The 61,456-nt window shown below is 45.0% G+C and overlaps 1 protein-coding gene across 1 annotated transcript; it reads right to left on the reverse strand.

Moving 5' to 3' along the window:
• Positions 1 to 4,312: 4,312 nt before the first annotated feature.
• RAD18 (RAD18 E3 ubiquitin protein ligase) lies at positions 4,313 to 60,678 on the reverse strand. The gene is made up of 13 exons (XM_075714370.1): positions 60,619 to 60,678; positions 59,408 to 59,489; positions 54,268 to 54,329; positions 52,729 to 52,799; positions 43,900 to 44,255; positions 41,672 to 41,771; positions 38,795 to 38,979; positions 34,679 to 34,755; positions 33,915 to 33,975; positions 25,520 to 25,651; positions 22,122 to 22,281; positions 9,921 to 9,983; positions 4,313 to 4,445 (listed from the first exon to the last, which is right to left on the reverse strand). The coding sequence occupies exons 1-13, from the start codon at positions 60,676 to 60,678 to the stop codon at positions 4,343 to 4,345; spliced, it is 1,512 nt and encodes a 503-aa protein (XP_075570485.1). The 3' UTR covers positions 4,313 to 4,342.
• Positions 60,679 to 61,456: the final 778 nt, after the last annotated feature.

A 61,456-nucleotide genomic window follows, 5' to 3' on the forward strand; every position in this document is an offset into this window, starting at 1 on the left:
CCTTCCTTCCTCTTCCTTCCTTCCTCTTCCTTCCTTCCTTCCTCTTCCTTCCTTCCTCTTCCTTCCTTCCTTCCTTCCTCTTCCTTCCTTCCTTCCTTCCTCTTCCTTCCTTCCTTCCTTCCTCTTCCTTCCTTCCTTCCTTCCTCTTCCTTCCTTCCTTCCTCTTCCTTCTCCTTCCTTCTCCTTCCTTCTCCTTCCTTCCTTCTCCTTCCTTCCCCTTCCTTTTCCTTCCTCCCTTTAAATGCACCTTTTGAGCTGGTTTGGAAGGAGGCTGGGTTTCAAGGTTTCGTTTTTCTGAGCCATATTCTAGCAGGCACAAAAAATCCCAGCGAAAACCCAAGCATTTTTTAATAGCTGCATGGAAAGGCCACCTTTCAGAAAATGCGATGTGGCTGAATTGGATTCTACATCAGTCCAAATATCCGGTGCAAACCCAGGCTGTAATGTACTAAACCCGACTGAAATGAGCAGACCGAGGCGAGTGATGTCTTTTTGCAGGCAGAACAGTGAACACACCAAGGGAGTATTTGGGAGCTCACCAAACCCAACCATCAGGTGACTGCCCCTCAGCACCTCGCCACACGCCGCGGCCCTGGACACGGCGCCGCAGGCGGCCGGCACCGCTGCACGCGGGGGACGCAACGCTGGCCTCGGGCCGCGCCGCCCTCCGCGGCCGTCACGCGCCTGAAGCGCCGGCCCTGGGACGGATCTGCAGCTGGTCCAGCTGTGCCAGGCTGGTCCAACCCCTCCCAAACTCACAGCGGCCCCTTTCCAAGGGAAATGTTGGCAGCAGGTTCCAGTCTCATCTTCAGCGTTCACAAGCTGGCGTTTCAGCCGCGTCGCAACCCAGATCCTCCTTACCCGGCGCTTCACGAACAGCAAGGGGAGACCGAGGTGCGTCGCACTCGCTGGCAGATGTCAGCTGAAAACGCAAACCAGGACGCGTCAACTCGAGACAAAAAAAAAAGGGTTTGGTTTTGTGGCGGATGGGTCAACAGAAGCCCAGAAACGGCTCTCGTTCCTTTACGATCCTAACACCCACCTAAAATGACAGAAGTCACAGAGGAAAAGAAATAAAAATAAAATCAGACTTGCATGATGATCGTCTCACAATGCAGTCTTTCACACATTAAAGTTAATATCCTGGAATTTATGTATGATCTTGTATTTTAGCTGATCATTAAATTAATTGACTTTTTGCAGAAAACAAAGCAGATGCACACAGGAAATAAAGATTTGGGGTTTTAACTGAAAACAACTCTTTGGGGAAAGCCCAGCACAGATCCAAGATAGCGGGTCACTCAGTCATTCACCGCAAATGACAACAGAAGGGTTTATATTCAAAACATTTGCGAAAGATTAAAATGCTGTTAGGGAGGTTAACGTCTCCTCCCATTCTGCCCAGGCTGGCAGGAAGGGAATCCTTCGAAACGCACACCGAAGAGGGACCAAGCTCTGGCTTTCCGCTTGGAGAAGCGACGACTCCATTGAATGAACGGAAGGAAAACAGCCATTTCCAAAGCTTATGGCTTCTCACACATAAAGGAGGGCCGCTTCAAGCGCAACCCTTTTTCTTGCGTTCTTTAAGTGCCAGGGGACACACTGTGAAGTCACGGTGGCAGTCAGGATGGTACCGCTGCTGCCGGGACCCCACGGCTCCAAGAGCAGCTTCCCATCTCGCTCCGCTCGGGACGGTGACAAAATCCCTTTGCCAGCCTCCAGCCACCACAGCGCTCACGAGGGCTTGCAGCAGCCTCTTCAGCACTCATACAGACAGAATGTGCGCTTCGTATTCCGTGTGTGTTTACTCACCCCCCATACTGATGTTTTGTAAGTACTTCCTAGCCCATACTTACTTAATAATTTAGACTATTTCTCCTTATTGGTGTCGTGGCTCAGCCCCCGCCAGCAGCTCAGCACCATGCAGCCATCGCTCACTGCCCCTGCCCCCATGGGATGGGGGAGAGAATTGGAGGAGTGAGAGGGAGAAACACTCCTGGGCTGAGATAAGAACAGTTTAATAACTGAAATAAAGTAAAATGATAATAATATAATAATGATAATAATAACAATATCCAAAGCAAGTGCTGCCCAATGCAATTGCTCCCCACCCGCCGACCGATGCCCAGCCAGTTCCCAGCAGCGATCGCTGCTCCCCGGCCAACCCCCCCAGTTTCCATACTGCCCATGACGCCGTATGGTGTGGAATGGCCCTTGGGGCAGTTGGGATCAACTCTCCTGGCTGTGCCCCCTCCCAGCTCCTTGTGCCCCTGGCAGAGCATGGGAGCTGAAAAGTCCTTGCCTGGCATAAGCAGCACTGAGCAACAACTGAACCATCAGCGTGTTATCAGCGTTATTCTCCTGCTAAATCCAAACCACAGCACTGTGCCTGCTACTGGGAAGAAAATGAACTCTATCCCAGCCGGAACCAGGACATTGGGTACTGGAATACATTTTCATCTCACATCGGTAGTTACTGTCATTAACTACAAATTTACCTCTGCAAGCGGCACCTGGTTCCAAAGCTACGCAAGCACCTGCTATTGATAGAGCACATTTAGAGCCCACCCTCTACATTAAAAAGGAAAGCTCCCAGGTAGTTGAGTATTGCAGGACCCCGATTTCCCTGCCGATCCAGCAGTTAAGGAGCTCACGCACCACACGCCGTCCGGACTACAGTTTCCAGGCTGCCCTTCAGCGAGCCGGCCGGCGCACAGTGAATCAGCACGTCGGGGCTCCCAGCCCTACAGCCTCCCGCCCGCACCCGGAATGGCGCTTTAAAACCAAGACAGCAATTCTGCAGTTGCAGACACCCGCCGCCGCCCAGCGAGGGACGCTTCGTGACCCGGCCCCAGCGCCGGCACAGCAACGCGCGCAGTCACGGCTGCGGGAAGCCGAGCGGAACAGAAAGCGCACCGGCTCCGCTTTCCTTAGAGGTACAGCCACGTCCCGCTCCAGAGCCAGACCTCGCGCCTTCCGTCCCAACAGTACTGCCAGAGTTCCGGGAGGCTGCTTTCTGTCTATGACAGCGGCTATCATTACCATATTAAAGAAAGAGAAGCGCTGCGAACTCAAATATAATTAAAACACAACAATAAAAACCTCCAGGGGATGCTCAACAGCTGATGTAAACTGATCTACATGAATTTCAGACACACTGACCATTATGCACGCAATCATTTTTATTCTTCTCTGGCTAACTGCACAAAATTTAAATCTGTCTTGTATTTAATTGCTATAATTAAAAGGCAGACCTAAAAGCAGAAGTCAATAATTACTCTTTCAAAAGGTTTGCTTTTAGTAAAACACAAACAAACAAACAAAATCAGCTTCCTGTTTTTCCTCTGCATCCACTTACCTCAATGCATTTACTACAGATTTTATTCACCACCAATTTAGCCTGTTCTAGACAAAAATACTGCCTGCTACCATGGTTCGAGGAGGAATATTTTTGAAAGCAAAATGTTCAGTCCCAACTACAGCTATAGTTTGAAGTCAAAAGGCACACAACCCTCAATCCTAAAAAGATTTTCCGCTTTCTTTGCAGAGTCCCTGATGCAAAGCTGTGACCAAAGCTTCAGGCCTCAGTAAGAACAGCTTTGAATATTTTGCACGGTATGTATTTTGCTTACAAGCGGTATTTTTAAAAACCTACCCTGTTGTTCAGGCTTACCTTCATTTTATTGCATTGCTTTATTTCATTACAAAACTCCACCAACTTCCTTAGAAGGTTAAGACCTTTTAATGCTAGTGTTTTAAAGCTAGAATACTTGATGTCTAACACCCTTTCAATTTCTTTCAAATGTCATGACTTTAAACTGAAATAACAACACGTACTAATGAGTAAGCTTAGACAGATACATTCCAAAAAAAGCATATTCCAGCAGAACAGAAGTGCGCCCCGTCCCTCAGCTCCCCGCACGCCTCCCCCAGCTGAGCCAGGTACCTGGAGCATCAGCATCTGCCCGAGCCCCAGCACAGCGTGCCCCGCGCCTGCGCCCAAGAGGGCAGAGCGAGCTTCTGCGGCACGCGGGCGGGAAGAGCAGCGAGGCACGGGCCCACGGCCTCCCCGGCGACGCTGCCGCGCGGCACAGGAGCCGGCTCGAGGCTCCAGCGCTGCTCCGGGAGCTTATGCCCAATCTCGGAGCGAGACAGCCCCCGGTGCTGTAAACAACAAACGGCAGCACACCAGCCTGGCCACTTTAAGGCAGTTTGAACGACGGTTATGCGAAAATCCAGCATTTTATTAAGTACCCAGATACACTGAAAAGTGGAAAAAACTAAGAAGTGTTTCTCGGCGGTAAGCCTTCTGCGCGGTTTTAAGCTTCGCGTCGCTGCAGCGCTAGCTCTTCTTCCGCTTACTCTTGGGAAGCAGTTGATCGTTTTCCGGCATTCGGGGCCGACGCGGCTTTCTTTTGTCAGCTTGCAGACCCAGAAAACTGCTGCTGGGGGGAAAAAAAAAAAGAAAAAAAGGAAAGGAAAATATGGTTTTGAAGATGCTCTAAACAGGGCAAGTACTGAAGGCTGTATTAAAGCACTGTAAGCAGCATGCAGGCGTGCACCCACGTATTTGTTAGTGGTGATGGTGGAGAAACACTGCTCTGCCTTCTCGCTCGAAGACAACGAGAGCACCCACGAACCATCCCCTTCACCCTGAGCACGCGGGGCCAGGGGAGCCGCCGTGCCTCCCCTCCTGTCACCAGGGACCGGTCCGGACCAGGAAGGAGCGGCAGCAACCTTTCAAACTCCTTGGTCCATAAATGAGAAGAGCCCACGGTGCCGACGAAGCCACGATTACAGTGTATCAGAAAAGGTCGACTTGGAACAGTCCCATCCGCAGCGGCACGGCCACCGAGGAAAGGGACGAGTGGTTTTGGTCACGGCTGCCCAAGAAGGAAAGCGCGTGGGACTCCCGTCTTTGAACAGGCTCTTTGCCAGACGCTCTTCTCATTTATGGATAAAGAATTTTCCACTGGAAACTCAAAGAAGTGTTTTCTTTTTAGTCAGAGTTAATTTTAAAGAAAAAAAAAAGTTAAACTAGCCATATTTAAATTATGCATCTAACGGCCATCATTCAGCCTCGGAGCTTAAAATTCCACGTAGTGCTGACATGAAAGATATCACTCACCCATCAATAGCTATTAGTAATTAACTAATTAAACATTCCTTATAAATGCACTTTTTTTTTTTTTTTTTTTTACCATTGGCTAGGTTGCAGGGACCATTCATTTTGGCTTAAACTCAGAATTCACAACTGAAAATAACAATGGAAAACTCTCAAATGCCAAAGTCCATGTCTCTGTTGACTGCTGCAAGATATATACTAAAAGAGATTAACAGAACAGCTCGTACTTCAGGGCTCGGTTCAGCACCACGATGGAAACAGAGCTCCTGCATCTATGAGACCGTTAACCATGTCCAGGAAGATGAGCAGGAATCCCAGCACAACAGGACTTAGCCTGTGCCCCTGGAGACAGCAGCGTGATTAAATACACATACCTGCAGAGCGCAGAAGGAAGAGACGATGCCTACGCGTTACCCGTCCTACCCTCCCCAGTCCTCAACACTACAAACCTTACAGGTGTGATTTCTCTAGTGCACGAGGACCGAGGGCGAAGGCCTCTCCCTCCCAGCTGTACCCTCCCCTCCCCAGCTTCCATCCCCTGCATTCATTCAGTGGAGAGGATCTCTCATTTTAACCTAGAAGCAGCTAAGGTTTTAAAAGCTAGTGAAATTAGACATTAATAAAGCCTCTTTCTATCTGTCACCTTTTTCTCCCCTACAGTTCACAACTTTGCATTATTTAAATTCAATGCAAATGCTAAGGCTGAGTTTTGTGAACTCTCTCAGTACAGCAATGCATTGCCAAAGGCAGTCCCACTCCCAACTAAACCGCACAGGCTAACTGATGCAAGTATCCACAAATGCATACACAGATGTTTTAAGAGTGCCATGGTACAGTTTCCTTTTTTCTTTAAGTTAAGCTCTAAAGTAGCCATTTTCAATTAAACCCAAGGGGGTTGCTCTGTGTGTCCATCGTACCCAACTCTTGTACGTGGGCCATATCTTCTGTTCTAGGTCAAGGAGAATTTGCCTATCTCCATCCAACGCTGCATTTGTGTGACAGAGCAGAGGATAATTAACCTCGGTGGTCAGGCTGCTACGAGCCTCTGAGGAACGACACTGGAGCAGCACGCTCTTTAGGGACAGGGTAAGACATGGAAGTGATACACTAACCCTTCTGCAGAGCACATGGCTTTGGCCGCTGATAGATGAAGGATCCTGAGCTGGACGGACAACTTGTCCGATGCAGTGTATCGCCTACTCATCACCTTAATCACCTTTCTTTTCCCATCCTAGGGCGCTTTGCTAGCCCACGGGCACAGCGCAGCCTTACGCTTCCCCAAGCCAGCTGGAGCCTTGCAGCTGCACCCATTGGGTACCCAATGGCCGCGGCCTTGACACGGAGTTTCCCCCAAACAAGATGACCTCCCTGGCCCCACGCTGCTGGAGGTACCGCTCCCAGCGGCGACAGCTGGCGAAAGAATCGGTGAATAAAATTAACTCCCGATGGTCTGCAAAGCACTTACGATGGTGAGACCAGCCCGACAAAACAATGTAGGGGTTCTTCTCCAAAAACTAACTGCATTAAATGAAGCTAAAAATACATTAAGCACTTAATGTTTCTTCGCCTAAAATTAATTGCTGCACTTGCCCAGAGACATTATTTGGCTATACAGAGCAGAAACTACATACGCAGGCAAGGCTGTGAAAAAGGGGGGGCTCGTGCCAATTTTTATTTATTTGAGATCTTCTTGTCAGATACAACTGGCTTACTGGCACAGTTTGGGAAGAACTGCATCGCTTGCTTACTAATGAATTGTTGAGGTCTAGCTTGAAATAGCCTGCCTATAGGTTGACAGAAAACAGATAAGAAGCAATCCTTGAGATTCGGTAAATTATTTCAAGTATTTTACTTCCATAAATACTTTTACAATCCTGTCTCTTTCTGTAAGTATTTCATAGAATCATAGAATCGTTTAGGTTGGAAAAGACCTTTAAGATCCAGTCCAACCATTAACCTTAATCCACTTTATAGATGACCTTACAGATATCACTTTCTATAATGAAGTATCTCACATTTTCTACCTTTGTCTTACTGAATTCAAGATAGGATGCAAACATTAGGGAAAAAAACCCAACATTGAATTAAATGAGGAATTAATCAATTCTTTTCCATGCAAATAAAAATTTAAAAAAAAAAAGGAAACTGAAAAAAATGGGGAAGTTAATTACAACTTTTAGTAATCTAAAGCATTGTAACTACCACTAAGCCAGACAAGATATTGGTCACAGAAATCTATTCCAAGAAATAACTGATTAAAATCAATCTAAAGACCCACCCTGCAAATACTATGCCCTTTGTCTTAACTGGGACAGCTCACATGATTTATAGCTGCTTACGTAAGTTTGGAGAGCACTTAAATAAGCGCTTAAATGATACTGGAGCCCGAGAAGGCTGCGAGGTACGAACAGCGACACAGCTGCACCACCTCCACGACATGCTCAAGTACCCCAATGTCACAGCACTCGAGCTAGATACCATCGGCACAGCTCAGTGCCACTGTTGTGATGTATTCCATCAGTTACCGTACTTATCGAGCCTTTCAGAAATACACAAGTAACTAGTTCTCGGTAAGTAAGATTTTAAGTTGGCCAAAGAGACAGAATCTGCACCCAGTACCAGCACTGGTGAGTTCAGAGGAGTCTAAAACCAGCTTGTGCCTCAAATGCCAATATAGAATTTGCATAAAAACCAACCAGTAACGTATCTGAGAAAACACATACCCGCACAGGAATCACTTCACTGAAGAAGCGTGACATTTCACTAGAGAGAAAGTAATAACGTCCAAAAATATGCTGGTTAATGAGGTTCCACTGTGTTATGGGGAACTTGTGGAGGATGCAAGATACTCAAAAGGCTGAAAAGGGGAAATACAGTACCTGGGCAGGGGTGAAGGGACACAGAGGGGTACAAACCAGACCAAAACATTTGTTTTTCACAGAATGCTCCCCAGGAGGGTCAGCTAGAGCAAGGTCTCAGCTGGAACACCAGAACAGGCTTCTACGTGTCAGTCACTTTTCAGCAAAGAAATAACAGCCCTTTTAATGACAGCAATAGTGAAGCAAATTAACACTAGGAGACTGTGGAATCCTCACCACTGGACATCTACATCAACCCATTAAATAAAGACCCAGCAGCCCCTTTCCCACCATCGCATGTGCGGGATTTATGAAGACACCAGACAAATGACTGGAAGCCTAGTAATTTAGCAAAGTTTCAGTTCCCAAACTCTATCTGATGCTATTTTTACTATAGTTACAAGGAATACAAGTGACTGCACCTGCAAAACTTTAGAAAGAAAAATATCTTCTTATTCATCTGACACCCCTGTGGGTTTGTCTTGACCTGAACTTAAGCGTGCCAGATGTCAATTAACACCTTTTGACAAGAACACACATATCCTGAAAGTCTGGGAAAGAACAAGTAGTATTGCCAATCCCAACTACTGCAGAAAGCTTAACAGACCCCAAAATGACATAGCAAATTAATTCTTTGTCTTCTAAAAACCATCTCCAGCTAGTTTTCTCTAGCTTTCTCTAGAAGTGGAGAACGACGGTTGCACACTGCGGACACGCACGCCCGGCGTTGCCACAGCTCCCTTCTTTGGCAGGCAGCCGCCTCCAGTGCTCCATCCGGAGCAGAGGGCCTTTCCTAAGGAGCAGCAGCTTTTTTGAACCCTGTGACTTGACTCACCCTCCTGAAGTGTAAAGGGTACAAGAGAAAAAAAAACGCAAAACCTAAGAAAATCCCCTTTGATTACAAAATATGCAATCACATTCACAGAAATATGATTCAGAGATTTGCATTACTCCCCAAAACATCACTAAGCAGACCGATGCTGTCATCTGCAGACACAAAAAATGGGTTAAACAAGCAACTGCTGCCTGGAGGTTTCGTTTAATACGGCAATTTCTGAACGCAGGGTCCATGTCAGTGAAATACTAAATGCTCATCAAGCCATGAACCTACAAAGTCTTAGGCATTTGTGTAATCCTATATGCCGGCAACTCACTGACATCAACAGAGCTCTTCAGATACACAGCTGTTTCCAGAAGCAGGTCACGTGTGATTCGAATTTTTATGCCTCACCTATTAACACTTACCTGCACAAAGATGCTTGCTCAGGATCAGGAACTTAATTTATATTTGAAGGATTAAAACCTTACTCTGAATTTAAAATCATTTGTCTGCCAACAAAAATTGTCGCCAGCAGCACAGACTAATAAAAAGTGTGAATCACTGGGAAAAATAGGCAACGATTTGGGCACACCTATTCAACTCAGGAAATGGGAGGCAGAGACCACAGGAAAAAAAACACTTGGTTGAAATGGCTAAAGGATGTAGTTTTGGAGCTAGACAGGGTTGAAGCAAATGCATTCTTCTGAAAGCAGTGAATCAACTGTCACAGATCAAGTGTCTTCCTAAAATGAACCTGGTTAATGCACAGTACCTTGTTAATGTGGGACTGCTGCTTAAATGGTCTCCAGAAAGTTACGAGTTAAAGGTGATTTTTCATTGAGTTTGGTACGTTCTTCACCCAAATAAAAATGAAGTCAAGTATTCTAGTAACTAACTACAGAAGAGCAAAGGAGTATTTAACTCCAAACCCAGGTATTATTTTTGAAGGATCCAAAACACTGACCAAATTGCATCTCCCACCACTGTGGAGATTTACCAAGAACCTGACTTTTTAGAGAATTTGCCTCTCCTGCAGAAAACGCGTAGGATTCCACAAACTGGAAACTACTGACCTAACTCAGTCACAAGGACTTCTCCACCCGTATTTTCTACTTACTTGTCAGAGGATGCTGAACACGTCTCAGGCTCTTGCAGATCTCTCAAAATGTCTGAGCTGGAGCTGAAGGGGAAAAAGAACAGATGTAAATTATTTTAGCAACACCTACAGCAAAGTAGGGCTCTACTTAGCAAAGGCAGTAGAATACGTAGAGGAGACGGACCCCTCCACACAGCACTGGCAACGAGAAGTAATTTCAACCAACGAGAAGTAATTTCAACTAATGGCACAGTCCAGAAAGTTCTGGCTCTGCATCACATAATTTTCAGAGTTACTACCAGGTCTAATTTTCATTATTTAACATACACGACAATTCTCTCTGTTCATTTCTGCTTGTTGGCAGCTACAATAGCTTTATATTCACAGGCACCAGACAATTTCTCTGGAGAGGATTTGCAAGATGCTTCGGTGGGTAAAGTACAACATTTCGAAGAGTAAAGGTGCTTTCAACCTCAAAACTCAAGGCTTAGGTGTAAGCTTACATTTTGACCATAACAAAAAAGAAAAAAAATCAACATTAAAGAAAAAAACCTTAACATTGAAATTATTAGTGACAAAATCCAAACTGCCAACACTGTCAACACACCCAGATAAAAGCCAAGCGCAGCGTGCTTTGCCAGCCACCACAGTAACTCATCGCACGAACAGAGGTGGCTCTTTTTGAGCTGCTTGGAGCAAGTTTTCCCCATCAAAGCTACCTCCCGAGGAAAAGGCACAGTCTAGAAAAGAAAGCATATGCTACGCAGGGTCATAACAATCTTCAGCTGCTATCTGCCCCTGAAGTAAATGGTTTTGCTCTGTGGTTTGATCACATATTCTGAAAAGAATACAACTGACCACTGAAAGATGTATTTCATAAAGCTATTTATTTCTTAATTAAAATAGTTAATTTAAAACTTTAATGGATGTTTTTCTTAGACAAAGGAAAAAAAAGCATCTCAGTGCCTTGGATACTGCAAACTGAGGTGAATGAGGACGGAATCAAGCTAGATGCATCACAACTTTTTTTTTTTTTTTTTAAACCTGCCTGAAAAGATTATTCAGTTTTTCATCTTCACACATAATTTTACATTCTAACATGACAAGGAAAATATTTCTTTCCTAAGCCAGTATTTATATACTTACAATACAGAACACAACAGGTCCAACTTAGTACCAGTGCTGGACAGGTGAGAAGCTTTAATGTAAAGGATTTAAGATGGTAACTCTAGACAAATAAACAAATAAGAACCAGTCTACATCATTAGTTTTACGGCAACGAGCTACCAACCTGGCTAACAACGGAATCAAGCAAGTCCTGTCAATGCTCAGCAAGCCTTCAAGCTGTTGCAGCAGTAAGAGCCCAAAATGTCCTCCCAGGCTGCTTTTGTAAGAGTAAGCACATAAATGCATAAAGTCTTTACGGTTATTTTGCTTCTTTTAAACACTTAGGCCTATATAAAATTTAAATGTATTTTTAAAGCTTTTCTAGTAGTGAAGTTATACAATGCTCGCTGGACTAGAGGCTAAGCACCCATCTGCACAGCTGAAGAACGGCTCCCGCTGCGGAAATTAGGGGTTCACATCCGCTCCTAAAGGAACTAAGGGATCTCCTCGAGGTGCTGATGTGACACGGCGGCATACCAGCCGTACCCTCAACAGCAACGGAGCAAAATTTTGCTTGCTACATTTGCACGTATTTTACAGTATGCACAGAGGCTACTTAAATCAGGGTGTTATTAGATTCAGCTATCACTATTGCATCAACATGGGAAGAATCCGTGTGTGTGTAGATATACGCACACACGTACACGCACACACACGTACTCAATTAACTACAAGTATGAGCTCGGTGACATCAGTCAGACCTCTTCATATGCTCAAAGTTAAAAAAACCCAAGCAACTACACAGATGATTTCAGCCTGTAATTTAAATAATGAGAACATTTTGTCAAATTGCAATAAAATCTGAATTAAGTGAACACAATACTCTGGTCAATTATTGATAAGTAACTTTTATTGCATGTTCAGGCTCCGTGATATCAACTATTGCAAAGTTCTCAAGTATATGCCAAATTGCAGCGTTGCAGAAATCAACTAACAAGTTGGAAAAAATGTTGTTTTCTGGAAACTATCTTTCAAAAATATGCCTGGCAGCTCAAACAGTCTGTACATTATTGCAGAAATTACATAACAAACTAATGTCACACAAACATTTGGGGAGATTTTAGTGTAAACCATGGGACAGCAGTTGGATACCAGTTCTCCTGGATTTACTTGAAAGGTTTTACAACAAAATTGATCCCGTTTGTTAAAGACAGCAGACATAAATTGTAAAAATACATCCCCAAAGTCATAACTTCATACACAGATATCAGTGTGTTTATATGTTTGTTCAAAACACATATTAAGGAAAACTGCCCAGAAATACTCATTCTCACACGACAGATTCCAGCACGGCAAAGCCGTCCTGATAACACGGACAATTGATGAAGTTTACAAATGGTATTTCTGCCAAAAAAAAAATTTTAACAAACAACACGTCTCATACTAGAGAGGTTGTTTTTGCGTAGAAGACCCATGTAGTGATTTCACTGTGCACTTTTCAAAGGCAGAGCCACATTTGCAGTCATAGAATCATGGAATCATCTAGGTTGGAAAAGACCTTTAAGATCATCCAGTCCGACCATTAACCTAACATTACCAAGTCCACCACTAAACCAATTAAGGGGAGAGTAATAATTAATTTCATATTTCCTGCCTTGGTGGCTGGATTATTTTTTAATGAAAGTAAAACTAGGAATCATTAAGGTTGGAAAGGCCCTCTAAGATCATCAGCCCAACCATCAACCCAACACCCCCGTGCCCACTAAACCATGTCCCCAAGTGCCACCTCTGCCCGTTTTTGAACCCCTCCAGGGATGGGGACTCCCCCACCTCTCTGGGCAGCCTGTTCCAATGCCTGACCACTCTTTCCATGAAGAAATTTCTCCTAATATCCAACCTAAACCTCCCCTGGCACAGCTTGAGGCCATTTCCTCACCCCTGGGATGACGAAGCTGCTCGCTGCCCGTTTCAGCCCCAGCGCGCCCCAGCACACCCCCCGGTGCAGGTACTGCACTCTGCTGCCCACTTTTACCATTTCAGTACCATTTCTGCTGGACGAAGACCACTTTGTGCAAATATACGGTAAACAGCACTCCTTACCAAGAAGTACAGATAGTCTTTGCACTGTCTCTGCTGGAGAGTTACAAATTAAAAAGCAAGAACCATTTTGTACACAACTTGCACATCTCAGGTGCAGGACAGAAGCTGAACCTCTCAGCTCATTACCTGGGTCACATTTTCAAGGACAGGAGTCAGGAGTTCACTGAAACACTTAATATTCATAACATATTGCATCATTAGAGAGAAGATAATAATTCGAACAGGAGAAGGAATGTAAATGCAAATAATGTCATGGGGCAGCTGACAAGGCTCAGGGTGCAGCAGGAATGATTTGGGCACACCCCCATCGTTCAGAGAGCCCTCTGGGTGAGCATCTGTTGCAGGCAGCCAAGTTTACCAAGCTTGCCTCTTCCCATGGTCTGGGCTCAGGCAATTTTAATTTTCTTATTTCAGTACCAAATCTAATATAAAACGTTCAAATGAAAAACATGGTAAAACACGCTGTAAAAACAATGCTGGATGGGGAAAGTTTTGAAATCCAGCATTTTTTTTACTCTCAAAATTATAAGTCTGTCAAAATCTCATTTTCAGTACACAAACTGGATGCCCAAAGAATGAGTTATTATCATACTTCTAAATCCTACCCCAATGTTCCAGTTACATCTAAAAAAAAGGGGGAAGGACGGGATGGGACATGACAAGGGGCTATTTGTGTACTTTTAGTCCCCTAAAATAGAAAAAGAATAGGTTTGATGCCTGAACATAATGTACTTCCTTGCCTTGAAAAACGTAGCATTATTATCATTTATCACCGTGTTTGTCGTAAGCAAAACAATAAAAGTGAAAAAATTTGGCTAACACTCAGAACAATAATGCAAGTTCATAATTTGCATGCATAACTCAGTCTATGCGTACCACATTATTTTAACACTGAGCACAAAACGTACCAGAGCGCGTCACCACCGCAGCCGACTCGTGTAGACGTGAACAGGCTATCAGCTCAAGAGTAACCAGAGCCCCCAGCAAACCAAATCGACTTTTACATTGTAACTGCATCGAGACACCGAGGATTTCTGCACAGAACTGTACAAAACCAAGCTGCAGGGTTGCGAACTTTCCAGCTGCAGCTAATAAGCCCTTTGTTTCAGAATTTCTTCAAACAATCCATTGTTCCAAGCCAGTCACTCAATGAAAGAGTTCTCTGCATCTAGTCTCTCTTAGACATCAATTTCTTTTGCAAAGACTGAGCAATTGCTTGATTTTGAGTTGAAGTAATTATATACCTTTTTTCCACATGCAGGTGAAAAAACAAACCTGTTTGCAAATTAAAAAAATTCCTTAAATATGTCACACAGTTGAAAAACAATTATCAGAAAACATTTTCAACTAAGCAAAAGAAATTTTGACCACCCGCTGAATTAATATTTTAAAATAATTATTTTATTTCCCCTGAAGAAAACTCCTAAGCTCTTATCATCAAATGAATTCACTTAAACTGAAGAAAACTAATTAAAATAAAAAAGAAATAGCTACCTCATTATGTATGTTGTTTCTATAAATTTTAGCCTAGGGGGCCCAAAGGGATCACAGAATTTAGAATAGTTTTATTCACTTCTTCAGTATTTTCTGCCTTTTCAATACCCCACAGCTATCTACCTATACTGAGGCCAGACAAAGCAAAACACATCTTCAAACTTTATTCAGACTCCAAATCCAAGACAATTTCCCACAAGAGGTTTTCTGTCCTTTTCTTTAATAAAGGTCATTATTCTACCCTAAGATTTTACCTATCAGTTCCAGATGAGTAAATTTTTATAGCAAAGCCATTACAGCTCTGAAACCTAACTGCTCGAGACGCAACAGGCTGGCAGCCAAGGTGACAGGGTGTGAAGAGGTTTCATTTCCTGGACTTACTCATGTCTCCAGGTTGAGAAAAGTGCAGCTCCAAAGACTTGGGCAATTCCCCAACTCTGCCTCACTTTTCTGCAGGATTAGTTTCTTCTGGACACTTACAGAGAACCAACCAAGAGTAAACTATTCCTTTCTTGACCATCATTTGGATTTGACCCCCCAGCCTTTTCTTTTTTTTTTTTTTCTTTTAAACACACCACCTCAAAATAGCGAGAAAAAAAGCTGACGTATGCGTGAATAACATGTCTCGTTCTAAAAATGAAAGGAGCAAATGTCTCTTTGAATTTGTGTATTTTAAGGCAGATTAAGTTCCTTCTTGGCTTCACGGTGAACAGCCAGTGTCCTTTAATCAGTCCATCTTGCTGTGCATTATGTACTTAGCTCTGGCATGTGCATTGTGCATTTTTTTCCTCAGTGCTGGCATGAGAAACGAGCTACAGGCTGTCTCATTTTACCCGTGTCATTTGAAGGTGAATGCCAAGTCACAAGAAGTGAGGGAAAATAGTCTTCCTCGCAATCCTGCTTCCACTTTGACCTGCTTGTGATAAATGCTACGAGCGTGCTGCTGGAGTGGCCGTAAGCCCTGCGGAACATCCAAGATTAACCGCTTACCGCAAAGTCTTCCCTGGCTTCCCAGCACCCCCTCTTCAAACCCCGCACCCCTGCCACCACGGAGCACGGCTTCATCCTCCCGTCCTCAGAGGACAGCAAGTTAGCCAGCCTTGGGCGCTCCCCAGCACTCCCCATGGAAGGCCCTCATCTACACTAAACCTTACACAGGTTCAACTGCCTCACTGTTTTTCTTCACTCTTTCCAGGCTTTCTTGGCTTTCAGCGGCCTCCTCTGCAGCTTGAGAGCACGCCTTTGAGGTTCTGCCTTCAGGAAAGGAAAAGATCTGCTGGATCTATCTTAACCACTTTCTTGGGAGTCTGGCACCAGTTGGGACATCGTGCAGGCTAAAGCACTGAAGAGCACTGGTGCACTATCACTTCTGTTTTCAGGGCTCAAAGATGTCCAAACCCCATGGCTCTAGACTAGGGACTGATGTCCTTCTGGATACATGCCATGTATAATCACTGTCAGACTCACAGAATGGTTTGGGTTGGAAGGCACCTTGAAGATCACCTAGCTCCAGCTCCCGGCCATGGGCAGGGACGCCTTCCACCAGACCAGGTTGCTCGAAGCCCCATCCAGCCTGGCCTTGAACACTGCCAGGGATGGGGCACACACAGCTCCTCTGGGCAACCTCTTCCAGTGCCTCACCACCCTCAGAGTGAAGAATTTCTTCCTTGCACCTAATCTCAGTCTACCCTCTTTCAGTTTAAAGCCATTACCCCCTGACCTATCACTACATGCAGTTGTAAAAAGTCCCTCCCCAGCTTTCCTGCAGGCCCCCTTCGGGTACTGGACGGCTGCTGTAAGGTGTCCCTGGAGCACTTGTTTCGGTGTTTATCTGTTACGCACATTTTGCTCTCTCGGTGGGATCATCAATTTATCAAAAGACCAAACACATTTGGGTCAATGCTATAACCTCCATGCATGGCCTGTATCTTTGTTACAGCAGGTGTCAAATTTTTATTTTCCTCAATTAAAGTATCAACTTTTGAATAATATCAGTACATCAGTGATTCTTGTACAATGTATGAATTTCTAATATTGACCAACTACTCCCTTAGTTGATATCAGATGGACAAAAGGCAGATGTTCTTATGAAGGAGAAAACATAAGAATCATTAATTTGCTTGCAGCATCTTTTTACAGAGCAAACATTTCAACTCTCCAACTTGTTTTGTTATATCCTATATGCTGCTCAAAATCCTATTTTTCTTTTAATCCATCATAACATCAGCCCTCCATTTAGAAGTGCACTCTCTTCACTAAAACACAGCATGCAGATTTGAACTTCCAAACATATTTCAAGTTTTGACATTTCAATGTGAAAAACGTTTACCCTTGTCAAAGGATATCCTCTTATTATCAGAAATAAAATGCAACCCTCAGAAAATCATGACTTGGTACAATAGCACAATGCTACTTAAACCCGCAAGATCTAAATCGTTCTTTTTTGACTTGTGCTATATTTATTTCACTACACTTAACAAAACATTAACCCCATGGTAACCAGATAAGGACAAAATACATCACTTACTTTCACGCAGTTTATATGACTATGCCTACTTTTTACAACCTCTGAAAATCCTGCCATAATTCAGGTCCATTTTAATTACCAGAAATGTGTAAGCAATGTACTGGGAGTATGAGCCACAGTTCAACGTACACCTGGCACTTGTACACCTACCTGTTTCCTGGCAAAGCAAAAGAGAGGGGCAAGAAGCCCCTAGTCCAAAGCTCTGCAGAGATGGCAGAACCTGACATGTCCCAAGGGGCCAAACAAAGACCTGGGTATTGCACTGGGCCATCAGACCTGCTGTTTTGTCAGAGCAGCTATCAGGAGCAGAAACAGTACAGACAAAAAGCACATTTCATTATTTTTCATAAGCATTGCCCCACATCAGTATTTGGATAGGGGTGACCCTATGTGTTCAAAAAACGTGCAGAGGTGGCACTTCAGGACATGGTTCAGTCTAGTCTACCCTTGATTGGCTTAGAGTAGACTTGGTAGTGTAGGTTAATGGTTGGACTGGATGATCTTAAAGGTCTTTTCCAACCTAAGCAATTCTTATGATTCTATGATTCTATTCTATGACCCCTGTAACCTGTGTTTGTTTCCCAGAAAACCCAGAAAACCGCACCAGAGTCTCCTTCAGACAGGTACGGTTTGGCACGAGGAACACTGTGGTCAGACGAGAGGGGTTTCCATGCACCACAAGGCATCGTGTGTCACTTCAGCTAAGCTTTCATTGTAGTATTATTGCTGTTTTCACCGCTTTTTGAGCGGAGTAGAAGAACAGCGGTTTGGATGTAAAGGATGAGAATCCACAGCGTGTGATGTCCTACGGCACACTCCTGAGCCCAGCTGCCAAGCATTGTGTAGTAAACTCAACTGTAACAGGGCGGGGAGGAACAAAAAAAAACAACAAAAAAAAAAGAAACCCAACCCAAAACAACCCACCACTTTGTTGAACTTCTTGATCAGTGCAGTAGCTAGCTTTTAAGGTTAAGCAAACTGCCCTAGATTTAAAGAAAAATAAATAAAAAACACACTACACATACAAACCAGGGGATATGCACAAAGTAGGAAAGTAAAAAGAAAATCCCAGAGAGATTCTGAAAAAACACTTCTGTGCAGACTCTAGTGATTCTGTTCCTGTTCCACAGGAGCTGAATTTAAGAGTAAACCACAGGGAGCTATTAAGCATGTGGTTTTTTAAAAGAAGGTCCAAATATCTGCGATGCGCACCCACTGGTCTGTACAACTGCGAGATTCTGTGTTTGATTCAAGAAGCCTATGGAAATATTTCATTCGGAGAGAGTGAATGCATAAAAAGGAGGAATAAGCAACTCTGCCTTGAGCCAGACATAATGCAAACAAACGCACGCTTTCCAACAAGATCTGCCAACTGGGTTGATGAAAGCACGTTCAGGTCATTAGCAACTGCCACATGCTAACACCCTTCAGCAAACCTCCTTATGACACACCTTCATCCAGACTTCCAGTTCATATACACAAGCCTGCAGACAGCAACAGGTAAAGCATAAAAGTTTAACTTTGATGTCAAAGGCCATGGGGAGGATCATTCATAACGTCATTCACACACCAAACTGGCAGCGAAACAGAGATTAATGATACCTTGGATGAGCTAATACAAGCCCTTTCTACCTCCCAAGAACTCACTCTGTAAGATTAAAATTCCAAATTTTCCAAGTTCTTTAATGCCAAAAGGTTAATTTGCAATAAAAAAAAATTAAATTAAGTAAAATAGGGAAGAACGGGAACACCTTGTTTAAATTCTGGATGAAGAGCCAAGCTGAAGGCATTTATTTTGTGGAACTAAAATAACAATCAGAGCTCTAGGGCAAGCGCAACAGCAGGCATAGTGAGGCTGAAGCAGCTCCATCCATCATCTGCACACCTGTCAAACGTGACATCACGTACAAATCTGCAAGAGCTGGCCTTGCATTAGCGCTGGGGGAGAGCTTCTGCCCGGGCTCCTGCCCGCCGCTGCCGCACAAACTGAGCGCCAGGTTCCTGCTGCCACGCGCTTCCCCAGGACTGCCAGCCAGCAGCAGAGCAGCCATGGCCCGAGCTGCAACCTGGGACGCTGAGGCTTCAGGCACATCAAACCCGTCTCTGGAACAAAGCCGCAGGGCCAGCTCCTTCCCTTCTAAGTGAGCGCTGAAGAGTCGCTTTCCCTGGCCCATTTCATCTTTCGGTACACAACCTGAGCGGAGCAGCCTCAGAACAGCACAAGCCTGCAAGGGCCTTTTAGGGGGTACATCTCCCCCTCCGGTTTAGGGCTCAGCTCTTGGTCCATTTCTAAAAGGGCTTCAGTGCTTCCAATCAGGAGGGCTCTGGCTGCGAATCTTCACGGAAGGAGCGGTCAAGCATTGGAACAGGCTGCCCAGGGAGGTGGGGGAGTCCCCATCCCTGGAGGGGTTCAAAAAATGGGCAGAGGTGGCACTTGGGGACATGGTTCAGTCTGGTCTGCCCTTGATTGGTTTAGTGTGGACTTGGTAGTGTAGGTTAATGGTTGGACTGGATGATCTTAAAGGGCTTTTCCAACCCAAACGATTCTATGGATCGCAAGGCAACGCTGCTAAGCCAGGCACCTGCACACTGCCAAGGGCAGACTTCAAAACCTCTGGCCTGTGGTGTCCACTGGTAAGCCCTTAGGACTCACTGCTCAGCATGCTGCTTCACGCAAAGCTAATTCTGAAGCCCTTAATTCTTCTTAACTCTTAATTCTCCTAAGATTTAAGAGGAAAGGCTGAGAGAGCTAGGACTGCTTAGCCTTCAGAAGAGAAGGCTCAAGGGGATCCTGTCAATGTTTAGCATCACCTGATGGGAGGGAGCAAAGACAACAGTCTGTTCTCAGTGACAGAGTAAGAGACAACAGGGACAAACTGAAACACAGGAAATTTCCTCAAAACACAAGAAAAAGCCTTTGTACTGGGGGGGTGGTCAAACAATGCAGCAGGTTGCCCAGAGAGGGTATGGAGTCTCCATCCCTGGAGATATTAAATCCCGACTGCTCCGGCTGGCCCTGCTCTGTGCAGGGTTGGACGAGGTGATCTCCAGAGGGTCGCCTGGCCTCTGTGATTCCGTGTGTCCTGCTGAGATCTGTGGATTCTGCTCTGAAGACCACCGACCCAAAAATAAGATACTCAAATATTGGATATTACAATGTGCAAGTCTCTTCATGGGTCCAGGGCACTGGACCCTATTTTAAAAATGAAGAAATCACCCAAATAAGTTACCTGCATCACAGGGAAGGAAAAACTATCACCATTTACATGACATCCTGAAAAACTTAGATAAAGCTAGTACATCAGTAATCTTCATAGGTTTGTCAGACATTAAACAGCAAATGCAATGATATGCTATGTTTATCAATTTTACAGTAACAATTCAGGCAGAAAAACACATCCACTGAAGAGGGGAAAGGCCACTGGGAGGGGAACGTCTTTATTGGTATATAACGCAAGTTTGAAGCCAAACGAAAACTTAATGATATTTTGGAAGAGCAACAAAGACCCTTTCTGCCCCCGTATAAGAGATCTGCCCAGCCAGCATATTGCTGTTTACAGACAAATATTTACTACATGCTCCTATTTAGTTCAAGTAAATGGAAACAGGCAGCAAAACCTGATCATATAAAACAAAGACATTTAACATTTGATGCTCTCTAATCCCCCAAGTTGATGTCCTCTTTCCTATGTCTTCCTAGGCTTTCATTCACCATTTAATATTCACCTCTGTGAAAGCCAACATATTTAATGCCTGTACTGACTTTTAAAAACTCTTTGTGAACCAAAATGAACTTAGAAAAATCTGTCTCTGTTAACTTTTCAACAACTAAATTGTTCTTTTAATAAACCATGATGAAGCCAAGCACTATATTATTCTTAATATTTGCAGAACAAGGAGGAAGAGGCACATACTATGGGTGTAATAGGTGGGAAATGAAGAAATGTTACTCCTAGCTCAGCTGTTGCTTTCAGCTATTTCCTCTGATTATCTCCCACTTCTAAACACAGGAAACCTTTTTCTTCCTCATAATGCTGACTTGCAAAGGGTGCCTTCTCCTCTCACTTCTGTTATCAACAAGATAGCAAAATTATTATCAAGATTAGCTTTCTTACTTTTAGACACATATCAAAAACCAGTTATTCGGTATTTGTTTTCAATGACTTTTTCCCCTTTCCTCCAAAAACTGGGGCCACAGCAACCAGGATTGCAAAAGGATGTTTATCTAAGTAGTCACTGTCATCACCGTTGACAATTGATGCAGTAGTAGACAGCAGATTATGATCTATGAAGTAAATCCCTTAAACAGAGACAAATGCTACCTTCAAAAACTAGATAAATCTTATCAGCAGTAACAGCTAAGTCTCCAATAAAATTATCACTGAACTATCAAAAGCATAAAATCTTACATTATTTATAAAGCCTTCCTTGAGCCTTCATTTTCTGAAAGCAAATAAGGCAATTTCAGGAAGCAAAACTAAATGCACGAAGAAAGAAAAGCAAATGGCCGTCAGGACTTCAAGGTTCAGTGGCATTCTACCACTGACTGCAAATAATGGGTCATTTAAACTCTATTTCTTACAGCAATAGTCAACTTAAAGAACTATTAAAAGACTTAGGCTATACCAATTTTTGGACCTCTCTAAATCAAAGCTGAAACAGAAGGGAAGATGATGCAGTGGAAGAGAAACACCAAACGTTCTCGTGGTTCCACAGACATTCTGCTCACTGTTTCTGTATCAAAAGGAACATTGACACTATCATCCCTCTATCAAGTCATTACAAAACTCTTAAGTGAATTCTGAGTGTATTTCTGCTCCATCCCTCAAGCAACTGAACGGCCAGAAACATGGAGGAGAACGAATCAGTAACCAGAGCTTAGGAACCCCTCCTCTGAAGTTGGATACACAGATTGCTCGAGGTTACTGGCAGAGTTTTCCCATGTTTGGTCTAACCTAGTACAAACCATGGAGAAGAGGCCCTCCTTCACTGACCTGCTTGTTGAGTCAGATGACAGTGAAAACGCAGGAGAGGCTGATGTCTGGCCCTCCTCCAAGAAAGGAGGAGATTTGCCGCTTTGGCCATCAGGAGGTTCTGTTTTGAGCATCTGGGCTTTTCCAAGGACGAAAGCTGTGTGCTGCTCTTCCCTATGTTCTACCAAGAAGAAAGGCAGCTATTAGCAAGAATGACAAAGCAAAATACCGTTGTTTAAATTTTTGCAGCCTGGAGATAGATTTTAAGAAAAAAATGAAGTTATAAATATTTAAATACCAACACCTCATTCCACTTAGTTGCTTTACCAAACTCTCAAAGATTTAATTTCTTTTCCTGCATAGTAAAAAAAAAAAAAAAGCCCACTCTCTAAGAACCAGAGACTGAAACAGAAACATTTCATTGGTATGAGTTTCAAACACAGAGAGAAATAAAGGGTAAGGATATTTGTCACATTTCATAAGATGAAACTTTATTTGAGAAATCAGCAAACACTTAACGGGACAGCACTGTTCCCTGCTACCAATTCACTTCATCCACTGCATGAGACAGCTTGATAGCTTTAAAGATTTACAGATCAAGTTAACAGGCTTGTTTTCAATAAGAGAAGCATTACGATTTATTTCCTTATGTATCTACAAAAAAGTCAATCTAGATAATTGACATTTCCATTTTTTAATAGGAAATGTAATTTCTAGGCAACACATATCAGACACAAATTGTAAAACCATTCCATTATTTTTGTGTCAAGTGTTTTTATCTGTAAAAAGATGAACAGTTCTCTGAAAAGCTACCTTCTACCTCTCCAAAGAGAAAGCAAATATAGACTAGAAAGTATGGTATGTAAAGATAAACTACTCTTATGCCATACCCACAAATATTTTCAAATTAATTATTTAACCAGAAAGTTGCATGGGACATTAAAACCATACCGAGACTCATCTCATTAATCATCTTTATCGTGGCCGCTCACAGGAGTGTTCTGTCCACCCTCAGGAACCAAGCTGTGCTCCTGCTCAAACCACTTTTGACTTTTCTACCCCTCCAGAAATGATTTTGACAGAAATGGCAAAACAGAACTGTAATTAGAGTGCGGAAGAGCTATACAATCTTTGAATTCAGCTACAGTTTGCCCTTTCCCTTCCGCTAAAATGTATAATTAAATATCAGGAGCATATTTTCATCTGTTGAAAACAACCGGCAGATTACAGCGAGTCAGCTGTCCAGCTAATGAAACACAACTCCGAAATTAACAGGTTAAAAATAGCAAAGGCCCTGCGCAATAACACAACCCAGAAGAGATGTAGCACAAATATTTATCAAATCCTTACAGTGCTTCCCCTTAGGCAGAGCAAAAACCTACCTTTAAAAGTTATAACATACACAGACTGGAAATCAAACATTTTAAGTTTAAAGGTGCAAAACAAGACAATGTAGATCAGGAAGGGCTCATTAAAACATCAGCAAAAACAGAGCGAGATTTTCAGAGAGGTTGAAGTTACATCAACCAATGCTACAGTAGAGGGCAATGGGAGACATGAAGGGTGGGGGTTTTTTATTAAAAAAAAAAAAGTATGTTTTAATTCTGTACAATTCCACTAATTCCATGAGAATCTGAATAAAGTGGGTAAGGAATGCATACAAAGCTTTTGCTCTTCTCTGCAGTTATGCTTTCAAACAGCAAGCTCATCAGGCCATTGCTGGTTTTCTTCCTTTTACTTATTATAATTTCCAGTTTAATAAAAAGCTAATTGCTGTTAATAAGGAACGCTGAGGAAACAGGCATTAGGCATTTGTTCCTTCACCCATAAATCTTCTTTTTGTTTTGTTTTGTTCTTTAAATGCTTTACAAACAGTCAACCAGGTGCAGATGCTTGGCATAAAACCAGAAACTGAAATTTTCAAGATCATTGAACACTCAGTGCGCAAAAAGCATAATGAATATTTTGCAGGTTTGTCAGAACCAGACGGGGCGGTATCGTGTATCTACGTCAACACGATACAGGTCGATACACCTGATATAAGTTATTTTCTACCTGAACACCCTTTTGGAAAAACTATATGGCTTTACTTCAGCTTCTTAAAGTCTGTGGTTCAGCGCACAAAGCAAAAGCTTACACAGAAGACAGAAACCCAGTAATTCACAGCAGCCGATCTCGCCACAGAGCATAGCTGGAAACTAGTATTTCAAAGTCTGTGATCCCATTATCTAATAACACATTGCTTCTGTCTCTGCCATAGAAGAGGAACGTCACTGTAAATTATGTCAAACAAGATAAACTTTATCCTTCAGATTCCTTAATTTTTACCCTTCACGTGGAAAGGATTATGCATTACATCAAGCTCTGCATGAAATGATAAGGATAAAATTCATACTATTATATTGGTATTTTCATTTATTTTTATTCTTGAGAGCTCTGCTAGAGGAGACAGAGCGGGAGACGGCCAAAGATTAGTTCAGCTCAACTCAGAGAGCAGGGATTTGTGAGAGCTGATGCAAACTAAACTGCCGTATTTTCCCAAGGATACAGACAACAGCACATCCCATTCTGGTCAATGGAATTCTCTCCAAAACTCAGTATCTTGAATGGATTCTAACTCCACAAGTTATATTAGGTTGAGGAACGCTCTTCTAAATCACACGAAGATACAGGTACACTGCCAAAGCAACCGGTGACATAAACCAAAGGAGCGCGAGGAGGCACACAGGGAACAAGTTAAACGCACACGTGGGTATTCCTTTGGCGTGGGGAGTGAGACAGCAAGCATACGCTGGACCTTGTTTCCAACACAAAGAACCGAGTAACTGCAGTTGTGCATTCCCACTTTTCTCTGCGTTGAAGTATATAAACACAAAATGAAGTGAGTTTAAAAAAAAGAGAGGCAAGGTACTGTAGAAGCAGTCTAAAAGACGACAAAGTATTTTGTTGCTTCAGCCTCAGGACATATAATAAATACTTGTTCCAGTCCACGCAAACGTCTTTGCCGTTCCCAATTACTGACTCCCTATCACATTAATGATGCAGAAAAGCTGAAGCCCAGCAAGCAATAGCCACGATCACCTTCATCTCAAAGATGCAGATTGTCACATGCCCACTCTCAGCAACTTCAGTAGATTTGCATTGGAACCTAAGATCCCATCTCAACCAGCTAATTAAAATATGCACCTAAATAAAGCACACAATCCCACGAAAATCAAACAAATTGTATATTTATTATGGGTTGTGCTTTTGTATCACACTAAAATCAATGGCAGTTAATCTTTTTAGGGTCTGTTGGATTTTTATGCTCCCCCCCCCAGGGACTGTAGGACAATGGGAGGAAAGAACATTTCTTTGGGAAACCCCCCAATTATTAGCATGGATCGAAGAGGGGGACTATATTAAAAAACATTACTAACCTGTGGCTGCTGGCAATTTTTCAACAGTGACTTCTTTGCTTTGAGCACTTTCTGTTTTCCTCTTACCACTTGTCTTCCACCGATTATTTACTTGATCCACCAAAAATTGAAATTCACTTCTGTGCTTGTTTCCTGAAACGTAACAGTGCGTTACTGATCATTGCCACAGGACTCTTAAGGTATGCCACAAAAAGTGTAAAGGATGTGAACAGAAATAAACACAAAATACCTAATTAAAAACTTTTTTGTTACAGCAAATGAAAACCAACTCATCACTGCAATATGCTCCATATTGTATTAACGATCCAAATTTGTGTCTGTGCTTTTAGAGTTACCCAGTAGACGAGAACACTTGCACAGATGAAAACTTAATCTTTGCACAGAAGAACTGTGTTTGTTTCTTCTTTGTATTATTTTTTTCCCCCCTAATTGTGACATTTAATACTGTAGTCACAGCACCAAGCCTGCCAGAGTTCAAGGAGCACCTGGACGACACTCTCAGTCACACAGTTTAGTTCTAGGTAGTCCTGCAAGGAGCACTCTGCTAGAGAGAAAGAGTAAAATCTCACAACTACTCTGCGAATTGCTCTAAACTTGCTTTGGGTTTTTCCCCCGTTTCTGCAGTAAAGCAATGCCGAAAGCCTTTGTGTCATGCTTATTCATCAGACTGTTTTGATTCAGATCCTCAAAATCACAGTTAATTGCTCTTTGGCATACTCCTTGCACTTTCAATCACTTAGTGTGGTTTAAGCAACCCTCCGGTATTCAGTCAAAGCAATGTTGTTTTTTAATCTAGATACTTCAAATTCTTTACTCGGAGGCTGGGAAAATACCCGGTCTCCTCTGACAGACGACGCAGACTACCTCACCCTCGCTGGGCATGAAGGGAACATGTTGTTTTCCCCACAGAAGGCACCGACTTCTACTGAAGCAGCGTATTTGACTGTAGCTACCCACAGCCAGTACAGCATGAAAGTCTCAGTCCACGCGCGTGGCTTTCTACTGATATGTTACAGTGAAGGCAGCAAACACGAATTTCCTTTATTTGGAAGGACTTTGAACAAAAAGTCACTCCGAGAAACAGGTTTGTCCTTTTGAGACAAATAAAGTATTTCAGCTAAAACCTTTAGCCTACGGAAAAAGCATTCAAAAAGTTTTCCATCTCAGAGGCAGGAGGGCCTGATGTACGTCCGAAATGTCCTTGGGCCAAAGCAACTGTAATGGCACGAGAAGGTGAAGCACACGCGACCCTTCCTCTGGGCTCCGTACTGCCTCTCCCGACAGCGTCCAACCAGCTCGTGGACACTTCAGAGGTCCAACGCGCAATAAAATCCGCGCTCCCCGCCGGAGTATTTGCCGATCCATCCTTGCAGGGAGCAGGACTGCGCAGCGGCAGGGGACCGCCACGTTCCCTTCTCCGCCGACAGCAGAAGGCTGGCAGTGCACGCACGCCGGCTGCCAGGGAAGTTTCCCAGCGATCGCAATATAGCGATGGACTACATAAAGCAGCTCCCGAGAAGAGTACACCTTGTCTTCACGCGCACCACTGCGCACACGCGGTCTTTCTTTGCACACGCAGAGCCGAAATGTCGTTTGAAGCCTCTGCTCTGCAAAAGCCACATGCTGCGCAAGTTACGCTTGCGGGAAAGACAAAGGTAAACCCCAGCAGAGAGGATGGACAGAAGAGGAAACGGGAATCCTCTGGACAAACGCGAGCCGAGGGCTAGCGATGGGCAAACAGCTCACTCAATTGCTGCAGTTCCCTCTCCCATACATCATCACTCAGAAGACTTGAAAGAAATCCAGATGGGATCCTTCCCACTGTAACAACTCGCAGTTCTGGTGAAGGATATGGTGCTTCCATACTATGGTAGGCATGGCACAACCACAGAACAAGATGACTAGCACTCCATTTGTGCAGTGAATTATACTTCTGTTGGAACTTCATTAATAATGACTGAGGTTGCTGGGGACATCCCTGCGTCCTTACAAGCTGCACTGCTTTGAGAACAGTGAGCTTTGCAAGGAACCTAAACCCAGTGCCAAGTACCACAAAGGGAAATTGGGAGAGAACTTGTTCTCCTTTTAGATATTTCTGTAGAAAGGTTTCACATTTTTCTTTTTCAAGTAAGCCAGCTAAAATGGCTGTCATGTGCAAAAGGAAAGGGCCAGGCTGCGTTTAGTTCAAATAAAGGGTAGAAAGAAGTCAGCCCTACGTCCGAGAAATCTCCACTTCAAAATGAATCAGCCATGTGAACCCACTGGCTGCCTGGCAGCAGATACGACAGCTCTCAAATCTAAACTGGGCCGCCGGCCGCCCAGACCTGGCCCGTCGTGCCCTTCGCGCTGGGGTGCGCGCACGGGCTTCACGCACGCCGAGAGCAATGCCCAGCTCACGACAGCAAAGCCGATGTCCTGGTGAGCCGTGGTCCTTGGGAACCAACTTCCAGTCCAGCTGAAACATGAACTCCCTCATCATTTTTTGGTTTTGCTTCTTGGCTTTTGTTTTCTTTTTTTCAACGCAGTCTCTGAACCACCTTCTTTTTGCTCCACGGGGTAGGGAGAGGGGAGGAGCGGGAACAACCCCAACTTTCCCCGCTCCCCGGGTCTCCAACCCACATCCCCCCGTCACCCCGCGCTCCTCCGCGTGCACGGGCCGTTCTCCATCCTCTCCCCTCCTGCTCCCCACACCGCCCCATCACCCCGCCCCTGGCTCAACGGTGGGGTCTGCCTTCCCCCGCGATCAGCGCTGACCTCCTCGGCCACAGCACCTCTCCTCGCAGCACCGCTCGGCCTCGGCAGCCTGCTCGGCACGGCCAGGGCCGCCGGCACGGCACGGGGCGCGGCGGGGAGACGGGGTGGTCCTTGGGGAGTGGGCACCGCTGCCGAGCGCTGCACGGGGCACGGCACGTTCAAATCATGGCGGCACCTAACCCAGACCTACGTCCTGCTGCGGTGACGGGAGCGGGGAAAAGCCAGGATAAAATCCTATCAAGCGCTGCCCCACAGAAGGAAACAGATTTAACGCCGGCTCCCCCTCCCCGCGTAGCTGAGAACGCCACATAAGGTCAACAACCCCTTTAACAAAAAGCAAGTTCTTGTCCCAGATGCTTGCGTTTGAGCCGCTGCACATTCACTACGTAATTCCTTTGGCACCTCAGTCTTTCCAGTATTACTAGGTTTTGTTGGTTTGTTTTATGGTGTAGCTACAAAGCTTTTCAAGTAAAAAAGTGTCCCGGCAAAGCAAGGCACTACTCGGACGCACTAAATCACCACTGCGCTGAAATGACACACCACGCACGTTTCATAAAACTGCAGGCATTTCAGTAATAAAACAACTGCAGATATAACTGCAAGTATTTTTTAACAGAAAACATGAATCTGTAAGCCTCTGAAAAACACTGCAAATTAAAAGATTTATAAAGAGCAACAGAATAAAATCTTTTTGAACAGCTGTATTTCGTTTCCTGTAGATTTCTTTTAACTCTTTAAATAGAGTCCTGACCATGGAAAAAAAGCAGAATGCGGCTGACACCGGGTTGAGGGTGTCACTGGGGTCCCGAGGGGCAGACGGAAGCTACTGCAGGGGACAGCGCGTTTAACTGCGCCCTCCCGGCACAGACGCTGGCGGCTGCTGAAGCAGAGCTTCCAGCGAGCGTATAAACCAGCCCCAGGTTCATCAAGCCAAAATATCAACTGGTATTTCAAAACCACTTCACACACAAAAAAAAGCAAAAAAAAAAAACCAACAGTGTAATTTGCAATTTGCCAAGAGCATAGGAAATTGTAAAGAAGAAAAAAAAAAAAAAAAAGGTTTTATCATAGCTGTTTTACCTTGCTTTTCAACACAGCTGTTACATAGCTCCACTGTTGTGTGTTTCATATGGAAATACAGAACAGAAAGTATATGGTCGAGGTTTTTTATTCAGAACTTACGCCAGAGTTAATTAATTCATTAATTCAGCTGTGAATTACTGACCTAGGGCACAAATGTTGAAAATTAAAAGGAAAAAAAACCCCCTTCATTATATAATAAAGCTTTTAAAAGTCCATCTGTGCTACAGTGAGAAAAAGGCATTTGATAAAAGTTCTTTTAATCTCTAACTGTCCTCCAATTTTAATGTACAATTCTTTTTCATGCTTATGATTTCTTCCCTGTTGCTTTTATGAGAAATAATTTGCTGACACTAGTTCACATTCACCTCTTTGGTCATCACTTTATTAATTTTAAAGCCATATGTTCCCATTAAAATATTTTTATATCTTCTATTTTTTTTTAGACTTGTAAATGTTCAAGCAAGCTGCCTGCGACTAATTTATTCACTTTCTGCTCTTGGTAATTATGAAGCCATATCCTTTCAGCAATATAAACTCAATAAACTACCTGGGTTTTGGAAAATTGAGACGGCACTTAGTGTCTATTCCCGTTCAAAAGCACGTACAGCAGATGAAGGCAATAAAAGGAAGGACCAGCAGCGCCAGTGCCCCGTGGCCAGCGCCAGCAGCCGGGTGCAGAACTGGCCCTTTCCACGCCCCACCCCACTCATGGAGTAAAACTCTTTGCGAGGTCGCAACGCGAACGCGACCCGGGATGCAGCTTTACAAGGAACGCCTGGACATCCAACATTCCGCAAACGCGAGCTCCGTGGGTCTCTAGCCTGGGATCGGCTCCCTGGCGACAGCACCGCGCCGCCCAGGGCTGCGTGGCTCCGCTCCGCAGCGGCACGTCCCCGCGTGGCTCCCGCGCTCCTGGGCTGCCCCACGCCCGCCCCGCCGCCCCCAGCGCTCCCCGCCGGCGGGAGGAGGACGGGGGACACGCTCCCGGCCGACCGCCAGCGCCGGTGCCCGGTGCCCTCCTCGGCCAGCTGCTGGCCGCTCACGCTGCAGGTGCAGCGGGACGCTAACGAGGGCAGCGCTGACGGCACCGTGCCGGGCACGGCTCTGCTCTGCGGGCCCTCCCCAGGGCACCCAGCCTGGGATCTGGTCTGCAGAGCTAAGAAAGCCTCGTGGGGGGAATACCCAATTTGGGATTAATACCCTTTAAATTATTTTACTTTTTTCCCCCCCCCCCCTGCATTGTATTGCTAGAGATTTCTGCGCGGCAAGAGAGTAATTATTAACCAGTTACTTGGAATGAGAGGAGAACGCTTAAGATTCAAAACCACAAACAGTGCATGTACACTTCAAAAAAACCCAAACGTATTCTCAGGAACAGCAACAAAAAGCAAGGGAAAAAAAATCTGCTAAAGATTTAGGCCCTTATTTAGCCTTCACAGAAACCCAACTAAAATCAACAAGGCTAAATCTAGCTGCATTATGGAATAATTTATATGCCTGAAGCGACACAAGGAAACACAGGAAATGTGACCATATTGCAGATTTAAATACACCCTTAAGTATAATCAGAACAAGTTGTCCCTTCATTGCTTTGCTCCTCGGTGGCTGAAAGCAGAGAAGTTTAATGCTCATTGAATATTGTTTTAGCATTACATGGCTGACGACCACGTCTGAGCGGGCAAGCAGAGCGCAGGCGAAGTGAAATGAGTGGGAAACAACAGGAAAGAATTTGTGAATAATAAAACACCGCTAGGGCCCCAAGTACGACGCTTTGTGTGTACAAACACACAGAGAAGGCTCAGGAAATCATCTGTAAAAATCAGTTTACATTAGCCATTTCTGTACTAAATTACTACGACAGGATACAAGTCCTGCAATCTTTAACTCTCACAAGAACATCTGCTTCTAAACTAACCATGAAGATGGTTACATGGCTCCACGGAGAGAAAAAACACGGTTCTCAAGTTTAAGTACACAGTAAGGAGAAACAGAGTTTAAAATACTGTGCTTTCCCAGGGTCAAGTTAAGCAGGAATCAGTTCTCTGTTGGGGGGGGGGGGGGCGGGACGGGATGACACAGAAAAAAACCCAAACCAAAACCCACCACAAAATTGTATCATTGAACTATAGCTCTCCCATGATATTTTTCTTCTTTTTTGTTTCTTCTCTTCCTTCCCTTAAATATTTATTCCAGTTACACTTCCCAAAACAAATGCTGTTATTCTGTCAGGGCAGCAGCAGGTTTAATGACCAGCACAGGTACTGGTCTCTTGGACAAACAGAGGGGACTCAGTATAAAAAACAGAACAACCAGCAAAAACAGAACCAGGAGAAAAAAAAAAAGAAAAAAAAAAATTGCCCCGTTTGCACTGAATCCCAGTTGCCTGCACAGGATGGAGGGGAAGAGGTTGACCAAATGAGCAGAGTATTCTTTTCAAAAGATCGCTTCAAAATCACGGGGCTGGACAGGAGGGGACGTAGAAGAGGATGCGGGGAGGAGACAGGAACGCGTGAGGGCTCGCCGAGAGGGGTACGAAGGGAGGGAGCGAATGTGAGGAGCGCTGTGAAACCCTGGATAATTTGCGAACCACTGTATGCAAATAAAATATGGAAAAAGTTTTTTTGGCTCAGTTAAAACATACTTTTTAGCAGTAAGGGCCACTTTGACAACAGCAGAAGTGCAAAAAACACACGGCTGAGGAAACGTGCAGCCATAAAGTATTTTAGAAATGCCGTATTAAATACCAACTACTGTGGCTACATTGCTTGACAGTTAAAGTCAACCTGCACTGGACAGCAAACCTAGAAAATAAGGCATGGAAAGAGTAAATTTATACAAACTTATCTGCTATAGGATGAGTTAGAGGACTTGGGAAGACCAGCCACCACCCAGAATACAGGCGCATTTTAAATGAAGCCGATGTCCCATCATAAAGAGCGTAGGGGAGGAGGCAACAGCCTGAGTAATGGGAAAAGCCAGTATGTGTGTTACTGGGTGTACTGGTGAGCGCAGGTCCAAGACAGCCAGCATTCACCCCATCGTGCAGCTCAGCAGCGATGCCTCTGCCCGGAGCGGCTCGGCTCTGCGAGCCAGGCTGGTGCTCCCCGAGGGCTCACAGCCCGAACTGCCTGCAGAGAAGTCGTACGGTGCCCAGAACCTCAAGGAAACCTGAACCTATCAAACCAGAACCTATCAAACCTGAAGCTGAGAAAATTCTGTACATACGAAAACACTCAGGAGTGCCTGCCACTGTTCACAGGAACGCAACAGAACTGGCAAAATGATTAACCAATTTGCATGAACCTCTGTCCTGGTTCCGGCTGGGATAGAGTTCATTTTCTTCCCAGTAGCAGGCACAGTGCTGTGGTTTGGATTTAGTAGGAGAAGAATGCTGATAACACGCTGATGGTTTAGTTGTTGCTCAGCACTGCTCATGCCAGGCAAGGACTTTTCAGCTTCCCCTGCTCTGCCAGGGGCACAAGGAGCTGGGAGGGGGCACAGCCAGGAGAGTTGATCCCAACTGCCCCAAGGGCCATTCCATACCATACGGCGTCATGGGCAGTATGGAAACTGGGGGGGTTGGCCGGGGAGCAGCGATCGCTGCTGGGAACTGGCTGGGCATCGGTCGGCGGGTGGGGAGCAATTGCATTGGGCATCACTTGCTTTGGATATTGTTATTACTATTATTATTATATTGTTATTATTATTATTTTACTTTACTTTATTTCAATGATTAACCTGTTCTTATCTCAGCCCAGGAGTGTTTCTCACTCTCACTCCTCCGATTCTCTCCCCCATCCCCTCGGGGCAGGGGCAGTGAGCGATGGCTGCGTGGTGCTGAGCTGCTGCCTGGGGCTGAACCACGACAACCTCTTTGAGTAATTCAGATTATTCTCAGAGAACGTGCCAGAAACATCTGGGGCAAGGAAGGATGAAATCTCACAAGCAAAGCAGCATCAGCTTTCGCTGCAGTCACAATTGCTGTTCTGTTCTTGAAAAGCAGCATGGTACACTTGCACGGAGAGCCTCACGCAGAGCGGGACGCTGAGCCAGAGCTCCCCCTCCACGTACAGCCAGCGGCCCCAGCAGCTCGAGGGGCCACGGCCGGCACGCATGCCCAGCACCGTGGGGCGCTCGGGGAGTCCTTTCAGAGAAGTTCCGCTCCTTATTTCTGCCTGAGGGTTGCCAGTGAAACCGTACAACTACGCATGGCACATCCAGTGCAGGAGACAGGGAAACTCTCCTTTGCTGTTCTTTATGTCCAACAAACATAGGAGCGCCATGAAGAAGGTAAGTAGAAAGTGCATAAATGGAGATGTGCTAAGGAGGCAACAGCTTCCATCTCCATCTTACCCAGCCCTGGCAGTGAGTTTGTCAAATGTCAGTACTTAACAGAGACTGAGTTTCAAAGAGGAAGTTTCGGCTTTGGGTTATTAAATGGGGGGCAGGACAAGCACACGCACACACACAATGCATCACTTTTGTGTGTATATTTTAGTACAAAGGAAAAGAAGGTGAATTTAAAAACAAAATGAAGTGAAACTTGCATATTACTTACGATAACCAGTGTGGATCTCATCTATTTCTTCCTCTGTCTGATCCTTTGTGAAGGTCAAGCTCTACAGAAATCATACAAATGTTTACTTACAGAAACAAAAAGATGATAAAGCCGCGTACTTGAAAACTGGAGACTTAAAAGTGAAGAAGGATCACCTGTCTGGTTTTCCCCCACCAGCTCCTAACATCTCATCTGCAGACAGTAATATGTATTTAAAGTATATACACATGCTGCCTTGCTTTGCTTTCAGAAAGTCAACAGGACTAAGCCAAGCCACCCCATGTAACACCCAGAATGTGTGGACCATAAAATATTTCCTACTACCGCACAACAAACATGCTCCAACAGTCACAAAAGTATCGTATGTCATGGGAAAAGAACAGGCGCTATTGCTGATACTGAAGCAAGGAATTTGCTAGCTAAATCCTAGAGAATTCTAGGAAGCAAAATATTCCCCACACTGCTGTGGAGGGTCAAAATCCTCCAGCATGACCAAGGGGAACATTTCTCAAGAATTTTTATTGCAATCAAAAAAAATGCTCCTCCTTAAATGGTGTGGACATAGAACCAGCAGCAGTACACAAAGAACTGCCCACAACAAATGACTGGTATGAGAAAATCATGTTGATTATAAGATGGTATATGTGAATTCCAACATGCAACCTGGGAATTCCCATAATAAAGTGATAGGCCAACACGTTCAGTGCCGACTCTGCCGTTTCTCCCACCCACCCCCTCCTTGAGAACAAAGATAATTAGCTTACATTTTCACCGGTTTTATTAGATTCAAGCTGAACCCGAATCTTCTCATTATTTTCCAGCTCTTTAACAATCTCTGCAACTGTTGGAAAATACAAGAAAGAAAGTACACTAAAACAGGAGCTGTTAAATGGAAAGATGTAACAGCACTGAATGAAACTACCACGATATTTAAATCAAAGAGACAAACCGGCATTAGCTCCCCAACGGTGAAAACGCAAGACTCCAATCTCAGCTGGCAAATCCAATGGCGCGGTTTTACCCCAGCGCTCTGCAGGCGCCTGTTCGCGCGGAGGAAGCGCTCCCGCCCGCGGCAGCTGAGCAGCAGCAGAGGCAGCGCCCGAGAGCGGGACGGGAGGCGAGGTCGGGAGCCGCGGGGGGGGCCCCGGCCGAGGCACCTCGCAGCAAGGCGCACCGTGCCTGCCGGCAGCGGGCTCTCCACCGCCTCCCGCGCCACTGCTCTCTTCGGCTTTGCACTAAATCCATGGGAAAGTGGATTCAAATCATATTTGAATCTTACGCTAGCATACTACAGCGTTTCTGTCGTGTACAGGAATGTCTTTTATAAAGAGCTTCCATTTTATAACGTATCTTTAAACGGGCGATAAAATAATGACATCTGCTGTTTAATCTCATTTTTACCTCCACGGACTACCTTCCAAGGCAACGCAAAACCGTCTGCAGGCATATGTCCAAAACCTACATATATGAATTACAACCTACTCTATCCACACCTCAAAAGCACATAAACACACACAGTTATGTCAATATTTTAAATAAAACTACAGCTGTGCAGGCCCCTGCATGGTTTGTTCTGATATTTACTTTTACAAATCTGTTTCTACACTTCATCATTTTCACAGAGCTACTATGGGTATTTATTAAAAGAAACACTTCCACTAGACAGTAAAGTATCCAGAGAACACGAAGCTTATTCAGCTGTGAAGGAATAAAACCCTTTCAAAACTGGTTTAAGCAAAATCCAGGAATTTGGCACCTACGCTTCCCTCAGAAGCTCAGCTATTCGTATTATACGGTGACCTGAGGTTCACTGCTGCCACTGAAAACGCATGTCTGCATCTGAGGTGCTAGTTTAATAATTCACCCTCTATAAATAGGTATTGAGCCAGAACTCGATAGAAGCGTTGCATTATTTAGGGCAGGCTAGCTGAAGTACACTGTAACACTGTGCAACTCTTCATTTAGCTAGCCGGGAGGAAGGCTGCCGGCAGGGACTCGGCACTCCGTCGTCACCAGCATCAAGCGAAGGATTGCCCCGAGAGCCGAGCACTGCCCAGCACCGACAGAACCGCCCGCACCACGGCTTCAGTTCCGCCTTGGGCAGACCCGAGGCTCCAGTCGAACCAGCATCCGCTTCTCATGCCGACCTTGCCGGGGCGCACGGGCAGCGGCGCAAGCCCAACGCCGCGGCCCTTCCTCTCGCCCTCACCCGGGGCTGCCGCGCTCCCGACCGGCCTGCTCCTCGCTTCTGCTTCAAAACTGCTCCGCTGCTGTTCAGCCGTCGGACCACAGCGTACCTCCACGGCCTGCAGCAGCTTTACGTCCACTCCTGCCCCGGGGAACTCCGAGAAGGGCTTTGAGAGTGTTTAATTAAATTTCCAAGATTAACATAAATCACATCGCGAGTTAAATTCTGATTCAAGTGCTGCTCTCAAACAACAAACTTCCTAAACATCTATCGTTGCTGAAGTCAAACACAATCTTAACTGTGCGTGCTGGTTCTCATCCCAGAGACTTCCTGAAGTCCTAGAAAACAATTTTTGAAAGCATCTATGTTTATTTTCAGAAGTCCTTAGGCACAAACTAAGCAGTGACACTTGGCACCCAAATCACTCAGGCACTTAACCTTCTTAGTCCGGTTCTTAAAATGGTTAAAGGAGCAAAATGAAAAAGCAAATAGTGTTGGTTGCAAACTCGCTTTTCTCATACGCTTGCTCCCACAATCCAAGCTGAGAGCTGGCAAGTGAAATCAAGATTTCAAAAAGCAGGAGCCTAAAGTTTGGCTGCTAAATTCATATTTATAGACCTCAGCGACTGACTTTATTTTTCAAAAAGCACGGCATGTGGTGGTTCTGCCTGTTTAATAAAGGAGTTGAACACCAAAAACATACTTTATTTTTGAAATGTCACGGTAGAAGTTGTGAATATTCAGCATTTCCAACTGTCTGATCACTTACAAAACCACACGTGCATGGAGTTAACAAACAAGCTTTTAATGTTCACTTGAAATAAATACTCGCCTATACTGTCAAACCTGTTAAATGATAACTGATGAATTAAGTGGTTTTTACCGTGTTTAAATCTGGCATCCTTCTTAAAGGGTACTTCTCACCCCGGCCCCAAATTATTCCTGTTACAGATAAGCAACAAATAGCAAATGTAAAGTTTAGCTGTGCACGGGCAGTGGTACCCTGTCTGGCCCACAGAGATGCTGAACCCCGCTGTGCACGAGCAGCTCCTGCCTGCGCTGCCCTGCCTGCGCTGCCCGTGCTGCCTGTGCTGCCCTGCCTGCGCTGCCCGTGCTGCCTGTGCTGCCCTGCCTGCGCTGCCCGTGCTGCCTGCGCTGCCCGTGCTGCCTGCGCTGCCTGCCCTGCCCGTGCTGCCCTGCCCTGCCTGCGCTGCCCGTGCTGCCCTGCCCTGCCCACGCTGCCTGCCCTGCCTGCCCATTCAGTTCCCGACAGTCCCACTGCCAGCAAGACCAAAAATTTATCTGGTCCAAATAGTTTCTGAGCTCTTCAATACACACAAAAACCTTCAGAATTGTTTACAACTCCTGGAAGAAATGGTGAACTTGTGCTTCAGGACTTAAGCCTCTCAGTAAACATGAAAATTAAAGGGATCAAACCGAGGGTGAGGAACAATATTTATCACCTCTCCACCTCTGAAGCAACTGAGGCCAGCTCTTGCCAGCAGCAGGACTGACCTGCGCTGCAGACCTGGCAGACAGCAAGCTACATCCTGAAACCACTGCAGAAAATACGATACCAGCTCTGTGAGAATCGCCAGGACGCTAACGGCTGTGCAGCTCCCAGGAGAGTAATATCAGAACATGATCCTGTCAGAAATTCCTTTAAAAGGGCTGTTTGACATAAGCTTCTAATCAAATAAGAAATAAGTCTGATGTCTCTCACCACACACGCCAGTGTATTTGTGCTGTTACTTGTATCGCTCGCCGAACTGAACTGAGATGACAAATGACACATCTTCAAAAAAGATGCATGTTTTCTGCTTGTATAAAATAGAATATAACAAGATGAGCTGGGACAGTTCCCCCTCTAGCTCACAAATGCTATTCAAAATCTTAAAAATGGCCACACTGCCTACAAAACCAGACAGCACAAATACCCTACTCGGATCTCATCCGCCCTGTTCCAACCCTGGCATTTTCCAAGCGCTAAGCCTGAGCGCATCCAAACAACAGACTGCTGTTCAAAGGAAGCTCATATTGCACTCGCATCAGAGACTAAAACACATCCTCCTTATCCCATACAGCTGTTTAACGCTATATATAGTCTGAGTTTAATTCTATAAAATTGCTGCCAAACACCTAAATTGATATGAACTCCAGCAAAACATTAACACTTTCTTACTAATTCATTCTACCCCTACCTATCATCTCCAAAAAGAAATCGGATTTTGAAATTAAATCCAATAAAAATATAAAAGTCTCAGTGTATAGGAGGAAAAGAACAAATTCAAAACAAAAGATAAATTAATAATCCATTTACTTACTAAGAATCTCAGGTATTTCCAATTTTTTGACTAAAAGCCCCGGAGTCTAATTTGGAGGCACTCATTAAAATGCGAAGTCAATAACAACCCAAAACGTTTTTCAGAACAGGGTTAGTAAACCAGGAATTATCAAAGAATTTCAACACAAATTTACATCCTGGCTGGATACTTCCAGAGCATAGCAACACATTTCTGGTTTTCATTAAATTTCCTTTTTCTGCATTAATCTTGATTTATAGAAGATAAATTCTTCCAGCTCCAGTTTTCCCAAATATTCAAACCAGCCGTACTCCTACCCTGCGAACTAAGAGAAGGACAAACGCATACAAATAGTTTGTGACGGTAACAGCTTACCAATTCTAACTCACCTGATTTGGGATTTAGAGAATCACACTGAGCATTATACATGTGCACAAATTCTTGGTGTCTTTTAATGAGCTGCTGCCGGGTGCCGTGGGTAGACAGACCATGTTCCTTCAGTTTCTTCTTCAAATCACGATCGGAGAGCAAGTTGTAAACAACTTTAGACATAGGCTTCCTTTTGTGAGAAGAACTGCAAAAGGAAAAGGAAACAAACAGGTTTTAATTAAAACTCCTACGAAAATCAAAATACTGACTTACATTTTTACAGGGTATTTCACCCACTCTGGGTAAGAAATACCTGAAAGAATCATTTCAGCCATGACACACACACAACCAGTTACAGAGTTTATCACCGATGCAACAGCAACAGCCCTAGGAAGCCAGAACGCTTTTTCCATCTACCACTAAGAAAATTTCAAACGTGCAGAAAGCAATAGTCTGATTTTCTTTAGGAAATGATGCAAACGCTGCTCATGTATCAAGTACTGCGGCTCCGTTTGTAGTACCTACAGCAAAGGCTTCAGAATCGCATCAGCGCACGCAGCACTGTTCGTCTCATGAGGATCGAGCTTCCATTCACTCTGCGTTCAAAAGGAAGCGTACTGGATTCAGACTGCTGAAACACGGGTTTTCCACCCAAGTACTGGCCATGTCTTACCTGAATCGGTGAATTTTTAAAAGCATTAAAACTGCAAGCCAAAACTTGAATTAGGAGATTTTTCAGCTTTCTGGGAAAATTACTTTGAGAAAGATACAGTCATGTACCTGAAAGCAAACCTGGAGTTCCCACCTAGCAGAAGGGTAGTTTGGTAATACAGAAAGCGACATTAAAGAGAACTGATAGCGCTCTCGGATAATAATACCGAAACCCAAAATTTACTCCTTCACACTGTCTTAGGTCAGAAGAACTCAATGTTCCTGGTGTAACTAGAGAAAACATCTTAATTACAGGAAACTACCATAGAAGATCCAAGTCCTACTGCAACTTTTGTCATCCAAAATTGTCAGAACAGTTTCCTTCTGCACAAATTAGCTCAGTCTTCCCTCCACCTCCTGGTGAAATACTCAAACTAACCAACAAAGGTACTGAAATCCATCTACTGCCTCACTCTTCTTCAACTTAAATAATTTATTAGTTAGAGAAGAACAGCATTTAGTTAGAGACACTTTTCTTCCTGCAGCAAAACAAAGTTCAGCTGCACTGCTCTGAATTACAGAAACGTTAACAGCTTCCCTTTGCGAAAGCAAGAGATTTGTTTGAAAAATGTATTCAGCACTTTCAATTTAGCACGTTGAAAATAAACTTCAAAGTTTAAAAAAAAAAAAAAGGCTTACACAAAAATTGTCATTCAGTCATTTACTCTCATATAGCCCCTGAGCATAGCTGGCAAAAAAAGATGCATTACCACAACACACTTTTCAGATTCTTTTGGGCAATATAAAAAATTTTATTGAATAATTAAATCTTTTGAAAGCCCTGAAAGAGCTTTGTATCATGACCTAGAAAAGCGATGACAGCTTTGCAAGCAGCTACACGAAACAGCTCACAACAGTTCTGAATCTTAACGTTGGTGGGGTTTTTTTCCCATCCTTGCGAAATGCAGTGTTCTTTGTGAACGTACACTTACCTGTTGTAATTACTCCTGTGCAGGTTTTGGGGACTAAATTATCAGTTCCGCTGAAATACTGCTCAACTGTTAACATAGCATGCCATGTGCTCCTAATTTGAGAATAAACAGAGCTAAAATTTCTCAGAGAAGAACTAGAGATGTGCTGTTACTGAAACCCAAACAACACTGCCATAAAATAAATACATTGCCAAAAGCCAGCATTTAATACACAATAGCCAGTCCCTAAGGAGAAATATCGTGCATGGTACTTTCTTAAGATCCAAGCAGTCTAGATAAAATAAGCAAAGTTTAGAATCTTGCTAGGGACATCGGCTTGACACCAAAGAAAGATCCGGCTTTTATTTCCATTCATTAAGAACAGAGAAAACACTAAAAACATTCCAAATGAAAATTAAAATGTAACATCAGATTTCAATATTAATTTACCATATATTCATCTTCAAAGTCCTTTAGCTTATAGATTGCATTCGAAGCATGACTGGGCAAAATAAGAGCTTTAACATAAAATTACTTTCTAATTCAAGGTTCAGAGGAATTTGAAATACAAGCATGCAGTAAAACCGCACGCACTAAAAGTCCCCTAGAAGTTTTTAAGTCTGATCAGTTAGAAATAGTAATGGCCTAAATTTATGCTAGTCAGTAAAACAACCCAAAATCTACACTTCTGATGTGAATGTGGCAACCGTGACAAATTCTAGGGCGGAGGCATAACGTCAAAGGCATGCGTTAATCTTATGGAAATTGAGACCTTAAAAAAACCAACCTTGACTGGGGCAACTTTAAAAGAACCACAGTGAGCAGAGTAAGGTGCAATTTTTATTTTTTAACTTGACAGCTAGTGAAGCAGTTGTCTTTTGGCCCACCTGAACTGGGGAAAGCAATTCATTCATCAAGTGAAAAATGGGAATAAGTGTTATCTGAATAGAATTTTAATGCTAGTGAGCAGGAATGTGACGAGAATAATGTACAGACCAAGTTTCACTCCCTGTGTTGAATTCCTTAAAACACTGTCCAGTGTCTTCTTGCTACTAAAAGCCAAGAACTAATTCTGCTTGCAACCCACATACTTTCTTGAGAGGGGAAAATCACCACTATCATATCTGTACAGTGATTTTAGAGTGAGCGATACAGCAGGTAACCAAGAAACAAACACAATCAACTGCATTATAACCTATCAGCTAATATTTCTTATCTCAGCAGTGCAGAAAAAATGGCTAAATGCATATAAAAGTCCTTAAAGTTGCTTCTTACCTTCTGAGGCTGTCCTTCTTCTCTTCTCTTGTCAAGCAGCTATCCAGATGTTTGTTTATATATTGCTCTGGAATAGCAACCTCACAAACAGGACAATCCACTGAAAGCAAGGGAGAAGGAATTTACTAGCATGCATAGTACAGCAAAGAGCAGATGTTTTCATCTGAAACACTAATTGCTGATTGAAGAAAATGAAAATCCAGAATTCCAGATTTCTTGTTTTAAAACATCTGGCATGTCTATCCAGAATCGTCATTTTTGGCTCTCATTTTCCTTCCAGAACACTTATTTCCCTCTCTATGTAATATCAGAATGACTCTCATCTTCCCTGCAGTCAGATGGAATGAAAGCGCTACAAAAAATATAGAATAACATACATACTATGCGGAAACCTAGCAGCCAAGATAAACATAAGCATATTTCTGTGCTAATGTCTTTCACTTTTGCAGTATTTCACTCCTAAATACAGGAAGCTGCTTCATTTTGATAAAACAGTATAGCACAAACTTTATTCCTCTTAACATAGTGTTCCCAGTCTATGGCTCTCAACAGGACTGTCAATACACGAGTTAACTCAGCCTCACAGGAATCCTATGATCCGACCATGCCTCATGCTCATTTCTTAGTACAGATAACTAGATTTTGTGACGTGGGCTCACAAACGCCCATACCATGGTCCCACCCAACTCAGAACTCTTCTTGCATCATATCTTCAAGAAGCACCTATAAACATTGCCTGGAAAGACTGTCAAAAAACACAGACTTAAAACATGTCTTTAGCAATCACATTATGTCAAAAACAAAAGGCTAACTTTAAATGAACAGCATGAGAAGGAGATTCTTTAACTGACATCCTCTGTATTAGTGTGAAGGAAGTCGGTTTTGATTTAAAAGACAAAACAAAAAACAACCTACAAAAAACGCTGCGAAATGTTGTGGGAATTGAGAGAGTTATCTGGTAACACCACTTTGCAATTCCTGACTCCCATGACATCATATTCCAGTCAAAGGTTAAAAAAAAAAAAAAAGTTGGGACAGTAACAACACAATAGTTCCGAGTAGTCTATTATTGTATTTGAAGTTAACACTTCAATTCTTAACACAGGAACAAATAATACTTATTAAAACCACTGCAGCATTGCCTCATTTCAAGTCTTTCATTTATATTGTTTGACCAACATTTGTGGAAATAATTTCAATGTAATGCATGCTTGAGGATTTAATAAGGTCATAAAATGGTAAGCAAGTGGAAATTTCAGTTGCTCGAGAATAAATGAGCAGTAAAATTTCATGAGAGTTTTAAATTGCTAACACAAGCAAGTCTGATGCATAAAACTAGGAAGCATAACTTCTGGCTGAGTTGATGCCATTTTCATATGGCTGCTTGTCTGGCTGTATTACATCTTTAAGCAGTATTTACCCAGCTAATGAATAAATATGAACTTCAGAGTTCCAGCTGAATAAATTGTTAAACAAAAGAACAGATAAATATGAAGTACTAAGAGTCCGTGTTGTACTTCTACATGGTCTTTTATTTTAATTTAGGCTTTTAATTGGGTCAATAGGATGGTTGCCATGATGTCAAAACTAAGAGGACTCTCTCATTTTATTGTAGTTGATTAGTATAAATGGGCATTTTCATGCTTCAAAATAAATGAATCTTAACACTGTAGAATTACAGAAAAATAAAGCTGATTACTTTCTTCTGGAGAGTGTATGAATAGGAATATTAACAAAACTGAAACCACAATCATTTTGATTGTGGGTGCACCCCTCAAATAACAAACACATTATAAAATACCTTGCTTCTGATTACTTAAGGATACCAGAGCAGAATGAATGTCAACGTTGTCTGTCTAGTCCTTAAGGGGAAGGAGTAGAGGAAATTACTTCATTTTTTACGGGTTTGCAACTATTGTTTTTTTAGAGCTGTTATTCAAAGCAAAGGAATCTGTAAGGGTTGAACTTCATTTAATTACTTGGCATCAGCCCAAACTTCCTCATCAAGACTATGCTTGTAGCAGAGCTGTCCCACATAAGCGGTAATCTGAATGAAGCACAGGCCAGTTCAACGGGAAGCATCTGAACGTGCCAGTGCCATCAGAACAATGCCAAGAAATGAGATGAATGCCAGGTACTGAAGGTGCTGTAATGCATACAGCCAACCGCAACCACTTGGACTTGGGGAAGAAAACAGTTATTTAGAAAACAAAAATTTAGCATCTCACCTTTCTTGACTACTTTTCCCACAGATGTAGAAGGCTTTTCATGATTTCTGGTGCACTCAGGACTCCCTTGTGATCCCACTTCATTGTCTTTACCATCAACCTCTGCAGAACTGCTGTAAAGGTTATGGTGTTCCTCAGTTTTGAAAATCTTCTGCTCTGTTCCTGCCAGGCCGTCTGCCTTTGTCGAGGTGCAAACTTTTTCCTTTCTCAAGAAACTGTCCATCACTGGCACCTCTTCTTTTAAAACTGGCCAAGAAACAGAACTCCTAACATGGCTTTTGGTGGCTGAATACCTGCTACAGGCCAACGGAGATGAAGTCAGTGGAGCATCCAAGACCAACCGGAACAGCTGTTCTCTAGAAGCATCCAGAAGACAACATGCAGTTAGCTACACTGACCAGTATTAGCTTTTTCTTTGAGGAAAAAAAAACAGAATGAAAACAGATGGAGCTTTTCCTCCATTCCTTCCTCCCTCCCCCTTGCAGCACTTGGGAATTGGCTAGCCCACACAAACCAGGAGCACGCCAGCTGAGCCTCTCCATGCTCTACAGAATCAAAGAATTATCTTCCTGATTTGCAAACAAAACAAATTATATTTTGCAAATGTAGTAAAATGCCTCTCAAAACATTACATGGAACACAGTAAAGAACAAAAAGTTTTCCCCCTTACTTGAAGATGGTAGATGACCACTTCAAGCACTGTACCACCTGTGGCAGAGGCTCCCGAGACCAAAGAGCTTAGCAGAAAGCACTGCCGTATTCCTTCTGTCCCTCCTTGCTGTGGGTCTCAGCACAGCTGCTCACGGCCCGCCCAGCTGAACAGAACCCCACCAAGAGATAACTGCATGCTTGTCAGCTCTTGAGATGTAGCGTCAGCTAACGCAAACCACTGCTGGCATGTTTCATCGATGATCAGCTGAAGAGCACAAACCCTCGGTTCTTTTCTCATATAAAATAAGGGAAAAACACAGCTGCCCTCGAGAACAGCCCACTTCAATCTCCACCAGAATGCTCACCACCCATCCACGCGTGCTTTACCCCCCACCTGCACTCCCAACCTTCCTCAGGGCTAGCAAATGTCAAGCTGCGCGTTAAATAGAAGTCTCTTTTCAAAGAAATGAACTTGTAATTTATCAGTAGGAACGCAGAAGAGGCAGAAGGCTCGCTCTCCTGTCTGTCTCATTATAATTCTTCATATTACCTCAAAGCAAAAAGCCCCAAAGTTACAGTTGTTGTAACTCAGGCAATTGCAAACAATCTTAAAAGACATGTTTTATTCCTACCCCCATCCCAGGTGTTTTTGCAGAATCCTGTTTATTTTACCATGTATTTTATACAGATCGATCTAAGATAAATTAAGCCAGAGACTGCGTTCTTGGCATAGCAATGCAGCTGCGCAGACTGCCCACGTCCCTCGTGGTTCCCTTTCACTCCTGTATCATCACAGGTGGAGGGATGGGTTTCCCAACTAACGCCAACGATGGACAAACCACGCCCCACTCTTACCCGCCACTACTTTGAGAAGAGCCCTTCGCATCCTGAAGGTCACAACAAAGTTGGTATCATCCAGCCAAAAGCGCCCAGCAGAAGTACACATGCAGCCATTAACCCATTCCTCTTTAATGCACTGCTCCATCATCCCTTGGCAACCTGCACACCACTCACTTGAGCTCTCCAAGAGTGCAAAGCCTGCACAGCTGCCCAGGTGTTCATTTGCTTCCTCCCTGACTTGCTGCCATTCTCACAACCACCACCTGCCAGGCCCCAGCCTGCTGCATCCTCAGAAGTCCTACCCAAAAAAAGGCAATTACAAAAGAAGTTTCACCATCTGCAAGCTCTGACAAACTGGGACAGCTTACAAAAAATGGAAAATCTTAAAGGAGGTGAAGCATCTCTCTAACAACGAATGGAGGAGATGGATTGAGCTTAGAGATACTCTGTCCCCACTTGCTAAGTGGGGTAGGGAGGATCTCCCCTTCACTTCTCTTTATAGCAGGATAATACAAGAGGGAAGGATGGGAGCGGGATAGCTTTTGAGGATGGTGAGGAGTCTAAGAGCCCCTACACCAAAAGGCACGGTATACCCCACGAGCCCCTGTGCCTCCACCGCCCCAATCCGTGCTGCGCTGAAGACAGTCACTGTTTCACTACCTGGAAAACTTTTTCAGTCTTTTAAGATAAAGATTTTTCATGTCTGAGAAGGACAACTAATTAAGAACTGTCTGTATATATCAACTTGTTTTTAAAAGATACGTAAATCACCAGGTGACCCCACAGTTATACTAGTTTAAGTTAGGCTCCTGCGGAACAACCAGCTCAGCACACCGAATGCTCTGCACTGGTTATATTCCAGCCAGATTCAGCAGCCCGATTTGGAGTTTAAGTTTCCTGGATTACTGGATGTAATGACCACATCTGTCAGTGGCAATTCACATCTGTCCCAAGACACTCTAACTTTCCGCAGTGCAAACAAGTGCAATTAAGTGTGGCAGCAAAACTATGTTTTTCTGTCTGCTTATGCCTAGATATGGACTGGAAGTTTTTAAGGAGGTTAATTCCCCAGCCGACACAGACACACAGTGATGTAGCTACCGTTGGCGTAGGATCAACTTCACAGGGAACTCGGGAGCTGGTTAATGGGAACATAAACAGCGTGCCTTCACGCAGCCCGGTCCCGCTCCTGCTTCCCACCTGCTGTTTGCACGGAGTGTATTTCATCCACAAGCACCAGAAAGGTCTGACAGCGTGCTCTGCTCAACATGGCAACATAATTGGCAAAGTTCTCATTTTACTGCAGATAAATGCACAGTACTCTTCAACTTAAACGTTATGAACTGCAGCCTCAGAAGACCTGTCACATCACAGATGGTTATATTCTACAGTCAGGTTCAAAAGCAAACAAATTAGTTGCCTTTTATTCCTAATACACTTCAGCAAAATTTAATCCTGAAAAGGATGCAGCTGGGTGTTTGACCAAAGATGTACTTTTTTTTTTTTTCCCCTTTTTGAACAGGGAATTTATCTTTGGGTTACCTAAAAAAGTGTCTATTTGTTCAGGCTCCCCCAGGTTTTCAAACAGGCAGCCTGCCATTAAAGTAGCTAATCAAAGTCAACACACAGTCTTTTCATATTATTCTTTTGGTTGTTAAGCAACCATTTTTACACAAAAGCCCAGCATCCGATGCTACAGCAAGCTAAATTCTACATGGCTCAGAAAACGCAAAACAGGTCCGTAAATGCAATCATTTGGCATCATATCACAGTGTAGTTTTCCAATAAAATAAAGAACAATACAGCCCCAAAAGGCAAAAATATCTGAACTATTAGGCAGTTGCCTATATTCATTATCTTCATCTAGAGAACGCAACTAATGTCCCTCATCTTTTCAGTGTATTTTCCATTGCTTTTGAGAGCTCCTCCTCTTGTCAAAGTAACACATTCTACTATTTGTAACCACCAGTTATGTCTGTTTATTTTTCCACAACATGTATTCACTAGCTAAAATGGATTTCCCAATGTGTTCACACTAGTTGACAACACTCCTAAAAGTCAAACGTCACATCAGTTTATCTTTTCACCAGACTTAAGAGTGATCCGTGTATCTTTTTCTCAGCATTTCTTTCTCGGGAGGTATCACAATAGTACAGCTTATAGCACCTCGAATTCTCCAAAGCAGAGACTTCCGTAGTCTGATTAGTCGCTGCGGAAGGCTGCCAGGCCAAAACGCGCCTTTGGAGGTGGGGCTGGACCCGCGACGGACCGCAACGCCAAGCAGGGGGCAGCTGCGCAGTTCCGATGCGCGCTGATGGTGGAGCTGGAGGGAGGAAGGCTGCTCCGTGGCCAGCACAAGCAGACGGCAGACACACAGCAAAAGGCTCAGAGCGCAACGCTCGGCATTTTTGCAATGAGTCCTGTACGAAAGGATGGGCTTCTGAACTCAAGAGAGCTGCTCCAGAGCTGACAAGGCAGACTACCCAAATAAAAGACCATCTCATTTCAAATGCAACTTGTTAATATTTGCATGAAGGCAGCCAAAATAGAGAAATCTTCTGAACAGCAGTTTCAGATTCTGTAATAACAGTTGTCTCAATAAAATATGGTCCGGTATAAAACAGAGAGAAACTGGAAAAACAATACAAAAACTAAAACATATCCTCACAATCAGTTGATAATAAGGGTTGCTTTAATTATACCATTGGTCTATAAATAATCATACAGTTTTTTTCTCATATTGAAGGGTAAAGACTTATGAATAGACTTTCCAAAGGGATCCAATTTTGGCACAGAATCCATGGAAAGGACACTAGGACGAGAATATGAAAATTTGTTTGCCAAAACACACATGAAATCTCTGTATGCCTTTTTTTTTTTTTTTGGGGGGGGAAAATACAGAAAATGCTAGTACTAAATTCAAAAGAGGGAAGAAAAGTCCCAGACTGGCTTTTCTCATGTCCTGGTTCCGGCTGGGATAGAGTTCATTTTCTTCCCAGTAGCAGGCACAGTGCTGTGGTTTGGATTTAGCAGGAGAAGAATGCTGATAACACGCTGATGGTTTAGTTGTTGCTCAGCACTGCTTATGCCAGGCAAGGACTTTTCAGCTTCCCATGCTCTGCCAGGGGCACAAGGAGCTGGGAGGGGGCACAGCCAGGAGAGTTGATCCCAACTGCCCCAAGGGCCATTCCATACCATACGGTGTCATGGGCAGTATGGAAACTGGGGGGGTTGGCCGGGGAGCAGCGATCGCTGCTGGGAACTGGCTGGGCATCGGTCGGCGGGTGGTGAGCAATTGCATTGGGCAGCACTTGCTTTGGATATTGTTATTATTATTATCATTATTATATTATTATCATTTTACCTTATTTCAATGATTAACCTGTTCTTATCTCAGCCCAGGAGTGTTTCTCACTCTCACCCCTCCGATTCTCTCCCCCATCCCATGGGGGCAGGGGCAGTGAGCGATGGCTGCGTGGTGCTGAGCTGCTGCCTGGGGCTGAACCAGGACATCCCAGAGTGCGGTATTTTGGGCCCATTGAGCGGCTTTGCTATGACATCTAGTGGCCCTGCGGGACCGGCACCCCAAACCCGGGAGCCCCAAAGCCGGGCGCCCCAGGGACGGAAGAGCGGGAGCACCGCAGGCACCCCTCGCACAGCCCTGGGCAATCCATCAGTACCTTTATCAACTGCCAGTCCCCTCCCTCACTGCCAGAGTGAATTACTCAAATTTCTCAATATTCAAAGGAATTCTGACAGTTGTTATTGGAGCGATTCAGACAAGCGTGACTCGAGTGGAAGGTTCATCCGTCATTCAGAGACGGACGGCAGAGTCAAGAGAAAGCATGCAGTTAATGGAGAAGCCCACCCTCCACCATCACCAGACTGTCCGGCTCACCTAGAAACTGATTCTACTGGTAAGCCTCAGGACAACACCATTTTGCAAAAGCTCTGCGTTCTGCATGCAGTTTCCAACATTGTCTACTGTATGCTCCTAAGAATTTAACACACACTACTATCACCTCTGAGAGGTTTTAGCAGATACAATTTTACCTTCCTGGCACAAAAGCAGTAAGCGCGTCACAGCTGACAAACCTCAGTTGCAGAGCACAGGCACCCTTCAAAGGCTGCAAGATGAATCAACAAGATGTCAGCTGCACTGCTATAACCGCTACCCACATCCTCTTCTGAGACCCAGCTTCTTTCATCGCTGCCTCGGTTAGGACAGGGAGTTACACTGCTTTTAGTTTAACTAAAAATGGGCAGTCATCTTAACACGCTGTATACAGCATACTCTCTCTGCCAGGCATGCTTTAATAACAGTATAAACATCCTGTGAAATTTTTTTTTCTTCAGATCTGCAAGACCTGCAAAAAAAATTTCCCCGTCCTCCTTCATCAAGATCCCGGTTCCCATTTCATAGTCCTTTTACTTCTCCCTTGCCGAAGCACCTATTGAAGCAGAGAAAGCAGGTGGGAATCGAGTGCTTCCACATAAATTCGGGGGAAGAGATGGGGTTGTGAATCTTCCCAGGAACAGCTCACACAGGACAGTCCTAACTGTGCTTAAAGGACAGTTTCCCTCCTTGAAATTCCTTCTGCAGCCCTCCTAGAAGTTTAGTCAGTGTATTAAAAATGACAGTACCTGCTCACTCGAGCACTCAGAGCGGATGCGTGTATTGCTCTGACTCACTAGCTGTCAAGTAACCCTGATCAGGAAACTAAGATAGAAACTTGAAAGTAAAAACATATTTTTCTTCCCTATGTATGAAAAAAAGCACAGCTCATTTTCAGCAACGACTAGTTTTCTACTTATGCAAGTATTATTCTGATTTCTATCGCTAAATTTTCTAACTAGGTGATGCAGAAACTGACAACTTTCATCAAAATAACCTCTTTTATTAGAGGACAATGAAATTAATTTCAAAACAACCCCAAAACTTTACACTTATTATTTTTGAAGACACTGGCCTCACCGCAGCTGATAAAAGCGTTGTTCATAAAGGAAAGACGGCACAAGCAGCACTCCCTGCGCTGCTCTCCTGAGCCAGTGGCAGCGATCAATTCTGCCTGCAAAGCCCAGCACAAGCAGCAGAGCAAGCTGAGCAAAGCTTGCTCGCACCCTGACAGGAGCCTACGGACGTAACTCATCAGAGCAACGCGCTCCCTTAACGCCACCACTGCTCTGGATCTTGGTGTGCGTCTGAACGCAAGGGCGGGCAATGCCAGCTCAGACCTACTACAGCCTGTTCAGAACTGCTCCTCCACCCGTTCACACAGGACACGACGTTAACGGGCCCTAACGAGCAACACAACACCTTCACTTTTACTGGGAAACATCGGAGTCCACCACTTCTACAGGGACGACGCGGGACTCCCAAGACAACCCTCACTGGGCACAAATGATCGTGAAGGCTCGAATTGTGCACACATTCGTGCACAAGCCAAATGTTGAGCAGAAGCAGAAATGGGATCAGCACTGAGATCTACTTAAAATGATTTCCATTCCATGCACACGCTGACCCTGGCGCACAGCTGTCTCTTGGCTAAGTACTACCAACATTAACATTTTCTTTCCCTGCAGGCCTGACTTAAGAAGTGCGTTTGAATTTTGTGAAATAGTGAAAAGATTTAAGGCCTGATTTTCATAAACGCTAAACTACCTGAGGCTCAAAGTCAAGTCCGGATGGACTCAAGCTTAGCAGGTTCCAAAAAAACAGCCCCTGGACTTTGGATTTGTTTTGGGGAAGGCCAAAAGAACACAAAGCAGATGGGGAAGGAGGGGAGGGGACGCAAGACTTGTCCCGTACCGACATCGCTAGGGCAGAAACCAACAGTGCTCTTACGCTTTAATGATACGCATGTCACATAAGCTCTCCAGGCAAGCACGGCTCCCCTCGAACTCAGGACCATCTGCAGAGTAAACGCAATCCCACGGACACGGCGTGCCCAGCGTCTCAAATGCCGCAAGATCTACTCGCTATCTATATTCCTCTTAGGAGTCTGTCTTATTAAAGCAGCTATCTTAGTAAGCCATTTGCTGCTGGGCCTTCCTTACCAAGACCCGGAAAGAAGCCTGCACTGGCGCTCCCTCGCCTCACCCCAGCCGGTGCAGAGCAGGACGCTACAACTTTCACCTTACCGATCTACCCTTATGTTGGGAAATGGACTGAACCGCAAGTCGCAAAAGGAAAGGTTATTAAACTACTCCGACTGCTAAGATTTATACTGATCCATTAAAGCAGTCCAAAAAAATTAACGTTTAAGAGTCAATATCATAATGGATCCAAGCCAGCACTACTTGTTCCCTACAGAAGTAGACGTTACCAAAAAAAAAAAAAAAAAGTGTAATCCATTTATCACTAGGAAACACCGAAGACAGAGTTCAAGCTAAAATAATGGAGCTGTAGAATTTCAATTCTTCAAATAAAATCAATTCAATCTCATAGTGGTCATACAGAAGATCAGATTTTCATCACAGAGAAACTCTCAAGAAACAAAGCAATAAACTGAACTATGTTTCCTATCACTTATGAAGCCAAGAATCTCATTGACTTCAAGCTCCAAGTTGATTTCAAAGAAAAAGATGATAGTGTATTTGTCTCCCACAGACAAAGGAACACCTACAAAATACCTAGCAGTCACAGAGCTGCTTCTAACCAAAAGAAAACAGAGACAATAATACAAGAAATCTCATATATCTACAGTGGTAGGCATTTACCAAGTCATGCTTATTTTGTTGTTCCTGTCTTCCAAAGGGATAAGGAGATGAAAAATGAATTAAAAACAAACAGAAAAGCAGATAAGAAATCCAGGTGAAAGCATAATACTCCATTCCTTTTCTTATCCAGGAAGACTCATTTGTGGTCCCTCAATACCTACATTTTTCCCATCCAATGACTTCACAAAGAAAATTCTCTTGCAAGTTGACCGTTACCATTGGACAAAATCTTTCTGTTCAGAATTTCCCTGAAGGGGAAATAGGAAGGGTCTTAGAAGAAAGTCTTTATTACCATTATTTTCCCCGTAGAATCCTGACACATCTGCTTGACTTCCTACGTGCTGGAAGAGCCTGTAACTTACACAGCAGCTAACCAGAAGCAAAACCAAAATAAGCTTACACGACCCCAACACATCACCTAACTGGTCAGCAACCTGCAGCCAGAACTCTGTAGGATTTTTCCAAAAGTGTAAACATCCATCTTTGACAACGTTTCTGTCACACCGCAGTTTTTTCGCTCAGTCCTCGCGCAGCTCCTCTACAACGACTCCTGGTCACAGTCACACCTGCCTTTCCAGCTGCCAAACCAGACGTTGTATTAATAAAATTACAGTATACCTTGCAGAATTAAAGCTCTTTACTAGTTCATCTAATGTCCGGTTATTTTTCAGGTCAGATTCCGAGACTGCCTATTGAAAAAAGAAAGAAAGAAAAGGGAAGGGAAAAAAAAAAAACAAAACAAAACACATTCAAATGCAGTGAAAACAACAAGTACCCAGAAGATGTTCAAGTGATCAATAATTTGTTTCTTGGATCTATGCTTCAACCACCCCCCGCTAAATTACTATGTGGAATGCAGATGCATAAAGTGTAAACATTTTTTCCTGAAAAATATCCCAAACTAAAATAACTGCCTGAGAACTGTAAGTCTGGGAAGTGATAGGTAATAGATAAAAATGAAGCATAAAGCTAAAGCAACAAAATCCAGTGTACCCAGTCTCCTACAATGCTTTATTGTAGCCCAGTTCTAATTATTTTGAAAACCAAACCAAAGATCCCATGAATGTGATAAGAACCTTAAGCAACAAGGCATGAAAACTGATGAAGGGAAATGGTAACCTTTTGAGTGATTATGGAATGAAAAGATGAATTATGAGATGGCTTTGTGCATTCAATTAATTCTTTTTAAACAATTTCTGATTTTTATCTCTCCGGCTGTCTCTGCTGCTCTTTTTTTACACAGCTTTTGTTAGTCTTGCTTGTATCAATACCTGCGATTTTTAAGAAGGTGGTAGTAAAATGTACTCCCCAGAACTTTACATCAAGTAGTCTGCACTTGTTTGAATGTTTAAAAACTGGCAAAGCTACAAATAGATCTGCTTTCCAGTCTTGAAAAGTCTAGTCTGGTTCATGCTTTAGAGACACAGAAGAAAATTACCTCTATTTTGCCCAGACTCCTGAAGCGTCATTCATTGTTTTTAGGCAGGCTACCATTTTTAGTTCTACAGAGCCCAACTGGCTTAAGATGAAAAGTTAGATTAAGGCCTAGAATAAATTGCATTCTGTGTTCTTTAATCCAAAAAGGCCTTCAAGTCAGATCATAAGAACCACCCACCCAGAGAGCAGGCTGAACCGCCACTAGTGCTTTTCACATTTACCCTAATCCTCATGGCAAACGCCTCCTCTCCTGGCTGCGTAATGCAGTCCTCTCATCCCCAAAAAGGCTACACAGCAGTCAGTGAGTTTTAGGTCTATGTGGTCTGTGGACCCTTCTAAAGATGCACTGAAAGATGAAGTGAGGCCACTCAATCACAGAAAATTCAAGTGCTTAAATTTCAGCACGCGTGTTTTAAATGATGGTGTATTTTAACAAATGAGGAGGCAATGTTAAATGTTTCACAACAGATTGCGTACATAGCTGTAAGCCAAAAGCCAGGTTTGATGCTCCATCTACTTCTGCCTATGCCGAGAGAAGAGTAGCTCTGAAACGGGAGAATTCCACTTGTCAGAGCAGCATTGCCCAAAGAGCTGCTCACCAAAAGGAAAGGTGGTAATATATGACCAGAATTAATTATTTAACACAGTCCTAAGAGAAAAGCTCCTAAGATTAGCCAAAAAATAAACAAAAAGCAAGCTGAGGAAAAGAAAAACACTTACCACACAGCACGTTGGACACTGAGTTTTGTAGGACAAAGACTTGCGTATACAAAGGGAACAATCTGGAAAAAGGGAATACACAATTTTTAAACAGGCATTCTAGTAAACATCCTTACTAGTATATTTTCTGTTTGTACAATATACACAAACTATTCCACAATACACCGATACTCAAAATACACCATTTTTCCATAGAGTTAAGATTACCATTGCAGAAAAAAAATACGTATTTTATGCAAGGATCTTTCAACATTTAGTCTCCGTCAAAAGCAGGTGTTTACTTTTGTTTCTTTATCGCAAGACAAGAAAACCTTAGTCTGCTTCCACCACTAAATCAGTGCATTTGCACTGCTCACTCCCCCACCACTTTTTTTTTTTTTGACATGACTAATGTTGGATCACTTTCCTCTTCCTGCATAGCCCCAGACAAACTCTCTCTCCCCTCTTTTTCCCCAGGTGTTTTTCCCCCTTTCCAAAACAGTACCAACCTGTTGTTGAGGGGAAAGGCTGAAAAGGATGGGAAACAGTATTGGAACGCTAACTGAGAGACAGCTTAAAGGTTTCCCCGGAAAAGCAAGTCATATCATCACCACAGGATGCTTCAGCAGACTCTTCAGTGAAAATATGGCATAAGCTTCATTCTGTCACAGCAAATTGCTGAAATGATTCTACTTTCTCTAGTTATCTATGAGCTTTCATAACCACTTCAAGATATAAAAAGTTTCATCACTCCAGCAAAACAGACATCCGCTTACTAAGAGCGTTACTGGTCAGAGCCTCGGCGCTCGGCACACTTGGCAACAGCCACCTCGGCAGAGGCGTTTCAGACCCTCTGAAGGAGCCTGAGAAGCAGCAGGAGCATTAATGCACTAATTCAACACGCAGAACCGCAAATCCATCCAAATACTCAAAAATTACATTATATAGTAAGATATGCTGTAGGTGGAGGAATCCATAAAAAAAAAAAAGAAATAAATTTTAACTGAATTAATGCGAATCAGCTTACAGATCTAGCCTGCCAACCCCCGACAGTCGCCTTCAGTAAGCAATGGGACTGACCTACGTTTGCAGCCATCACGGCTCATAACCAGGGTATCGGAAGCATGTTCGAGGAAAATAAATGACAGAAGCTCTTAGTCTTAACATTCGTGCCTAGGGCTGGCCCTGGGCATGTGCAGAGAAGACAGCGGCCTCACAATTCTCTGTTCCCAGTCCCTTCTTTCCCACTTGCCTCCTCTTCCTATGGGAGAAAGAGCCCCGCCACGGCCCAGGTCTCAGCCTGCCATTCCTGGGGTAACAAAATACGTCTGTCTACTGTAGATGGCACATACACCGCGAATTAAATGGTGCCACGAAGTTCACTTCCACCTGCACCAACAGACCAAACCTACCTGTAAAACCACAGCTACCAAACTAGTTATAGACTCAGCCACAGCACTGTATTTCAGTATACCGAAGAGAACCCCAAAGTATGAATTTAATCCGACAACCATCACTGGATGCTTAGTGACAATGACAGGGTGGAAGTATACAAGTCACTGCCAGCAAATAACAATCTCTGTTGAGTTTAAACTGGAAGTAGCAAGGTTGTGAGAAGGAGGAGGAATACAACAAGCCTGGCACGAGAGAAGTCAGTAACGCCACAATTTACATACCACACGTCGAAGACCATAGGTGTTTCTTTTAAGCGAGCAAGCAATTCTGAAACCTGTTTAGCTGGAAGCACAGTAGTAATTTCAATACAGATTTGAAGAAAGGAAAATCCTGGATGACCGAAAAGAGCTCCCTGCAGCAGCTACAGCCGTTTCTACATGAGTAAGTCCAACAGACCCAGGTTCCCCTGCCCACCTGCCGAGCTACGCCGGCCCCCGGCCAGGGCCGCACGGCGGCACTCGCGCCGAGCTCTGCCTGGGATGAAGGCTCCAACTGCAGCGCGCTGCCGATTCACCGGGGCTGGCAGCTGCTCCCCGCACCAGCTCCACCCGGTGCTGGAGCTGAGATAGCCTCAACCACCGCCTGCCGCTGGCGTTGCCCAGGAGCGCAGCAGTTCCAACACCCCGTGCCACGACCCGGCCGAGTCCGCGAGGCAGAGGCGTCGGGCACATGCCTGGAAGGCAGGGCACGTGGGCTCAGGCAGCCGCAGCTTTGCGGCTCTCCAGGGCCAGGACAGACTCGGATCCAACCGTCCCAGCCCAGGCCGTATCAGTTAACCAAACCCAATCCTCTCGGACTGAAAGTGCAAGAAATCCCAGGGCCACGATTCACTCTGCACCTGGGGAGATGTCCACGTTACGGAGCACGTCCGTCTTCAGACGCTTTTATTATGTGAAAGAAATACGAATGGCACATCTATTCTGTCACTAAAGATATAATCCGAAGCGCTGTGGAAGTTAAACAACTACTGTCAAGAGAGCTAATGAATGCTACCAGTCACCCAAGAGCAGGGGAGGAATTTTAAGTGGCTATAGGTGCAAACAGATCAGGGAGATGGCTAGAAGCCCTGTAACGGATCATTAAGAAAAAGAGAAACAGAAAATAAATCTGCAAGCAAATGTATTTTTGGACTGCTGATCTCAGAAGTCCTTTCCAACCTTAACGATTCCTAGTTTTACTTCATTAAAAAGTAATCCAACCACCAAGCCAGGAAAGATGAAATTCATTATTATTCTACCCTTAACTGGTTTAGTGGTGGACTTGGTAGTGTTAGGTTAATGGTTGGACTTGATGATCCTAAAGGTCTTTTCCAACCTAAATGATTCCATGATTCTATTTCATCTTCATCTATTCGCAAATAATTACTCATTAATGGCAAAGGGCTTTTTTCCGCCAGTTGTGCACTCTCAGTGGACTGAAGAGATTACACAAAGACAACCAAGTAGAAAATATTTCAAGAAATCTTGATTTACTGTAGAAAACTTAGGCTTGCTGCAATTTGCCAGGAAAATTAAACATGTGATCTATTAAAAAAAGGAGAGAGACAGATTCTTTTCAAAGTTAAGGGCCTGTGAACCCAGCTGTGTCACAGGCAGGCTGTAACACCAGCTACTTGAGAGAATTTCCAGTGCACCCCACCATAAATACACTGTTTTCAACGGTGATAGTTTTGCCAAGCTAAACTGGATTTCATTGCCAAAATACAATGTCCTCCTTCATGTAAGGAAGTGCTATAGTTTCTGAACAAAACAATTATAAGCATTTATTTTAGCGTGAGAAAAGGCAACGCGCTTCCCCCTAACCTGACTTTCAGTAAAGTGCTTCGCTACCATGTTCCAGCAGATACCAGCCCGAGGCAGACAGAGCAGCATGGAAGATTTTAGCCCATAACACTTAATGCTTTCTGCCATACAGCTTTGAGTTTTGTTCCACCCCCAAGATGTTCATAGACTCATAGAATGATTTGGGTTGGAAGGGACCTTGAAGATCACCTAGCTCCAGCCCCCGGCCATGGGCAGGGACGCCTTCCACCAGACCAGGTTGCTCGAAGCCCCATCCAGCCTGGCCTTGAACACTGCCAGGGATGGGGCACACACAGCTCCTCTGGGCAACCTCTTCCAGTGCCTCACCACCCTCAGAGTGAAGAATTTCTTCCTTGCACCTAATCTCAGTCTACCCTCTTTCAGTTTAAAGCCATTGTCCCTTGTCCTGTCACTACGTGCAGTTGTAAAAAGTCCCTCCCCAGCTTTTCTGCAGGCCCCCTTCGGGTACTGGACGGCTGCAGTAAGGTGTCCCTGGAGCCTTCCCTTCTCCAGGCTGAACAACCCCAACTCTCTCAGCCTGTCTTCACAGAAGAGGGGCTCCAGCCCTCGGATCATCTTTGTGGCCTCCTCTGGACCCGCTCCAGCAGCTCCATGTCCTTCTTATGCTGGGGGCCCCGGAGCTGGACGCAGGGCTCCAGGTGAGGTCTCACCAGAGCAGAGCAGAGGGGCAGAATCCCCTCCCTCGACTCGCTGGCCACGCTGCTTTTGATGCAGCCCAGGATGGTGCTGGCTTTCTGGGCTGCAAGTGCACATTGCTGGCTCATGTTGAGCTTCTCATCAACCCCCAAGTCCTTCTCCTCAGGGCTGCTCTCAACCCATTCTCTGCCCAGCCTGTATTTGTGCTTATTTGTATTATGAAAGATATTTAAATGAAGAATTGTAGGAATAGGTGGCATTTAAATGCATTAATCCAGACATGTGTTTCTGCGATCAGAAGGGCGCAACCATATCTGCACAAGGAAAGGTTGCTGGCTGCTTCACAGCGTTCATCCAAAAGAGCCCCTCTGCAATACCTCACAGGAGAACATCCCTGCTGCCTGAGCCATGAGTAGAAGAGCTACATGTTTTGTAAAGGAAATAAAGGATCACTAATCTCTGCCCTACATGCCAGTAAATAATACATGGTCAAATTACTACTTGTCTCTGAAAGTCTAAAGGGGGAAAATCGTTTATGAGGACATTTTTCAATAATTGTCTGTCACTCAGATACGGTGCGAAAGGATTGTGCCAGCCCATAAGGCCCACAAAGTCATTCTCCAGTCCTGAGTTTCCTGGGAAAGAGGTATGAAGACCAAACCATTCACTCAAAATTTCTGCACACTGTGTCTTTGGCCCTACGCATTTGCCTTAATCTGTCAGTTGAATGACAAGTCAGGCTTAAATGGAGTCACAGGGACAAGACACACTCCCATCAGGGCCACCCCTGTAATCCCTGCAATCTATGGGAAGGTGCACTTATATGAAATACCTTAATTCCAAGTTCCATAAAGCCACAGGATAGAGGGAAGGACAATGTCGCTGCCCCTTTACTGACTTGCCACAAATGCCCCATTTACCTTGGCTCCTATTCTTGAGCAATTTTTATTAAAATGGCTGTTTCTGTGCAATTTTTATTAAAAGTCAGGTAAATTCAAACTGCAACCACCAAGTCAATAGTGATGTATTAAGCGATCATCCATAAAATATAATGTTAATTACAGGACAGGAGGCACAGATTTACAATGAAAAGGCAGTAATAGTTTTGTGTCAACCTTTATGAACTTACTTAGTACTCATGAAGTTAGTACACGTGGCAGTAGGACGGGACGAGTCCCACAAGAGCAAGAAATTTACCCACAGCACTTCCAGTGCGAGAAGCGCCCGCGCTCCTCTGCCGTACTTACAGTTATGCGAGCACTGTGGGATGATCATCGCGATGCTGAAGTAATCGAAGCATATCCCACACCGCAGCAAGTCATCCACCGCCTGCAATGGGAACGATGAAGAAATGAAATTGAATTGAATTGAATTGAATTGAATTGAAATGAAATGAAATCTGCCTGCACGACGAGGCCTGGAGGAGCGGGGAGAGACACTGAGCCCTTTATCTACCCTGCCTGCCTGCCTGCTGCCCGCCACCCTGCCTGCCTGCGCCCTGCCTGCCTGTCGCCCTGCCTGCGCCCTGCCCGCTGCCCTGCCTGCACCCTGCCGCCCGCCCTGCCTGCGCCCTGCCCTGCCTGCACCCTGCCTGTGCCCTGCCTGCTGCCCACCGCCCACCCTGCCTGCCTGCCGCCCTGCCTGCGCCCTGCCCTGCCTGCACCCTGCCTGCACCCTGCCTGCTGCCCGCCGCCCACCCTGCCTGCCTGCCGCCCTGCCTGTGCCCTGCCCGCTGCCCTGCCCGCTGCCCGCCCTGCCTGCGCCCTGCCCTGCCTGCGCCCTGCCTGCTGCCCTGCCTGCTGTCGGCCTGCCTGCTGCCCTGCCTGTGCCCTGCCCGCCTGTGCCCTGCCCTGCCTGCCCGCCCTGCCCTGCCTGCCTGTGCCCTGCCCTGCCTGCCTGTGCCCTGCCCTGCCTGCCTGTGCCCTGCCCTCCCTGCCTGCCTGTGCCCTGCCCTCCCTGCCTGCCTGTGCCCTGCCCGCCCTGCCTGCCTGTGCCCTGCCCGCCTGTGCCCTGCCCTCCCTGCCTGTGCCCTGCCCTCCCTGCCTGCCCGCCCTACCCTGCCTGCCTGTGCCCTGCCCTCCCTGCCTGTGCCCTGCCCGCCCTGCCTGCCCGCCCTGCCTGTGCCCTGCCCGCCCTGCCTGCCCGCCCTACCCTGCCTGCCTGTGCCCTGCCCTCCCTGCCTGCCCTGCCTGCCTGTGCCCTGCCCTCCCTGCCTGCCTGTGCCCTGCCCGCCCTGCCTGCCTGTGCCCTGCCCGCCCTGCCTGCCCGCCCTGCCTGTGCCCTGCCCTCCCTGCCTGCCTGTGCCCTGCCCTCCCTGCGCCGCCCTGCCCGCCCTGCCCTGCCCGCCCTGCCTGCCTCTCAGGGCAGAGGCCAGGCCACGCCGTGGGCCGCTCCCCGGCCTCCCCGCTGGCTCCCCGGCCGCCATCCCGCCGTCCCGCCGTCCCCTCGCCTCACGCACCTTCAGCGGGGCCAGGCTCGCCGGCCACGGCTTCTCGGGCACCGGCAGCGCCAGGGCCATGGCGGCGCGGCCCGGCCCCCGCCTCACGCCCGGCCCGGCCCGGCCCGGCCCGGCCGCCAGCGCGTCCGAATGCCCCGCGCTCAGCCCTGCCGCCGCCACCGGGCCGCGCTTCCGCCGGCGCCGCGGCTGCCGGGAGCTGTAGTCCGGGCCCGGGGCGGCCTCGCCGGGCCCGCCCGCGGCGGGGAGGGGCGGAGCGGGGCGGGGCGGGGCGGAGCCCGCCGGCCTCGGCCCCTCGTGCGCGGGACCGGAGGAGGGGAGGGAGGGGACCGTGGGGTGGCGGCGCGTTTGGGCCGGGAAGAGCTGTCAGTCAAGCGCGCCATTGGCCTGCACTGCCATGTCCACCGCTAAACCCGTTCAGGGCAGAGTAATGATTGATTTCGTCTTTCCTGCCTTGCTGGCTGGATTATTTTAGTGAACGTAAAACTGGAAATCACTAAGGCTGGAAAGGCCCTCTAAGATCATCAGTCCAACATCACCCCAACACCCCCGTGCCCACTGAACCATGTCCCCAAGTGCCACCTCTGCCCGTTTTTGAACCCCTCCAGGGATGGGGACTCCCCCACCTCTCTGGGCAGCCTGTTCCAATGCCTGGCCACTCTTTCCATGAAGACATTTCTCCCAATATCCCATCTAAACCTCCCCTGGCGCAGCTTGAGCCCATTTCCTCTCGTCCTATCGCTAACTACGTGGGAGAAGAGCCCAACACCCCCTCCCTGCCCCCTCCTGCCAGGAGCTGCAGAGCGATCAGGTCTCCCCTCAGCCTCCTCTTCTCCAGGCT

The sequence above is a fragment of the Pelecanus crispus genome, chromosome 7 (assembly GCF_030463565.1).
Source record: "Pelecanus crispus isolate bPelCri1 chromosome 7, bPelCri1.pri, whole genome shotgun sequence".
Classification (NCBI taxonomy): Eukaryota; Metazoa; Chordata; class Aves; order Pelecaniformes; family Pelecanidae; genus Pelecanus; species Pelecanus crispus.

Coding starts and splice junctions, on each gene's coding strand:
- RAD18 (XM_075714370.1), bottom strand. CDS start 60,678: ATGGCCCTGGCGCTGCCGGTGCCCGAGAAGCCGTGGCCGGCGAGCCTG. Junction 41,772..43,899: donor GGGAAAAGTAGTCAAGAAAG/GTGAGATGCTAA, acceptor CCTTGCTTTCAG/TGGATTGTCCTGTTTGTGAG. Junction 22,282..25,519: donor AAAATTGCCAGCAGCCACAG/GTTAGTAATGTT, acceptor TCTTCTTGGTAG/AACATAGGGAAGAGCAGCAC.